This window comes from Chondrus crispus, genomic scaffold, assembly GCF_000350225.1.
Source record: "Chondrus crispus Stackhouse genomic scaffold, scaffold_431, whole genome shotgun sequence".
NCBI classification, from domain to species: Eukaryota; Rhodophyta; class Florideophyceae; order Gigartinales; family Gigartinaceae; genus Chondrus; species Chondrus crispus.
Window position 1 is genome coordinate 1 of NW_005179328.1, and position 59947 is coordinate 59947.

The window sequence follows — 59947 nt, forward strand, 5'->3', positions numbered from 1 at the left end:
CATCGTCATCCACATTGTCGTCATTCACGCATGCACCAACAACACCCGCCTCGACCTCACCGCCCTCTACAAGGCCTTCAAGTGCATCAAGGCAAAGTTCTGCAAACTCCGTGTCGCTTACGGTAAAATCGGCGCCGACATGCCTGGCGCCTCGTGGTCTACCATCGCCAAGGTCATCAACTCCGCCATGTACTGCTGCAACCACACCCTCGTCTACGAGAAGTGCCTGCCCCCCGAGCCGGAGCCGGAGCCATGCGAGCCGGAGCCCGAACCGGAGCCATGCGAGCCGGAGCCCGAGCCGTGCGAGCCGTGCGAGCCGTGCGAGCCGTGCGTGCCGTGCGAGCCGTGCGTGCCGTGCGAGCCGTGCGTGCCGTGCGAGCCATGCTGCAAGCCGTGTTGCGTACCCTGCGAGCCCGTGTGCCCACCGGTCCCCGTGTGCCCACCGGTCCCAGAGTGTCCCCCGGTCCCAGAGTGTCCCCCGGTCCCAGAGTGTCCTCCGGTCCCGACGTGCCCCACCATCCCAGAGTGCCCGCCGGCTCCCGTGTGCCCACCCCCACGACCTATCCCCGTCTGTCCCCCCACGAGGAAGAAGTGCTACAAGCCATGCAAGCCCAAGAAGGTCTGCAAGCCGAAGCCCTGTCCGACGACGGAGGTCTCCGAGAAGACCGAGGAGCCCGAGCCATGCCCGCCGTGCCCGGACCCGGAGCCGTGCCCGCCTTGTCCCCCCAAGCCGGTTTGCAAACCGGTTTGCAAACCAGTTTGCAAACCAGTTTGTCCTCCAAAGTGCGAGAACATTGTCAAGATTAACATTAATCAGGGATGCGGCCCGAGCAAGTGCGGCGTCAAGGATGTTGTCAAGATTAATATCAACCAGGACGGCTGTCACAAGAAGACCGTGTGCAAGCCGAAGTGCGTGTCTACGGCCCCGTCCTCCAAGGCCACTTCTCACCATACCGTCAAGTCAAGCACAAAGTGCGCGCCCTCCAGCCATAAACCCACGACGCACGTCGGTAGCAAGGCCACCAGCCACCGTTCCACAAAGGTTCCGTCCACCAAGCCCCAATCCAGGGTTTGCTCCTCAAAGGCCACAACCTGCGTCACCAGTAACAGGTCCTGCGTCTTCAGCTCCACCGACGCCTCGTCCACATGTTCTTGTGATTCATGCTGCTCCGCTGGCACGTCCTCCCACAATAACCTCTCGTGCGGACGAACGCTTTGCAAAGCCAAATCATGCACGAGGACCAAATCTTATGCCCTAAGCTCGAAGAAGTCCTCGAAGAAGTCGTCCTCCCATCCCGATCCTGACTGCTCCGAGTGCCAGGCCGGCTCAACTTCGTCATCGTGCCCCTGTTCGGTGTGCCAGAGTAGCTCCAAGTCTGGTTCTTGCACAAGCTCATGCTCTTCGTCGAGTGCTTGCTCGTGCTGCAAACCGAAGAGTACGCGTTCACCGTCCTCCCGCTATAGATCCTCCTCGTCCTCGTCCTACTCTTATGGACCAAGTAGCAAGAGATAACTTGTAGTCGATAAGGACTTCTAACCGTTCCACTTACTGTGAATCCGATACTCCGTGTAGGCCGTACAGTCGCAGCTTGATCGACAAGCGGACGGGTGACTGCCTAACCCCTCACAGCTCTATTCAGTCGAACAGATGTGGACTTTGGAAAAGAGAGCAGCGACAGGCGGAAAGAAAACAGCTAGGCCCCAGACCGGCTTGGCTGTCGCCATTTAGAGGTTACAAATTTAAGATTTTAGATGTTACACATTGGTTGTCTTCACCGGCTGCGAACTCACTTTTTTTGTATGCGTCGTACAGGAAAGATCGAATAACGATAGAGATTCTCAATCAAAGCCAGGTTATTGCATAAGAAATTTCAGTGCCCCCAGTTGCCACCCAGAGCTTTACTTTATCCATGCATTGAAGGAAGTTTTGATGTCTACGCGAACAAGCGAGGATGAATGGGTTGTTGGCAGTTATGGTGATGCAGACCATTACATGAGCAAATACTTTACATGTGGGAAAATAAGAACAGTGTCTATTCACGATAATTCATGATACGCTGCTCAGATGCTTGGAAGGGAAGGATGAGGAAAGAAAAAGATGAAGGGCAGCACACAACTCCAGGCCCATTAGAAGATGGCGGCGGAATGCCCCCGCGTGTGCCCTTGACCCCTACGAGTCGTTACGAGACCAGGAATGCTGTGTAGTCAATGTAAACGGAGGCCACGTTAGAGATACAATACAAGTAAAAGTACAAAAAAGCATCCTACGCGCACGTTCAGATCTCATGACTAATGTAGGCTAGGCTTTCTCCGGACTTTTGAAATCTCTATCCCGCCACGGTGAACTGATCACATGAGTTACTCACAGAACATTGAAGAGACTCGGCAATATCTTGCTGCATTGGATTGATGTTGCCCTCGAGGCCTCCAATCTTTGTGTCGTTCGCTTCATATGGTATCGCCAGAACCCGAGGACACGTTTGAGTTGCCATTTTCGTGGAGTCTTCCACACAGAAATCGTGCATGCTATCGCAAAAAGAGTTTGCAGCAGGGCTCAAGCCGCAGTCCGTCGTGGTCGTCGCCATGGTGGCCGGAGTGGGTGGACATCCGTTCTGGTCGTAATCCTCATCCATGACTGACGAATAGTCGGATTGGTCGCGATCCTCTGGTATATCTATTGGGCTTGGCACGTGCATGATGTGGTTTTGTCCGGAAGCCTGATGTGAATCTCCGCTGAACATGCTCGGTCCAGCCGTCCCATTCGTGACCTCCCAGCTGGAAATCTGCGCGTTCATCTGTCCGCCTAATGGCATCCGTGGTTGGGCAACCACGGGGCCATATGTGTACTGCTGTTGTTGAAGCTGAAGTTCAAGTTGACAATTGGAATTCCCTACTTGCTCCAGATGAGACATTGTTTTACGCAACTCTGCGGCCAAGACAACGGCATCCGCACTCCTCTTCTTGAGCTGCGACAGAAGCTCGTCCAATATGAACTCCTTCTTTGCTCGAGAAGCCTCCGCACTTGCCAAATTCGTAACGCGTCGAACCGTAGCGTCATCGAGCTTTGCTCCGTTTGCCGAGGCGCCAAAGCGCTTCAAGAGAGCTTCCCGACGAGATTCTTTCACAGAGGAATACTTTTTGTCTCCTAGTGCTTTCACGTACGACTCAACATCAACAGCTGATTGCGCTTCGACGCGTTGTAAGACGTCAAGCGCAGCAGGATGGAGCATCTGGATTGACGGGGAACCGCCAGTTTGGAAACCCTGTTGTCGAAAAGAATGTAGAGGTGTGTTGGGATCTGTTGGCGGGCTTTGGTACGCTGGATGCAGTACTGATGATGCTGGAGACGTTGGAATCGAAGGGGATAATGGGTAAGCTGATCGGAGAATAGATGTGGCTTGAGAAGTGGGAAGGGAAGATGGACCAGTGAACACCGGCTGAAGAACTGATGTGGCAGATGAGGGTGGCATTGAACGATTCGAATAGGGAGGCTGCATTACGAAAACGGTCTTGTTGAAGATGAGATGTTCTCTTCTGCGATAACAACAGCAGCTTCCAAAACAAAAAAATTGACAAGGTTTGCAGAGACCAGGTGAGGGAAACAGGTTCTTTTAACTCTAGCTTTGTATCAGCCACGCGTATCGCCTTCGCTTTTATTCGCTCATAATAACATCGAAGGATGAGCAAAGGCTGCCTTTTATAGCGTTCGTTGGGGTTCGAAAAACGTTGCGAAACAGTGCTCAACTGCTTCCCCGACATAAAAAATAAACGATTTCCTCTCAACCTATCACAAATGACACGCTTATTGATTAAAGCCCGCGATTTCTATTGGCCTTACGCGCAGCAAGTGGCGTTTGTTGAAGGCTAAGAGGCCAGATGAACTTCAAAAGAGATTCAAGAAAACTGTCACGAGGACTTCCGAAGCGGAGCATTTGCGATTTCCAGTTTTCATAAACAAACATAGGGCTAGATCGACTCCCCTCTATTAGAACGTCCTCTCTTTAAAAATGGGATCGTAAAATGCAAAAGGTTAATCATCACCAAGAGTGATTTAAACGAAATGGCGTTTCCCTTCGAACATATTCCTCGGATACATCTACCACTTTGTCTGGGTCGTTCTAGAGGCTCGTATTTGATGTGAATTGCACGAACTCATTTCATACATGTGTAACTTTCATGTATAGATGATGAGTGACGTTATGGGGAATGCAGCATGACAACTCTCCTGAGACATATCTGTCACAAGGAAGGACAAACCTGAGTGTCTTGCTTTACCAAACTAACCTTGGGAGCCTACAGGCTCCCAAGGTTATAGTGCGTATACTGTCTTTTTCACCGCAGTGGCTGAGGGGGGCACTTTCTTTCTTCGTCAAGAATGCTTTTCCACCGATACTGAGTGTTAGATAGAGATGTGGACTTCGGTCTATTAAGACAGTTTTATTCCAGTGACCAGGCTTCTTTTGAATCACAAACGTACAACAGCTCATCACAACACAATTGGTCATTTTATCTACCTCAGCCGTATTCTCTCAAGGGCCATCCCACTGAGAGATATCCATAGATGTAATAGCGAGACTTGCGTCTTTCACAAAGCGTGAGAAATGAGTTTAGTTGCGTCAGCATTTGTGTATGATGCTCTGCCACTCTAGCGTGACGAGTACCGACCCAGGTTGGGCCAGAGCGATCGCCGTGAGATGAAAACGAGACTATGGAAATCTGGAGAAGAAAAATATGTGAAATGGTGAAAGACCTAAATGAGATGCCATAAATTTCTTTCAGGGCTGAATAGGAAGAGATCAGAACTTCTTCCATGGTATCTGCTTCTCGCTTGTTTGCGTCAGTCCGGTCTTATGGTTTAAGGAGCATGTCTAGTTCTTTTTGTCAATGAGCAGTCTCGAGGAGGCGTGCAGCATCGGACGCCCTTCCCTGCCTTCCCAAACAAGCAGGTCTACAGACTGGTTCTGGGCATGAGCCGCATGCTCCGTGCGCCATACACCCTCACACGTCGCATGTTCTTGAGATGTTTCGGGAACAAGGGCAACGCTATTGGCTGGAATGTCAAAGGAGCACGACAGTAACGCTGATTGAGTCGATAAATTAACTTTGTTGTTGATTATACAAGATTTTGTACCTCTCTGTATTGCGCATATGTGCACCTCGCTTTTCTCTACCTCAAACTCAAGGCTGAAAGACAAAAATGCTCATTGCTGGCCACACTCTTCTTATGTCCCAAACTCATTGCCCAATGCAGCATCCCAGTTTTGGATCGGCCCTGTGGGTCAGCTTGAGGTGCCCCCTTCCTTTGGTAATTCTTTGTCACGTTAAGGCCATGGAGAAACTATTTTTGTTCTCTTCAGCAGTCTCAGTCCTTGATTTCAGATTCAGATGTGAGCTTTTGTCATCTTAGTTTCGAGCATGTTGTAGGCCCAATGAACAACTGCTTTCACCCTATCGCCCTCTCGAGTTGGACACGTCCAAGCCCTTGCTGACTCTAGGAAACAATCGGTTGATAAAACTCTTGAATCTTTGCCCCGAAAAATAACTGTTCTATGCGTGAAAAAAGATACTCCAACACTCATGTCTGTCTTGACTCCTTGCCCCTCGCGCGAGCAGATCAATCCCAACACTCTGGCATTTTACAAACTCGCCTGTCTAGACGCACAGCTGGTCACCCCATTGTGTCCTACCGCTTCTAGGGGATTGCTTGCGGGCATGAATACATTTGTAGAGTCGTCATCGTTTTATTTAGTCGCATCTGAAAAACTTCTGCTAGCGCTATGGGCCCCTCATTTTAAGATCCTCAATTACCTATATCAAATATGGATCGTTTGGCTTATTCTTCTTCCTTACAAAAGCGAGTGGAGATTACAGGTTTCTGAGTGTCAAGGGTGGGCTTGTATTGCTGAAAGATGATTTGACAGACGAGCAACTTTATCTGCCATTCATGGAAGAATAACAGAGATTGTATTTGATTCATTCAATGTGCTGTCCATAGTCTTATTCTTTGCTATACGAAGAGCGAAACTTATGGGTTTACCAATAAAATAGATTCAATTTGTATGCGAACCTATTGTAAGCAGATGGAAAGGTAAAGCTATTTCTTTGAACAGAAAGTATGTCCCGAAATGGCAATTGTACCATTGGGCATTCTCCACACCGACTATAAATGTATTTGCATACTTTTACCTCAAGAGAAATAACATACCGCAGGTATGAATCATCGTTTTGTAAGAAAGCCTTTGGAGGTAATAAAATACAAGGGGATATTTGTGGTTCCTTCGAGATGGTGCCCCAGGCAGTGTCGGTCGCCGGCAGAAGAGGTGGTCAACGTATACAGGTTACACTTGATTGTATAGAAACTGTGGAAGAAAGCCGCGCACAGCTCGGAGGGAAGCAGCACATAGAGATCGAATCACTAGTAGATGAACTTGCATTAATAAGCCTTCACTGCGGAGCATTTGCTCGTTTGTGCCATGCATGTCCTGCTTCGAACGAGCGAGCCCCCCTTCCTCCGTCCTTCAATCACCGTCAAAGGCACTAGAGTCGCGTCCCACATCTTCCCCCAGCTACTCACAACGTCAGTAGTAAAAACAAGGGACACACTTCGGATCACATTTGACGCTGTTTTCAGAGTAATTTTTTATGATTGCCGATTGACTGAATCATACCATCCGCTATCTGTCCTTAGATGCTTGCTGCTCCATCGATTAGACTATATACTCTTTGTTCTATCATCTCGCACATCGAAGCAATGTTTCTCTGCCGAAATACGCATGTCTACATGCAGCACCAATATTACTTGTTTCGAATTCAACAGTTGAAGAAAACTGGAAGACAATAATCCACAGAAGCAAGTAAGTAGCCAAGTCTCGATCTTGCAGCACATTTTCCCTTCTATCTGAACAACATCTCAAGCAAGTTACTACCATGACGGATATCACAAAGCGATTATTCGTACCAATGACAATCGGCCGTAAAAACCAAACTAGAAAGTCTCATAAAAAAACACAGATTAGCTCTGTAGCATGAAAGTGGGGTACAGCTGGTAGGTCGATCGTGAAGTTTCTGACTGGTCAGGGGCCCAACAGCGAATTGCATTGGGCATGAGAGGTGATGCTAGGACGCGAGGGGAACAAGACTGAACAAATTGGGAAATGTCTCCCATGCCGTGCCAGGAGAGCACTATTTCTTGAAGGGGTCGCAAAAGTCAAAACTCAGATCAAACGTGCTGGGCTGTGTTCCTGACTGACTAACTGGTTGAATGGAAAATGCACACTAGTATATGACATGCAGAGCGCCCCATGGCTTTGTGGAGAAAGTAATTCCGGACTCAGTGTACAAATCTTGATTTCCACGCAGGTCAAACGGGCTTTTCGTATCAATGCAGCGAGGGAAAGGTTTTGGTTCACTCTTAAGACTTTACGAAGATGATTCGAATCCAATATAATGAGATGAAGTTGTGCTCAACACAAAGAGAAGTATGGCCTCGGACGTTTTATGGAGATTTGGAACTGACGCTGAATACGAATATGTGCTTTGCAACTGGCAATCCTGATGTAATACGGATTGGATGAAGAGGCTCAGTCTGACTAGAGTGAAGCTTAAGCGGTAGATGTGGTTATTCTAGGTTATTGGGCATCATTTGAAATCTCTATGGACATCTAAGTGAATGCTTGAAGGAATCATGGCCGATTCAAATCGCCATGTCTCCCGAAGAAGACAAAAATGTCTGCATTCTGTGGTAGCTGACTCGGAAAAGTGGCAAAGAGAATGGTGTGTTCCCTTTTTAGGCTGCCGCTCAAATGCGATAGGTGATTTTTAACGGACCGTCTGTATGTGACAAGAAATGTTGATGCAGGCGGACGCAGCGAAAGCGGGGAACCTACGGTCGAACAAACCTGAGTAGCAGGTTCCGACGTACCCGAAGGGCAACTGGAGATAGTAAAAGTACCGTAGTTGACCTCATCAAGTAAAAAAAAAAGACATCAGTGTCACAGCATTGGTCGCGAAGGACTCCGTATCGTGCTGGAGTGACCATAATTCGAGAGTAATGCTGAAAGTATTTCCTAACTTCCATAAATTTCCATATTTGTTTTCTAGACGGTATAGGCAACACAACTCAGGACAGCATGGAGGGCAGTATCTCAACGACGTTCACAGGAAAAGAGTTGCAGGTATATGAAAAAGAAGACAAGGAAGCAATTCAAGACTTCAAATGAATCATATTTCTGGATGAGTACAAACGACATGCAGCAAATCTCAGAAGAATCTTACCAGGAGACGTCGATCTTTAAAAAAGGAAAGAGCAAACCGTTTCTTACCAAAACGCAACTGCAGGCGAAAGAATTTCGCTTCAGTTGCAGACCCGAAACTGCACGGACGGACGTCCCCATTTTCCATCAGAGATTTCTACCACGACACGTTGCGTTTCTAAATAACCCACCACGCGCCCTGTTTCCCGGGGCCGAAGACAAAAGCGAAGATGCGCTCCACAGTGAAACAATAAGTTGTAGCTGTAAATCGGATGTACTCACCTCCAAGATTATTCTCAAGCTGAATCGACTACGGATGTCATTGAGTTTCAACCCTTCTTGGGTTGTGGGATTACACTGCATTCCAGATCTTCCTAGCTTCTCTCTCTTCCTCTTTCTAGGTTTTGTACCGTCCGCCCTAAATACTTCTCTCTGAGAATGGAGAGAATAAGTTTCATGTAAATGAATCTGGTTTCAGGGTGAAATTATGAGTTCATCAATGGAAGATGCGATAAGCGAGGGAGAAGGACAAGTGAAGGAAGGGAGTGAACACGAACAGAAGAAAGCAGAGTGGAGCAGGTATCGTTGCTCTGATGGTTTACTGAGCAGCAGGTATTGTTGTGTTGCCCATGTCTCAGAGGAAAGAGAACAAGGGCGCTTAAGTAGGCAACAGAGAGTGGCAAACCGTGAGCTGAACAGTGAACGCGCTGAGAAGGGAGGAACAGTATAGGTAGCATAGAGAACGATAGAAGAGCACAGAGGTGGGCAGAAGCGGTGAACCAGTGCAACCTAGGCGACACAGTATGAGGACTAAATAGCTTGACACACTTGGGTAGCACATGAATCAAATCGGGTGGCTCAATAGACCACATGGTATCAGGGTGTAGTACCAACTTAGGTGGCGACTGTCCTACTAGGACTGAGTGCACAGATCAGGATTCACACTCATTCTCTTTCAGGGTGAGGTTAACCGAGGAATTGCTCACTGTCACGGTGCTGAGTAGTAGAGAAATCGACTGGAATCTTTCCAGAAAACATGACAAGTTGAAGTGTCTGACGAAGAGGGCTGTCAGGTTTAGTCAATGCATCCGATGGATTGACGCTTCCAGGTATCCAAATCATTCTAGAGATCTTCTGAGTTTCGAATTCGTATCGAATGGGGCTGACATCAGCTCGAATGGATTTATCTGTAGCCCCAAGGCAGGTGGACAGAGAGTCGTAGAGGTCTTTCGAGTCGACAATCACAACCCAGTCCATCGCAATATCTAGCAGCTCTTGATAAGCTCGAGCAAGAACCTTTCCTTCGTCGACAGCAGACCCAGCAGCCAATGTCTCGGCTGCGCCGACCGACTTAGTTGGACGCTTGGATTTTTGAACTCAGAGTTTCCGAAAGCCGGATCATAGAGGACGGTCTGTGGCACCCAGAAAGGAGTGATACAGTGTGATTCAAAAGCAGCAATTGCCGAATTCATGGCAGTATCGGAAACCACACAGCCTGAGGAGTAGCGAGAAGTAGAGTCCATGCAGTGAAACACTTTTTTTTGATCAATGAACAAGTGATCGATGCAGACAACTTGGTTGAACTCGCGTGACATGGCACTGAGCGAAACGGAGCGCTCGCCCTTCGGTTCTTGTACTGCCGTGCTTTGTTATGGGCCCAGTAGACCACATGATATCAGGGTGTAGTATCAACTTAGGTCGCGACTGTCCGACTAGGACTGAGTGCACAGATCAGGATTCACATCATCTAGATCTAGATGCACTAGTGTCTCCAGTGTGTATCGGACCGTTAGTCCTCATATGAGGGGAAAGGTTTTTTTTCTGGACAATGCAAAGCGCGATTTATCGAAAGACAGGAGCACTCTAGAGGTGCGATGTTGTACGATGGCATCACGGACGCTCCTGGTCAGGTGATCTATTGTAGAGTGAATCTCTGATTCAATGCTGTATAGATCGTACGGGTTGGTAAGAAAGGAGGAAAGGAGGAAGCTAGTGTGGCCAGCAACAGCATGTCCGGCTCGGTCGAGTCGGTGCGACACGGTGGTCGAAGTGCTGGGACCGTGGGGTTCCAGAACTGGGCGGTGGTTGTTGTTTTGATGCGTCTCTTGGTCCGGTCCTCCTCGGGTTCAGAGGCCGGACCTTTTATTCGGAAAAACGTACTACCGCTACGAAAGGGTCGGGTGCGCGGAAGTGTGCACCCGTATCAGAGAATTGGACACCTACTCTGTGTGGGCGCGCGCGCCCGGAGTAGGTGGTATTTACATGTGCCAAGCACAAGGGCGCACTGTAGGGCACGAATTTGGCAACCCAATGTAGGTCACCGTCTTGTACGGAGTGCCAGCGTGCCACACTAGAGAAGACCAAATGTCGGGGACTTTAGTGTCGCAGTTGGGACAGAGTACAGCGAAAGACTGTCAGTTGGGAACAGACAGTACTCGAACTGTAGTGCTCCAGTACTTTGCCACCCCTGCGACTACCGCGCATTGAGAAGTCTCGGCCAAGACGATCACGAATAAACAACTGAAGCTTTACTGCTATATTGGCGGAGCCCCCCTGCGCGGACTCCGTACCTAAGTCTTCACCCGATTCGCGTTCCGAGCTAGGAACGACTCAGGCTCCAGTGCGCCTGCGACAGAATCAGACCTGACTCAAGAAGGAAAAACCTGGTCATAGAGGTTTTCCGACACGATTATCTTCTGTGTGTTTTTTGCAATTACAGACTATACGCTTGCGTTTGTGAGAAATAAATATGAGCAACTCTTCAGCAATTGGTTGCTGAAGAGTTAGACGGAAATTGATAAACTCACGAAAAATTTCCTCGTATACAAACGCCAGCCTCAGGAGTATGACAGGAGTAATACACAGCAGGCATTAACACTTGATCGCCCGCACGAGTCGATGCCAGTCACAATCACCAACCACATGGTGACACAAGCAGATTTTACTCTAGCGGCGTGCCGTAGTAGAACTTTATCTCTGTCTGTGACTACAGATGGTATTTGGAGGCGGCGCAGGGCAGCTTCGCGATCGGCATTTTCATCTTCTGCCGTTTTGATGCATCTCGCCGGACTGCGAGAAAACGAAGTAATCGAAGAACAACGCATTTTGTCTCGTCACAATCGAATCTCCCTCGCCGATTTTTCGTTCAACTGCAACGCATTCGGAGACAAGGACTGTCTTTTATTCTTTCGGTTCAAAAAAACGATGTGCTGAGAATGGTAGCAGCAATTGCATGGCCTACCGAAAAGCTTCGTATTGCACGAAATCGCTATGCTGTGACAACCATTTTTGCAACTTGTGTTGTTTTGCGACGTGTTTCATCCGCATGCCGTTGGACAGGTCTGGAGGAGCTTTTCGGAAAAAGACAGCCTCACCTCTCCGAGATATATTGGGAGGCTCTTGAACATATGTGGCAGACACATCAAAATGTTTTCAGTTCTATTTCAGGGTCTTTGTTACAACCAAGAGCGTCCATTTATGCCGACGCGATCCATAAGAAGGGCATGGCCTTGCAAAATTGTATTGGAATTATTGATGGAACCGTTATTGGTATTGCCCGTCCGAAGGGCCATAAAAGGCAGCGCGTGGTATACAACGGCCATAAACGCAAGCACGCTCTTAAGTACCAAGCCGTCACCACGCCGGACGGCTTGATACTACACGCAGCTGGGCCAATTGAAGGGAGAAGGCATGATTGGACTTTGTACGTACGAAGCGGCCTTGATGAGGTGCTCCCAGGTTTGTTGGATTTTGACGGTTTGCGGTACTGCTTTGACGGTGACTCAGAGTACAACAGACGGTGGTTTATGGAGGTGCCTTTTCAAGGAAGTATTTTGACCGCTGCGCAAAGTTCTTTTAACGGAGCAGTGTCTGCGGTACGCATCACTGTCGAGTGGATCTTTAAATAAGTGAAGATGCAATTTACTGTAGTAGACTACAAACGCAAAATGAAGCTCTTAGAAAGCCCAGTTGGGTTGCTGTTTCTATATCGCAGGTTCCTTACTAACTGCGGGAACTGTGTCTACCCCAACCAGATCGCACAATACTTTGACTGTGCGGTCCGGACCGTCGAGGAGTATCTAGACATGCACACAGATACCCAATAAATATGGCTTCGAGCGGAGGCTTCAAGGACAAATACGCATCATAAAGCACTGTTACACACAATTATGTGTGTTGCATCCGTGCATGCGTCTTTTTATGCCCTTAACTTCGTCGAACGTATCGTGGCGATCGACTGCCCCCTCATAGTCTTTCCACGTCACTTTTCAACTCTTGACTTGATCATCTATCAGCGAACGCACTTCTAAGAACTCTGTTGTTGCTGATCATCCTTGCACCCGTGCCAGCCCGGGCGCCTCGCGCGGGCACCCTTCCATCTTGACGGCCTGAATCGTCCAAACCGCCCTCTTGGGCTTCGAATCCGTTCTCCTCTTCACGCACACCCTGGCCCTCTCCCCGCAATGACCCCCCTCCTCACCGCAACATTCTCGTCACCGCAAAATCCTGCTCACCGCAACATCTGCCGCACCTCCCCCTCGGTCACCAACTCCCTCGACCGCGAGTTGCAGCTCGCCTTGCGCCGCCGCCCCGCTCCATCAAGCGAGTCCCCACCGTCGAGCTCCTCCAGCAAACAAATCCGCCGCTCCGGCTCCCTGCGCACCCCCTTTTTCACCCGCTTCCGCCCCAGCTTCTCCCGCTTCTCCTTCCGCGCGTCCAACGCTAGATTGCCCCGATCCAATCCCCATATGTCATCCTGCACCTCGTCTGCACGGCTAAAGTGCACCGTCTCCGACTTCGGCGTCGCCTACCCAGGCCCCACTCTCCCGCCGCTGCCGTCCCCGTTCAGTCGCTCCTGCGCCCGCCCCGGAACCAGAAACCACGACGTACAGCGAGCCGATGAGCGTCATGGCCGCAGGCGAGCGCCGCAGCGGGGCAGGGGTGTCGTAGCGGGCGGCGCAGGCGTCGAGGGGGATTGGGTACTCGGCGAGGTGGGAGGCGAGGGGGCGGATGCTTGTGGTGCGAGATTAGACGGTGGGGTACTTGGCGCACGATGCGGACGTCGTGATGGGCTCGGTGCTCGGCGTGCGCCGTGACACGGAAGTGGGCGTTGAGGGCGGCCTGGGAGAGCGAAAAGGCCGGGGCGAAGGGCAGGAGGGCGCGGGAGAGGGCGTAGGAGCAGGCGAAGCACCAGTCAGACGGGAGGGAGAGGTTTGCGCGGGTGAGGTGGGCGTGCAGGAAGGCGGCGTCGAACGGGCTGTTGTGGGCGACGAGGAGCGGGGTCCGGCCGGGCGGGGTCACCGACTCGATGAAGGAGCGCAGTGCGGGGACGACGTCGTTGAAGGGAGGGACGAACGCAACCGGAGATGGCAGGGGCGGATGTAGGTGCAAAAGTGCGAGGGCGGAGGGCTTGGCGGGGGAATCATGCTCCAGAACGGCTAGCGCGGAGAGGGAGGAGGAGTCCGGGGAGAGGCCGGTGGTGCCGGTGTCGAAGAAGGAGACCTTATAGGTCGGGGAGCGGGGGGTGGACGACGGAGCTGTCGTCCGTGTGCAGCGCGGGGAAGGGGGCGGCGGGTCGAGCAAAGTGAGGGCCGTTCCTAACGACGAGCACGGTGTGCTAGCACGCACGCACCCTGACATTTGGCATGAATAGATTGGTGGAATGAGAGGAAATAATTTATTTAGTAAATGACGATGCGTTTTCAAAAACTGTGGAAGGGCGTAGAAACTCGCCATGTTCCACCTGTTCCGAGAAGTCGGCTATCCGGTGTCATAACACATTTGAAAACTACTCCTCACACCTCTTATCATAAGCCGTCATTGTACCTCTTCGCGTATGATAAAGAAACGAAATGACTCTCCTTGTCGTCTCGCGTACCTAGGCTACTGTTATGGATATCCGCCTCTGTTCTACACGTGTAGACTAAATTTACAGTATACAACTTCCCACGCTCTTCAGTCTCCCCAACTGCTCCGCCCTCCCTCGCCCGCATCCCCCGCCTTTGCGCGCACGCCTCCCGTCACCATGCTTCCCTCCGCCGCCCCCGCCTTCCTGGGCTCCCCCCTCCCTTCCCCTTTCGGCGCCGCGCCGTCCCTTCCCCGCACGTGCCTCAAGCCGGCGCGCGCGCCCGTGTGGGCGGCGGATGGCCCGCCATCCCCGTCGCGCCGACGGCGCCCGAAGCGCAAGGCGTCCGCCTTCGAGAACACGATCGACGACCTGACGATGAAGCGCATGGGCCGCGGCACGATCTACTACGGCGAGCGTGCCCCGGAGCCGGACGACGAGGAGGTCGACTCCTTCCCGGACGGCGACCTGCTCAAGCCGGACCCCGTGCTTCTGGCGGGCGGCACGGGGCGCACGGGGCAGTGGATCGCGCTCGGCCTGCGCAACCAGGGCTTCAACGTCCGGTGCTTCACGCGCTCGTTCCGGCGCGCCGAGGATATCTTCGGGCCGTCCGGCAGCAACCTCGACGTGTTCGAAGGCGACCTCGCGCACATGGACGACGTTTACGACGCTGTCAATGGGTCCATTGCTATTGTTTACGCGGCCGGCGCCCCGTGATGGCGCCCCGGCGGCTTGCAGGCTGTCGACGTCAAGGGCGTTGCCAATCTCGTCGAGGCCGCGAAAAAGGCGGGCAGAGTTTCGCGCTTTGTCCTCATCAGCTCCGCCGACGCCACTTCCGCCCGCGGGAAGGCGAAGCGCAGCGCGGAGGACGTTGTCAGGGCGAGTGGGCTGCCGTATGTGATTGTAGGAACGGCCGCACTGAAGGACGCTGAGGGGCGGCGCAATACGATTGAGGTCCAGCCCGGGGAAGCGCCGGCGGAGGCCAGGAAGGAGATTAGTCGCGTCGACTTGGCGCAGTGCGTTTGTCAGGCACTCGTTTATGACGCACACCTCCCAACCCTGACTATGTCTGCTGGGTAACATCCCCTGCGCCCTGCGCCCTTCCCCGCCACCTACACCCTTCCCGGGCACCACCTCCCTCCCTGCCCTCGCGATGCCGCCCGGACCCCGCACCCACGATCCTTGCACCCCCAAACCCCCACCTGCTCCCGCCCTGCTACGTGAGGGCAGGAAGCAGAAGTGACTTCATCTGCGTTGAATGGGATGCAGTTGGGAAGGTGGAATGGCGATCTGTGCGCTAGGCTTTTCTGTGCTGCTGATGGTGCATCATAGGCATTGTGCATGCATCATACAAAATTTATGTCATTTGAATTTCCGTACCAGATCACAAAATACGACCCAAATACCGAAGGAATTTGTGTGTAAAAAATTTATGTGAGTTTGTGTCTTTCGGAGTGGCCCAATCTTGCTGCAGCAGGTGCACCACCGATCACGCTTCTGGTTCTACTACAACTGCTTACCTGTAGCCTCCTAGACCCCTTCACCTCCTGACTTCACGATACTGTGTCTGGTAAGACGTGATGACATTGTTCGAAGACTCTCCCCGTCGATCGCAGCGAATCTCTCCTCTGAAGTCCCCTCAGCCTTCTCTTCGTCTTTCTCCGCGACGCCACCTACGTACCTCCCCACGTTGCTCCACGAGGGCCCCTAACAGTACTCCTCGTGGGCAAGAAAAATGCCTCATCCCTTCAAACCAATCACTACACCCACCCAATCCTCTATCCCCTTCTGAATCCGCATGCCCAGAAGAGAGAAGCTCCTTGGAAACTTCACAAAAAAATCTAACTCACCTTTTCAAGAGTCGGGTTTTTACATTTCTGTCATGTCTAACAAAGGACGTATTGCGAAAGATCGGGAAGGATTGGGGTCAAAAAGTTAGAGGAAAGAAAGATTTGATCGTATTTCGGATTTACAAATACGTGCTATGCAATGTGAAGAGCGAAGAGTCAAGCTGTGCTTTTTTAGAATCCAATGCTCATTGCCCGTCTTTTAATGACTTCTCAGCACGAATAAGAGAAACCGATCAAATGATGCACTCACCGCCTTCCTGGGACGAACTTAATAAGGCTTTAACGGAAGCCGGTGACACGTTAGAGACGTATGAAAAAGGAGCGTTGAGGTCCATGGATGGAAATGAGGAACCGAAGCCATTCTCTTTGTCTGAATTTGCACGTCTCGCTGTAATCATCAAAACTGATGAACAGTGCAGGCAGGCTATGGAGAAGCTCCAGCTAGAGTTGACGAGGGGAGAAATTGATGGAGGGAGAACAAGGGAATGCTACTGGGGTGTAATTGCTAGACGCTTCAACGACAATTCGTTACGGCCGTGTATGTCTTTCGTCGGTTTTTGCGAAGAAGCTGATCCAGCGCGGCTTCCGTTGACGTATAGACCGGCTTCAGTCTTGAAAACGCAGTTTCAGAATGCACGGAGTCATTTTACATCCGCAAAAAAAAGGTGGGAACTCTCTGGGCAAAATGATCCACAGCGGTTCTGGAGATTTGTGCATTGCAAGAATCAGGATTCAAATTTTCCAACGTCGATTGGGAAGCGCTGCATAATTCTTTTTCGCGTTTCTGACCTTGGAACCCCATCGGCGGATACCTTCTTCATCAATATTTCAACGAAATCGATGAACAATGGAGGGTACGAAGAAGGCGTAGTTGCAGGGATCCCAGCTAATATTGTTGACGATCCAGTACTTCAGGACCGAAAAAAAGGCGCGTGAGCACTGACTCGCAACAGAATTCTGCATTAAGCGAAATGACGGGCATGGTGGAAAAGCTTGTCGAGCAGGACAGATTGTTTGTTACTAGAATGGCAGGTATGGGTGCCCTCGAGGAGGGAGATATCAAGAAACCGGAGGAAGATCCCGAAACAGTTCGAATGAAACGCATAGAGAGGATGAGTCATTGCGTTAAACTAATGGACGAACTCAAGACGTCCACGGCACTTGCAAAGGAGAGAAATGAGGATGAAGAGTACATCTCTTTTTTAAACAGTCACTACAAGCTGTTAAGGGAGGAGTACAGCGAGCTCCGTTACCAGAAATAACGGCAAGATGCACACAACTAGAACATCTCCAAGAGGATTACCTCTTCGCTTATCTTCTCTTCATCCCCACATCCCCTCTCCCTTAGCTCGTCCTCCATCAAAGACTTGCAAGTGCTCGTCCCGCGCATGGTCTTCATATCGTCCTGGCGCATTCGCCGCCTTACCACCGCCACCGCACAGAGATTGGCACTTCATACCGAACCGGAGATGCTCATCTCGCCAGCACAATCTTCCACCCCCAACGTTCACACCGCCCCGTTCCTTCAACACCCTAACCCTCCACGGCCCGCTCGTCATCAAGTCCTCGCACTCGCCTTCGCTCCACGGCGAGCTCTTCTTCTACCGCCACATCCCGCTGTCCCTCTCCGCCCTCTTCCAGCGCCTGCACTGGCACACCCTCCACAACACCCGTCTCTCCTTCGCCATCGACCACGTCCCCGCCACCACCTTCTCCTCCTGCCTTGTCCAGGGCGCCCTCTCGGACCGCTCCCTCACCCACCTCCTCACCTCGCTCACGCGCCTGCACCGCTGCCGCGCCGCCCCGCCGCCTGCCTCGGACGCCCTCATCTACGCCGGCTACGCCGCAAAAGTCGCCGCCCGCTTCGCCGCGCACCGCGCCGACTACCTCGCCGCCGGGCTCCCCGCCGCCCACTTCGACGCCCTGCTCCTCCTCCTCCGCGCGTACGCGCGTGGCCGCCGCGGCCGCCCCGCCCGCGTCATCCACGGCGACCCCGTCCTCACCAACGTCCTCGCCCGCGTGCACGGCGCCATCGCCCTCATCGACATGCGCGGCGCACAGGGAGATGCCCTCACGCTCGCTGGAGATGCCGTGTACGACGTCGCAAAGGTCGTGCAGAGCCTCTCCGGATACGACCACATTCTCGCCGCCGTCCCTGTCGACGCTTTTGTCGAGGCCAGGTTGAAGAGAGCGCAGGGCGTCGTCAGGAGGTATGTGGAGGATTCGTACGGCGTGGATTGGGGAGACGTCGTGTTGGTTGTGTGCAGCTTGTTCACGAGCTTGATCCCGTTGCATGAGGGCGCACGGAAGAAGAGATTGTTCGCGAGCGTGGCGCGGAGACTGCTCGAGTGTGTGCTGTGCGGGAGGACGGGGGAGGAACAAGTTGTTAAGGAGGTTGCGGCAGTGCTGAGGGAGGAAGCTTGTCGAGTAGATAGTGAAGAGTCTTGCTGCTTAAGTGGGTAGCCACGGGCATTCGTAAAAGCCATTTGGAATGAATGAAGTAGAAAGCTTGCGGGCACTCGGGTAATTTGTTAGTGCCCGTGCGTCTTGCAAGTGTTCATGACATTTGGCTAGAAATGCGTTGGCAGAGGAACAGCCCACGCAGGCACGCTCCTTTGTTGGGAGACGTGATCGGGTCGGACATGCGTAGACGTATCCGAGCTGTCCTGTCTTCCAACATCCTCTTGCGAATCTCAAATTTCCCCCGTTTTTGATATTTTTTCGGTTGGATCAGGAGACACAGCCTCCTTTGCAAAACCCCCGACCTCTGCAACCGCAACAGTCACGGCTCCCGTCTCCCACCCCCTCACGCCATACCAGAACAGGCAGCCGTCCCCGACCAAGAAGCCTCCCCGCCCGATGCCGCAGAGAAGGGCAACGTTGAGCAATCGACTGCGACCGAAAGCCTCGTGGCAGAAGAACCACCGCATGCCCACGCGGCTACGTCCGAGGACCCCGCGATCACTCCCATTATAGCCGCATCCTCCCATCCGCCCGAAGTCGCCTCCAACGTAAAGGGCGTGTCAGCAGACATCTCGCTCGACCGTGGCCCCCCCCTCGACGTTGACGTCTCCTCCGACCCGGATCACGCGCGCGCATCCCAGCCGCTCCCGGGGCCACATCGCCTTCCGGACGTCGATCGCGACCCCGACGCGATCCCGGCCAAGGAGGACGCCATCGATGTCGACGGGATGGAGGATAGCTTCGACGAGGCCGACGACGACGACGTGGCCGGCATTGTCGACGAAGACATCGATGAGGACGAGGCGAACAGCGCGAGTGAACACGAGGATGGGAAGAGGAGAGATGCAATTGATTTAACGGAAAGTGCCGAGGGAACCCCGCCGGCGAAGAGACGCGACATGGGGGATGTGGAGGAGCACTCCGAGGTGGAAGAGGAGGTGCACGAGGAGGACAGTGAGCACGAGGATGCCGAAGAGCATGAGGACGGCTTGCACACCCCGTCAGATGGGGGCCACGGCGAGGATGACGCCGCTAGCTCGTATGCGGACGCCGCGGATGTGGCAGAGGGGGAGGTTGACATTGACGAGCATGAGGCAGACAAGGCTAGCGGTGAGGGCGAAGACCCCGCAGAAGCCACCGCCCCCCCTGGGGACAAGGGAGCTAGAGTTGATTCCAAGGGAGACGTTGGACAGACGGCAGCAAAGGCGGATGAGGCTGAGGCTGAGGCTGAGGTTGAGGTTGAGGCTGAGGCTGAGGCTGATGCTGATGCTGATGCTGATGCTGATGCTGATGCTGAGGCAGATAATGATGCACAGAGCAATCTCTTCAGCAATCAAGCCGCAGTACAAGCTGAATTTGAAGTGGAAACCGCTGTTCAATCTGATTCCGTTGATGAACTCGCAAAGACCGCCGTGGATACCGGCGCAAAAGAAGAGCGTCTGTTAAGAATTGCGGCTGATGGCGGCGCCGCGAAAGAACCACGTGAGGACGACATCGCAGAAGGAAAATCGAAGCCAGAGATACGCGCAATTATCGAAGCAAAAACAGTGCCGGGAATTGTGATGGATTCGGGCGTTGAAAAGGAAGCACATGAGGATGACGCCCGAGAAAGGGAATTGGAAATGATAGTTGAGATTTCGGAGGACGAAACTGCAAAGCAACGGAGTGAAGGGTTCGATGACAGCGTGCACAAAGACGAGGAGCACGAGGACATGCAAGAAAGCCCCGCAAAGCCTTCTTCTCCCGTTGCACCCGGCCCCGATGACGACGCAATGTCAGAGGAACATGAGGAAGGAGACGAGATTTCAGAAGAAGATCCTGATATGATGGTAGACGGGGCGACAGAGTCCGAAGCACCGAAGAGCGGCGATCAAACCCCTCAGAGCATCGCAGAGATGGACGCTGTGCCAAGCCAGGTTTTTCCTTCTACGGCTGCGCTAGCGGGGGATAACCACGTCGCAGAAATTCCAGTGCACCCCAAGGAGACAAGCGTGGCAACATCTCTACCAAGCTACGCCGTTGAGAAGGAATCTCATACTGATATGATGGAAGAAGATGGGCAGAAGAAAGATCCTGCCAATGGTGATGATGCTGATGTTCAGATGACGAAAGAATCAGAGGACCAACCGGATGTGCAAGTTGAGGAACTGAAGACTGTACCTAAGGCGATAGTCCCTATTGTTCGTTCACAGACAACGACTGGCGATGCTACCGCGAGTCCAGATATTCCAATGACATCCAACGAGGATGTCCGAACAGGGGGCGATACCGAAGGAGGTATGCAAGACGCGTCAGAAGGTCCAGATGTCGTCGAGCCAAGCGTGGATCCGACGAAGGGTGGGGACACGTCAACAATCGAGGAAGCAATAACGACGGAAGCTGACAGTGATCTCAATGGGCAGCCCAAGGCTGTCTTTTCGATCCCAGAATCCTCAGTAGAACTTTCGCAAGTGTCTAAACAGACCAACCAAACTGGTGCAACAACTATTGTGCCAGTTAAATTTCCGGGACCAAATGCACCCACATTCGCAAGCCCTAAAGTCGAAGCCGATACAAGTGCCAAAACCCCAGCTGACCTTTCTCAAGGCACAGGAAATAGTGCAGCTGTTCAGGAAAAAGCGACAGTATTTCCTGCCCCCAGCGAGCCACAAGTAGCAATAGCTGAAAAGATTTTGGATTCTGAACAGAAAGCGGCCGATACTAAATCCGACGAGCAGGCTGCTCTTAGTGTGCCGCTCGTGAAACCTGAATCAAAACCAGCAACGACGGTCCCTGGCCAAGCAACGAGTCCGGAAATCAACGCGACAGCGACCATCCCTCCCGACCTTAAAACCATCACCCCGACAGTGAAGAGTATGGAAAAGAATTCATCTCCGTTTCATGCTTCGAAGTCACTCTCCAGTTCTTCGACTTTCACGACCCCACTGTTTGGCATCCAGCCACCGAACCGGACTGGGCCAGTTTCGTTTTCGTCCCCCCCAAGTTTTCATCAGTCGAATCTCAGTCCGACTGCAGCTCCGTTTGTTCCGGCTACGCTTGATGCAAGCAAGGCCCCGCCTGCTCCCGTTGATCCACCCAGTCTCGGAACTGTCAAAGTGCCACGAAAGCCGGAACAATCCACAGTTGCGCAAGTCAAGGTCCCGCCTCAAGACGTCGCCATGGCCGACGTCGTTCCTAAGCCTAAGGGTCAGGCTCCTGTAGACAAATCAAGCCAAGATGCAAATAAGACCTTGGCACCCACACAAATGAAAGGTGTATCTCAAGCGAAAATGCCAAAGCCTCCTGTCAAGCCTGTGTTGAGGAGGCAAGCCGATGCTCAGCAGACATTGCGCCGTGTTCCCATCGAGGGAACAAGCGGAGGGATGTCGTACACCGTCGATAACGTCATGATAATTGTAAGGGAAGGCACATCGAAGCCAGTCCGTCGCTTTACGTTTTGTACAGTTGAAGCAAAGATCAGGCCAGATGGGGAATCGACTCTGGAGTTTTTTGAAGGTCGCGATGGTTCCAAGAGTTCTCTTGCAGAGCTTTCCTCAAAGAAAAATCGCGTCAGAATTAAAAAGGTGGTGAACAAACCATTCGTGTTTTCGGTCACGGTTTTGGGTCCGTCTGGACAGGAAAAAGGTAGCGATGTGGCAAAATACTTCATCCATCTACAAAAACATACTTTTGATGTGTTTTATGACGCATGTATGATGTACATCCTGGATGTAGTGAAAGAGAAACCCCGGCCGAAGACGGTAAGGTTTCAAGAGCCAACCCTACAACAGAAGACGGCGGCCGCTGCACCAAAACCGAACCCCACAGCTGCGAATCCAAATAACAAAGCTGGAGTGGCAGCTAATCCTAAAGTCGTGCCCTTGGATCAACGAAAGCTTCTTCTGTTAAAGATGGAAGCTTTGAAAAAGAAAAAAACCGGAAGATGCTCGGAAGGATCCCCATCGCGAAATGTGACGTCTGAGAGTTCTGGGAAACGTACTACATCCAAGCCGATTAGCACGCCCGGACGCATGAATATCAACCTTAGTGGTATTGCGGACAAGCAAGCGTCAACCGCTCAGAGGCAAACACCTCACAAAAAGACGGCCGCAGTTGCCGAGCACAAGATCGGGGACGTACAGGCATTCCAACGGACCGTCGGGCACGGCATGCAACAACACAATGTGAAACTGCAGCTGCTGACACCCACTACAAGACCCGTTCCCTCGAGCCCGAAAAAGAGGCCTGCCTTCCGCTTGGAAGAACGAGAGAGCTCCATGAAGAAAGCAAGGCTGGCCGTTCCGAAAAAAAGGCCCGTGGCCGGAGCACATGCCGAGGGGAGCGTGCAGCGGAAGCAGATTCAACCCCAGTCTAGTCTGAAACGTGCGCCACAGCCCCTGATGAACACCACCTTGGGGGCTAGCAAGATGAAGGCGTTGCAAGTACCGGGTGCATCGCCACGGCCTGCCGTGGCGACCTCCAAATCGATTTCCGTTGTGATGCAACCAGCCCCGGCCATGACCGGCGGCGTGAATATTTCATTAGAGGAAAAGGCGGCCTTCGAGCTTGATGGGAAGCGCTTGACGGACGTACTCGCCGCGATCAAGTCCGCCGTGAAATCTACTGGAATTGGCGAGGCCCATGAACCAGTATCCCTCTTTCGGTGCGAACCGAAAAATGTGTCAGACTTTTTCTACAGACTGCACACGTTCCGGCCGTCGACATGGCGCGGATTTGCGCGCGGACACGCGTTGAGTGCAGTGGAATGTGCAAGACACGGGTGGCACAATAATGGCATTGACGAGCTGACTTCGAGTGAGGGCTCTGTAATTACCGCCAAGTTTGAGACCTGCTTCGACTCGGCATCGATGACAGCAGAGATAGAGCGCGTGCGAAAACTCGTCGTCGGAGGGGGGCACCGGTTGCTGTCCACGTGGATCGGCGAAAGCTCCCCCTTAGAATTTGAAACGTTGGAAGGAAGCAAGCGGACATGCAACGCGGCGCAGCTCAAAACAAATGCCAAGCAGCTGGAAAGCACACGTGTGGTTGAAATTCTGGCCAACAGGGACTCTGACTCAGGTCTTTCGTCGAAGGGTCCCTCGGCTGCCGACAAGTACGGGCGACTGGCGTGCTACAACTGGAAGGCACGAGGCAGCGAGGAGGATCTGGATTTGTACTCCGATTGGTATGGGCGCAGCGTGTTGCTCACGCCGGAAGACATGGTCCGAAGCGGGGGGAAGGGGTGCGTTGAGTTTGACGTTGCGACGAGCCATTATGTTTTCTGAAAGACAAGAATGTCGTCATGGGAATGCTACTGTCGAACAGAGGGAGCCCGCGAAGGCGATGGCATCGATGATGCATTATCATCAAATATTATGTTGGGGACGAGCGGTGTAGGTCGGTGGCGGGTTCAGGCGGAGGGTGTCTGGAGGTTGGTAGCCTGCAGTGATGTAGATAGTAGGCGGTGATGCAGATAGTAGAACGATGTAAATGGGAGCGGTTAAGAAGCACTCCGAGCTCGCATTGCACTGCATTTACATACATATTGGACGCAAAAGAGAACAAGTACAGGCCCGAAACGCTGGTTCCAAAACGGGGTTTCCAATGCTGTTTAGGATGTCGGATCGGAGGGTAATTCCAGGGTGGCTGGCATGCACTCATATTGCGCTTTCATTGGGCAAGGTGAGTGCGCGTCACGTGCTCTACAGTACATGGCACCAATAAGCAAATTGCCCTCAAATTAAGCTCCAAATGTTTTTGATTTTTCTACTAGAGAAACCGGCGGGGACGCTTTCCGTGATGTCGTTCTACTCCGGGAGGCGTCCAACTTGGGGGACACAGCAGCGGCGCGCAGCTCCAACACGCTAATGCAGACTGGGGCGGGATGGCCGACCAAGTATTGAATGGCTCTGTACCATATTGCTGTATCACGCATCTGTCCATCACTCGCAAAAAACAATCTCATTCGAGAAAGAAACTCTCCTTACAACTGATCGCTCGGGTTGGTCATAGAGGCAAGGGAGGGCGCAAAAGCCCCTTTGATTCAACAATCTGTACCATGCGCTGTCTGCAGCGTGATTTAGAACCCTTCGCGAACTGCGATTCCATTCCAGCCTCTTCCACCGAATGCAGATACCAATCAGCCTCTTCAGCTTGTACAGCATCCATGTTCGCTCTTTGTATGATTCGTGGACTAATTGCGCCGCTCTCCTCTCTTATAAAATTGTGTAGCTTCATAGCTACACAAATTACGCGTGTAGATGTTTGCACAGAGAAGTTCAAATGATACAGCATTCGCCATTTTGACATAAGTAACCCAAAAGCCTGCTCAATATGCATGCGTAATGATGACTGATGAAAATTAAATGCATCCTCCCATTCGCTTGCCACTGTTGATGAGACAGGCGTGATTAATGATTCTGTACATGTGTAGGCTTCGTCTCCGGCTATCCAAAACCCTGAAGAGAGCTTTTGATCTCGCAAAAACATTCCCAGAGCCGACACATTGTGAGCTAGGGAATCATGTGTAGAGCCTTTACATAATGCTGAAAAAGATAGGAAACGGTAGTCTGCGTCTGCCATAGCCTGCACGGGAATCGAATAGTACCCTTTCCGGCAGAAAAAAGATGCCGGATCATGATCGTGGCTCGGCTTCTTTACCTTAACAGCGATGCCGTCCAGTGCCCCCACACACCCAGAAAGGGGGCTGTGTGGTGACCTTGAGAGTTTGAAGCGTTGGGCCATGAACATCAAATGATCGACATTCTCTGGAAGTCCCGGCAAGGACATCCTTGTCATAATTGCCGCACAGCAAGTATGAAAAATGTCATATAAAGCTGTCTGTGAAATGTCCCATAACATTCGAATATCTAAGTAGCTTGCACCAGCCAGTAGTCTAATGGTGATTGATAACCGGACGTCAGCATGAATTACATTGCGATTAATACCTGTAAACCTATTTTGCTCAAGTGGAAGAGATGGTCCAATGCGCTCGAGGAGTTTCGCGAAAACGAAGCGAGGCATGCGGAACGCCTTTGCAAAGGTTACGTCATCAAGGGACCTTGTGATGCCTTGAAATGAAACATTCGCACGTGTACCCGTCTTCGTGAGACGTTTTCCTGAACTGCCTGCCTTTTGCGCTCCGATCAGTGTAGCCACAAATGCGCAGACTACAATTTTCTTCAGCCTTGCCCTTCTCACAAAAATTGCTGCCTGGAGGCATTTTCTGTGACCGAACAAGTGATTGCTTCCCATCATAAATCCCCCCAAGAATAGTGAGCCTTCACCGCGGTCTCTGAAACCAACAACATTCTAAATCCCCTTTCTCGCCGCCGGATCATGCCCTAATTGAATAACAGTAGTGGCCTCTTATCTGGCGAGAGGTGGGTCACGAAACAGAGAAAGGACCAGTGGTGGACCACAGCATCATTACTGTACCCACGTGGAGAAAGAGCGCATTTGGTAAATCACTTTACGGGGCTCAAATCCAGTTTTTGATCTCAAACAATCTCACTGCATCGGTCCACTTCAACCTTCTACTTGATCACCGCCTTCCCCAGCACCTTCGCCGACGCACTGTCCACATTCCTCTCCGATTGTCAATTGCCATCTCTTCCGCCTGCACGTCATGGCCACCTCCCACTCCAATCCTACCGCATCCCTCCGCTGTCGATCCCCCGGTCTCTCCCGCGATGTCCTTTCTCACCCGCTGGGGCGGGGTCGCCTGCCGCCTAGCCTCCCACTCCTCCTCCTTCAACGGTCGATCCCTCCCCTCGCAAGTTCTGCGCGCCCTCGCCACATCCCCCCCCCCCCTTCGTCGCCGACGCGGGCACTCTTGGTGCGGCCTCCACCTCTACCGAGCTCGTGTCACCGCGCGGCTGGACCTCAATCGTATTGCGCCGCCCCTCAGCGTCCTTCAGTGCGGCCGTTCCTACAATCACATACGGCAGCCCACTCGCCCTGACAACGTCCTCCGCGCTGCGCTTCGCCTTCCCGCGGGCGGAAGTGGCGTCGGCGGAGCTGATGAGGACAAAGCGCGAAACTCTGCCCGCCTTTTTCGCGGCCTCGACGAGATTGGCAACGCCCTTGACGTCGACAGCCTGCAAGCCGCCGGGGCGCCATCACGGGGCGCCGGCCGCGTAAACAATAGCAATGGACCCATTGACAGCGTCGTAAACGTCGTCCATGTGCGCGAGGTCGCCTTCGAACACGTCGAGGTTGCTGCCGGACGGCCCGAAGATATCCTCGGCGCGCCGGAACGAGCGCGTGAAGCACCGGACGTTGAAGCCCTGGTTGCGCAGGCCGAGCGCGATCCACTGCCCCGTGCGCCCCGTGCCGCCCGCCAGAAGCACGGGGTCCGGCTTGAGCAGGTCGCCGTCCGGGAAGGAGTCGACCTCCTCGTCGTCCGGCTCCGGGGCACGCTCGCCGTAGTAGATCGTGCCGCGGCCCATGCGCTTCATCGTCAGGTCGTCGATCGTGTTCTCGAAGGCGGACGCCTTGCGCTTCGGGCGCCGTCGGCGCGACGGGGATGGCGGGCCATCCGCCGCCCACACGGGCGCGCGCGCCGGCTTGAGGCACGTGCGGGGAAGGGACGGCGCGGCGCCGAAAGGGGAAGGGAGGGGGGAGCCCAGGAAGGCGGGGGCGGCGGAGGGAAGCATGGTGACGGGAGGCGTGCGCGCAAAGGCGGGGGATGCGGGCGAGGGAGGGCGGAGCAGTTGGGGAGACTGAAGAGCGTGGGAAGTTGTATACTGTAAATTTAGTCTACACGTGTAGAACAGAGGCGGATATCCATAACAGTAGCCTAGGTACGCGAGACGACAAGGAGAGTCATTTCGTTTCTTTATCATACGCGAAGAGGTACAATGACGGCTTATGATAAGAGGTGTGAGGAGTAGTTTTCAAATGTGTTATGACACCGGATAGCCGACTTCTCGGAACAGGTGGAACATGGCGAGTTTCTACGCCCTTCCACAGTTTTTGAAAACGCATCGTCATTTACTAAATAAATTATTTCCTCTCATTCCACCAATCTATTCATGCCAAATGTCAGGGTGCGTGCGTGCTAGCACACCGTGCTCGTCGTTAGGAACGGCCCTGAAGGGGAGAGGGGCAGGGGATCGGATAGGGAACAGGCGGTGCCAGTCCAGGAAACCGCGACGGTGAAAAATTAGTTGCGATTGCTCGAAAAATATCAGTAATTCATGTTTATGAGATATGTCTTCCCGCCAGCAATGCCATATCCAGTTTCTCTCCCCCTCTCCCCCTGCTCAGTACTGTCTCATCGTTGTAGAGCGACACAACATCCTTGCCCTGCACCACCCCGAACGTCACAAAATCTCGCTGGGCGGGTCGTAGGTGCGCCCGACGTCCGCACAGCTGGAGGCGCGCGCCAAGGCTTCGCACCAGGCCCAACTGGAGCGGGTCGCACGCCGCGCAGCCGTCGTTCGCATCTATGCAGCGGCGCGCCACCATGGCCAGCTTGCCGCGCTCGCCGCTGCCTGCGCCCGCCCGGCCCCCGCGCAACGCGCCGTCGCCCACCTCCTCCTCCTCGCCGGCCACCTACTCGCACCGCAGCCCCCCACCCTCGCCTCGCGCGTCTGCCGCGTAGCACGCCACCTCTACCATCGCCCGTTCGTCCCGAGTTTTGCAGGAGCCCTCACAGACGCCCTTGCACAACCACCCTCGCCCCCGCCTCGACCGCCATCTCTCGCAGACCATACCCGTCAAGGCCCTCGTCGTGCTCGTCGCGTCGCGCGCCCACCGCCTGCGAGAAGTCCTGCTCCCCCCGTCAGAGACGCTCCGCAGCTACGTCGCCGCTGTAGTATAACTACAAAAGAATTAGATTAGAAATTGGATCCGGCTCTGTAAGGCACGAACCTTACAGACAGCCGGTACCACACGTGTACGGGGGCACGCGCCCCCACGTGTACTATACGTGTACGACACGTATACAGTCAGCCCCGACGGCTGACAGTGCCGACTACAGTAGTGCCCCATAGTACAGTACGTACTGTACTAAGTTACGATAGACTAATTGTACATTAAATGACGGAGCGGACCGGCGGCGGCGAAGGGGACAAGGACGGACTTGTCCACGACCTACCGCCTAGGTCTGACTTCCAGTTTATCCTAAGGAAGCTTCCGTTAGCTATCTTAAGGCGAGGACGAGCGCGGGTAGAGGACGCGCGAACACGCGAGCGAGCCTAGATCCACCTCCGCCCGTCAGCGCTGGAACGTAACCCAGCGCTGCTCCGGGGCGTCGAGGCGTAGATCGGCCCGCACGTGTGCGCGTCCTCCCCCCGATCCCGCTCTACCACGCTACCCGGGCCCGTGCTCCGGTTTCGTTAGCTGGTCCGACTTCCCCCATCTTCTCGTACGTACGGGTCTTCCAGGACTAAGCATACACCCCTATTCGTTTAGGGGTGTTTATGCTACAGCCGCCTGCCTCGATGCCGCTGCACGCGCGGGCCAGAAATGCTCCTGAGCGCTCGCGGTGCCCCTCTCTCCCGTTGCGTTCCACCGTGCGCCCCCTGCGCCCAACCCGCTTCGTCGTTGTCCTCCTCATGGCCACATGCAGCACTGCCGACAGCGGCCTCGCATCGAATGCGATGACCGTGGCCTAGTTTTTGCTTGGCTCAGAAATATTTATTCGCGCGTACTTGTAAAAGCTTCCATCATGAATTTAAGCTTCTCTAGATCGAGTTTGTGCAAGGTCTCACGTTCTGCCGCACGCTCGTCTCTATCTCTCTCCCTGTCAATGCGATCAGCAGCGAAGCATTCGCGCAGCAAGGCCAACTGCTCGCGTTCCAATTCAATTCTTGCTAAGTCGCTCTCTTTCAGTTGTTCCCCAAACGCCGCCAACTCTCGTCGAAAACCTAAAGCCATCATCTTCTTGCGCTTCGTACGCATCCGCTGAGTACCATCGGAGTCGCTGGCGCTATCGTTCCCATCGCTCCTGTAGTCCGACTTCACACGCTTTCCTCTCGTCATGGAAGCGGCAACCAGATCTCGACCGATACGCTCCTTTTCTTCTTCACTTTTAGCGACCTTGTCTTTTTCGCTGTTTCGCCTGGCACGGAGATCGTCTCTGGCCTCACGCATTTGAGAGAGAAGCTCATTCAGTTCGCTAAGCTCTCCCCCACCAATACCAGATTGGTTGTGAGTGAGGCCATCCTCCTTGTCAAAACAAGCCTGAAGCCTTGTGTAACGATCTTGTAGCTGCTTCCAGGTCAGATTCTTTTTCATGGCTTCATTTTCGTTGGACGTATCGGCCGCACGTTGAAATAGAGACCTAGTTTGTCCATAAGTCGCAGTGTGAGCACCAGAAGCGGCAACCTCTCGCACAATAATAAGGTCTTCTTGAACAGAAGACCGCGAGTGTCGACCACTTCTTCCCTTACGCTCATCGCCTTCGCCACTGCTTGACGCCGGCAAACCCGTCTCTTCCTCTACAGTCGCCATTGCGCGAGTGCGTTGGTTTTTTGAGGTGGGCAGAGGCAGATTGCTTGCGTGTGAGGTCGCCATGGTCACAAATGTCAAGTTCCCGCGATTTTGCAAGACACCTGTCTTCAAATACTTTCTCACGGCTCTTCACTAACTAGTGGGATATGGGGAATGTTGAGCTGACATCCATTGCGGAATTCTGCAAAAGAATTTTCTGTGTAATGTCTTTTGCTCACAAGTGTTGAAATCATTTCTCATTTCTGCAGGCGTATAGTCACTATTATTAGTAAATTTGAACACTCGTACCGAAGCCATTCGTGAACACGCCACGCCCACTTTTTCGACTTCATTTCCATGAGTATCCTTGCATTTTCACGACTGTAGCGTTTCTTGTAGTGCCATTCCATGTGGCCATTAGGAATTTCGGGGGAGTAGTTTTGGCTGCGTTCGCGTCAATACTTGCGGCATGACCGCTTTCTGTATTGCCGATTATGCAAACGTTTTCCGACAGTTCTTTTTATTTTGGGAAAACTGCTGTCCCTCTCGAATGAATGATAGTCTCGTCAGAAGTGTCACGTACGTAGTCAATGGCACTCCACAGTCAAGAACTGAGGGGCTGTCTATGACCTAAAAACAAGGGGAGATTTTGAAATCAGAAAGCTATTTGTCATACCACTTTTCCAACTTTTCAACCGCTAAAGCTGTCTATGAAATCAGCATTTTCTAGAAACTCGCTGCAGATTTCCTACTTCAAGATCTGCAGTTATCAACACTTGCGAATATCAACCTGACGTCATTCTGAGCGACAGTCCTTTTGATGTCAGATATCGGTCATATAGTCCCCTCTCTTCGTCTCGAGATTCTACTATTACTACCGAACGGAAAATATGGAGCACAGACGAGTATCATTTTTGCAGCATCACCGCCATATATTTTGCGGTATGCGTCGTTTGGCTCACTGCATGAAACGCCGACCGCAAAGATAACATCAAGCACTTGCCATATTTCCCTTGCTTTTTCTCACTTCATTTGCTGCGATGGGCAGCAGAAACCATGACCTGAGGCGAGGTCGAAAGGTTACATCGAGAATAACGTTTGAGGTTTACAAGCACGTCGCAACTATCGGCCATGAGCTTTTTCGAAGACTTTACAGGATAAGTTACCCGCAGTTTCAACCCCTGGTTCGCCTTACTAAGCCGTATCTACGGTCTGTAATGCACAGATCTTCAATTTATGCTGCAATTGTGTCGATAGAAGTCAAAATATGCGTGACTTTGCGCATTCTTGCTGGTGCAAGCTATCTGGATGTAAGTTAGCCTTACGGTATTGGACGAACGACGACATATGCGAATTTTCGGCAAACTTTATCGGCTTTAAACAAAGATCTACCGAAACTGTCATTTCCACAAAGTGAGGAAGAATGCCAACAAAGCGCTTTACGTTTTCAGCAAAGCAGGAATAGTCCGATCCGGGGTATCATTGCGGCATTAGATGGCATTGCTATAGAAATAATGACGCGTCGATCAGGAATCACACCGGACGGAAGGAAGTATTTCAATCGCAAGGGCTTTTTCTCGCTCTGTGTTAAAGCTGCAGTTGGCGCTGACTACAAGTTTTACTTTGTTTCTACAGGACACGCTGGTGGTACTCACGACTCGACTGCTCTGCAGGCTACAAAACTGTATGATCTTCTGCAAGGTACAGTGCTGCCGGAGTGGGCCACTGTTGCAGCAGATGATGCTTATTCAAACGGTCAACATATTGTGACGTCGTACAGTGGATATGGTTTATCGGTTATGAAAGATACATTTAACTTTTATCTTTCTTCTTGTCGCATGATTGTGGAACAAACATTTGGGATTTTGATCTGCCGGTTTGGAGTTTTTTGGTCAGCATTGCGTTATGACCTTTCAGTCGATACTTTGATCATAATGGTGGCTTGCAAACTCCGCAACTTCATCATCGATAAATCTGATGGCAGGGACTTTAGTTCCATACCGGTTGCTGAGGAAAATAACGTGGATGGATCCCCCATCATTCACATTCAAAGTTTACTGCACACTGAACAAACTGCTCAGAGATCTAGACAGCGAGGAAGGGAGAATTCTATGCTCCGGGACAAAAATTGCAGAAAGACTTCATTTACTAAGATTTATGCGACTACGACAAAGGCGCTAGTTGTATGTTTTGACCCGTTGTATCTATCTCAATTTGTTGCGTGAACGAAACCCAACTTCGCCTACTATCTATGACATGTTTTTTTGCAGGTTACCCATGAGCTTGCTTGCTATATCTTGATACATCAGCTTTTCCTCGTTTGTCGCATCAGACAACGACATATCCTTTGCTTGTTTTATGGCAGCAAGGAGTGAATGTGTAGAACGGGCCTTTGCATCTGCCGCTGCATACAAAACTTTATCTCTTTCGGCTTCCTCAGTTGCCCGCGCCACTTCATTAGAGAATGGACGAAATACGGACGACAAACTTTCCATTCCCGCAGTACTTATCTCTTACTTCTCCCTTTTCCTTTTTCGCGCAGACCCATACCCAATTTCACCGTTTGGTGCAACTCTCCCTCGGACCCCCTCTTCTCGTTGCACGTCACCGGCGACAGTCCTCGTAGCTAAAGGTTGTAACAGAGGGTTCACTTTCAAAAAGCAGAACGCGTACATGATGTAGGAGACTGCGTTTGAAAAATGAACAAAACTGTCAGGATCACCCTAGCCTGATGATTCATATTTTGCTAGCGATGTCCCGTACATGGATTTGAACTCTCCGAATTTTCTTTTTAGAACACCAGCAGGTCTTTCATGCACTCTGTTTGATGGATCAATACTGGCGATATCGTCACGCGTAACACCGCTTGCCAGAACGCAGATGGGATGAGGCCTAAATAGGACGTCATTGAATAATGGCGCAATTGCGTCCGTCCAAAGATCAACGGGTTCTCGATCAAGTTTGTGGCGAGTTTTAAGTTCCATTAATTGAGAGCGTGTAGAGGTCATTTTAGTATCCCCCAGTGTGTGCACAACCTGCAGTACTCAGAGGCCTCAATTTCGGGTTCACGAGACGGCGTGTTGACTGTGCGATCTGTTGCAGGCCCATTGATCTTAATCTCGTCTCCATCAAATACCGGTGCATCCCCTCGAATCCAGCAAATGATATCTCCGCCGGTCCGATCTTTCTGAATCATAACCGCAGATGGTAAGAGGCTCCATTAAAAATGAGGATCGCGTTCGAGGTCAGGCTCAATCGCGTCCTCCTCCTCACGGTCCAAAGAGGCAATAACGTTCTGTAAGGAGAATTGCCTCTGTGTCATTTTCATGGCAACAATCTTCAGCTTTGTGCTAACTTTCGCATTTTGCGCACCGGTTATCTTTAGAGCGTTCAAAATTGCTTTACCGGTGCTGTTGTCTACAAACCCGAAGCGAAGGACTTCTTTGGCTTGCGCAAAACAACGCGGAACGATTCCGCGAGCATTCATAGCGTTTAAAACGGTTGTAGAAGGCGGGGCGGCATCTGTGTTTGCCCTTTCATGTTCCTGTCGGATAGTAGGCATTTGCTGACTGGTGGGAGAGGGAGAGCGAAAAGTTTCCATAATCTCTCTTTCTCCGTCAGCGGCGGACCTTTTGTCAGCGGATGCCGTCTGTGGTATAACTACCTTCGTCCCGACCACTCGGAAACGAGGGGGGTTAGAGGTAAGGGAGCGCGCGCCGCTGGGTAACCCACGCGCGAACGCAAACCGTACGGAAGGACTGGAAAAGAGGGAAGGCTCACGTGGTCAGTGACGCGCAGCCGGTCGGTGGTGTTAGATCCGGACCGGAACGGGATAGCAATTAGCCGTAAAGGGAAGGGAGGCGAGTCTGTCTCCCGTTTACTGGAACGGGGCAGGTGCCCCCGGTCTTAACCCCTAAGTGGGACGCCAGGACACCTGTCCCGCTACAGTAGCTGTTACTTACTGTAAACCAGCTACTGTGCTAAATGGGCTAATTTATGCCATTAACTACTAATTACTAGTTAGCCACCGTACGGATTATACACGTGTGTGTAGCATAAACACCCCCAGACGACTGGAGGTGTATGCGCAGTTCGACCTGTAGACCCCGGTTCGGAGAAGGGGTGAAGCGGGCCAACCAGCTACGGAACCGGGCTCGGGCCCGGGTAGCGGTGGTAGAGCGGGAGCGAGCAGGGACGCGCGCACGCACGAGCGGATCGACGCCTCGACGCCCCGGAGCAGCACTGGGTGACGTACCAGTGCTGACGGGCGGAGGCGGTTCCGTGCTCGCTCGCGTGCTGCGCGTCCACTCCGGCTCGGCTCCGACTAAACGCGCGCGAAGAGCGAAGGCGACGTTTAGAATAAGCTGGGTGGACTGACCTTGGCGGTCGGTTGAGGACAAGCCCGTGCTTGTCCCCCTCCGCCGCCGTCGGCCCGCTCCATATTTAATATACAAAACACTCTATCATAACACTACAGTACCGAGGTACTGTAGTGGGCTACTGTAGTGCAGGTCGGCCTGCACTGTAATACTGTCAGCTATGTCGAGGCTGACAGTACACGTATCACCCGTGGTGCGTGCGCGCTTCGTTGGCGCGCTGTACACGTGTGCACGTGTATGCGCATGTCCCTTGTCCCCGTGGTGTACACGTGGACACGCGCGGTGGTACTGTAGAGCTCGACGCTCTACAGTAGCTGATCTAGTTCTTGATCTAATCTAATTTAAACCCCCAGGGGGGGTTATGCTACAGTGTGCCCGTGGTCACGATCCCGGCTAACGGTTGCGCCACGTGTTACCCGTGGCCACGCCCGCTGTTACCGGCTGTCCCACGTCGGACCCTTGGGGTACTACTGTGCACGGCGGCGGGCGCGCGTACGCCTGCTTGCTACAGTAGCACCCGCCCTCCCGCGCGGTTATCATCTCGCCGGGGGGCTGTGGTACAGAATTGTATTACACCGTCGCCCTTGCCCGCATACCACAGTCACGGCTTGAGTACATGTTCGACTTTTCCACAGTATTCAGTATATCCCTATATCCCAACGGCGAAGAGCCGGAAGCAAGCACGTTTGTGTAGTATAACCCCCCCTTGGGGCTCTTTTTAGATAGATTGGATCAACAACGGGATCCCATACTGTAGAGCCCGGCGTTCTACAGTACAACCGCGCGTGTCCACGTGTACACCACGGGAACAAGGGACACGCGCATACACGTGCACACGTGTACAGCGTGCGAACGAAGCGCGCACGCACCACGGGTAATACGTGTATTGTCAGCGTCGACATAGCTGGCAGTATTACAGTGCAGGCCGACCTGCACTACGGTAGCCCACTACAGTACCGAGGTACTGTAGTGTTATGATAGATCGTTTTCTATATTAAATATGGAGCGGACTGACGGCGGCGGAGGGGGACAAGCACGGACTTGTCCTCAACCGACCGCCAAGGTCAGTCCACCCAGCTTATTATAACCACGCGCCTTCGCCTTCGCACGCGTTAGGAGGAAGGGAGCGGGTAGGGGCACACGCCGGCGCGAGCGAGCCTTGATCGGCCTCCGCCCGTCAGCGCTGGTACGTTGCCCAGCGCTGCTCTGGGGCGTCGAGGCGTAGATCGGCCCGCGCGTACGCTCGTCCCCGACCGTCCCGCTCTACCACACCGTTACCAGGGCCCGCTTCCCTGCCTCGTTAGCTGGTGCTTCACCCGTCTTCCCGTTCGAACGGGGTCCACGTCGGACTGTGCATACACCCTCAGTCGTCTGGGGATTTTTATGCTACAATTTGGAGTTCTGTCATTAAATGCATTGCCGTGATTGCCATTTGAATCCATGTTTTTGTTGGTGTAATACCGCTAGTACAGTGACACAAACATTTTGTTGGTGTAATACTGCTAGTACAGTGCACAGTGCGAGACGAGATAGTAGATCCTTAAAAAGCGTAGTACTTTGGCCGCAAGAAGTACAAAAACAAGGTAGAACAAAGATAAAAGGGAAAACAGGATGGGCACAAGGGCGTGACGATTACAGACGTGGGCGGTAGAGCGCAGGTGGAGTTGACAGGGGTGCCCAGCAGGAGTGCAACGCAGGAACAAGGGTGAATAGCAATATGCAAAGCCGGCATAGAAGGCAGCGGAGTTTATATTGCTGATGCGAGACCAAGGCCTTGCCAAATGAGCGGATGAAACAGGTGTTTGATGCTATCTGTGCAAGCTAAACAACGGCGCGAGGAAGACAGGAGTGCACGGCGAAAAGGCAACTCGATAAGCTGTGGCAGTGAGGGGTAGAGAAGCCGAGGGAGAGGGAGGGAAGCCGAGGGAGAGGGAGGGCAGCCGAGGGAGAGGGGGCGCAAGCGAGAGAGAGGGGTGGCAGACGGGGTTTAGGAGAGGGGGGCAGGCGAGAGGGAGGGCAGCAGGCACATGAGCAAGCGCAGCTGGAGTGTATAGCAGTTGCAATTTACCGCTTCCTGGCCTGTCGGGGAAATCTAGAATTTTCCCGACAGGCCGGGTGTTATGCTGCTTTTTGCTGTTATGCTGTTTTTAGACGGTTCAGGGTGTGACGAACTCAACTACAACGCAATCAAGTGATGAAGATACAGTGCCGAAAAAGTATAAGGACAGCATCAATACTCACACTGCTGGCATACAGTATTGTAAAGGCCAAATTTGAGGTGCATCTAGAACTGTAAAGGCAACGAGGGGACCAAATTTGGGGTCGGATTTAAAGATCGGGAGCACATTCACATGATATTTATAGAAACCTTATTTATGGGTGTTGGAAAGTATAAGTTACACAGCAGTTTCTTTAAAACCCCGCTCTATACAATGCAGTATCTCCCGCGAGAAGACTGGCAAAAGAGACTAGACACATACAAAAGGAAGTAGAAAGCACAAAACATGCGGCTCACTTCGACACAGCAAAAATGCTTCGCGGTACGCATCTGAGCCAGCATGAACAAGGGCAGATCCAGGCTCTTCGTCTCAACAATTTGACAATTAGGCGAATCGCCGCGCATCTCTCGCGCTTCCGCAACGTCGTGGCCACGTTGTTAAGGAACCTGGGCCTGTACGGGAAGAATAAAAGGCGCGGTAGGCCCTCCAAACTCACCGCCACGGCTCGACGTGCACTCTTGCGCGAAGCCCACAAAGGGCATTTATGTTCTTCAGAGTTGGTTAAGACCCTTAGTCTTCCTGTAACTCCATCTACTGTGCGAGGTATCCTACGCGCCACGTCAACTATTCAGTACAGCAAAATGTTCCCCGCTCCGATGATGCTCCCGAGACACAAAATTGCACGGGAGCAGTGGTGTCGCGAAAACGTCACTTGGACGGTGTCGTATTGGATGAATGTGGTGTGGTCGGACGAGAAGAAATTCAACTTGGACCGGCCGGATGGGTTCGGGTACTATTGGCACGATTTACGGACCGACAAGCGGATGTTCTCAAAACGGCAGCAGGGCGAGGATTCTGTAATGGTTTGGGGCGCTTTCCCTAGTACTAAGAAGTGCGAGCTCGCCGTTTTAAACGGAATGCAGGATGCTATTAAGTATATAGATACATTAGAGTCCTATCTTTTGCCGTTTATGGATTAAGAAATGGCTCCAAGTTGGGTGTTTATGCAAGATGATGCATCCATAAACCGCGCTAAACGTACTTTTCAGTGGTTTGACGAGGAGGAAGTTCCTCTCTTAGAGTGGCCTGCCAAGTTACCTGACCTGAATCCTATCGAGCATTTATGGGGCATCCTAGCGCGAACGGTTTATGCACACCAACGTCAATTTAAGGACGTGGATGAGCTTTTAGAAGTTATAATGGAAGCGTGGGACGAAGTTTCAGAAGAATGCCTGGAGAAGCTTGTCCGTTCCCTGCAAAAGCGGAGCTTTGAGTGTGTAATGGCAAAGGGAGGTCCGACGAAGTACTAGGAGCGATGAAGTTGTGAAAGACATGCGCTGTACCTTATACTTTCGAACACCCATAAATAAGGTTTCTATAAATATCATGTGAATGAGCTCTCGATCTTTAAATCCGACCCCAGATTCGGTCTCCTCGTTGCTTTTACAGTTCTAGACGCACCTCAAATTTGGCCTTTACAATACTGTATGCCAGCAATGTGAGTATTGATGCTGTCCCTATACTTTTTTTCGGCACTGTAGGAGCGCAGAGGACACCAGAGAGAGAAGGACTGTACTCTCTGTCGTTGAGATTGCGGAATTGTTTGGAGAGCTGGAAGTTTGGCGACTGAATGCCAAGATTCAGAAGCTCTATCGAATCTGAGGTCGGCAAAGCGCGCGTTTCTCACTGCAAAACACGACAGAGAACCAACGCGGAGCAGGCAGACGTTATTTACCGAGTGCATGAAAATAGATGTGACGTCACCTACTAATGCCATCTCCCAGTAGCGCCTACTTTTAGGGTCTTGCACGGGGCGGCACTAATGGGTAGGGTCCTCTGTACCAAAATCCAGTATTTATCAGTGACTTTATTCCGTATTCAGGTCCTTTGTTGCCGTCGCCACCCTTGCTCACGAACCTTCTCTTTACTACGGACCTCATACATCCTTTGCGAGTACTGTATCTTGTTGATATGTGTACAGTAAATGAATTGAAAAACGACCATCAATACCCTGGTAAAATCATCTCCGCCAGCGCCAGCCGTCCAACTGGGATATTGACGCCTCCGCCGAGCTTTGTTTGGGGCTTGAGACGATCATGCCTTGTCGAAAAGCGTTCTGCGCAAGCCTATTTCTCCGCGTAGCGAAGAATGTCAGCAGAAGGATATTGACAAGACCATGAAAGAGAAATGGTTGCGGAAGACGGGCATTGTCAGCCGCGGGATACTGACTACAATTTTATGAGGGGGAACGGCATGTCCCAGGGCGCTTCTTCAAACATGCGGAAAGGCAATCGCTTGTTCTCCGCGGGTTGGACCTCTGAGGCCAAGCATCTACGCTATTGTTGTCGCGCTTGCCACAAATAATTTAAGTAGAATCAAATGTGCCGAGCTGGCAAAAGGTCTCCGGATAAAATCCCGCCTTGGTCTGCACGTCTTCTTTCATGAAATTGGAAGATACTCAAAGCTGGTTGTGAGTGTTGAGGGACCAAAAAGTTACATCCGACGTGTGTGGAAAACATCTACGCTGTTGTTGTCGCGCTTGCCACAAATAATTTAAGTAGAATCAAATGTGCCGAGCTGGCAAAAGGTCTCCGGATAAAATCCCGCCTTGGTCTGCACGTCTTCTTTCATGAAATTGGAAGATACTCAAAGCTGGTTGTGAGTGTTGAGGGACCAAAAAGTTACATCCGACGTGTGTTGAAAACATGGGCCCATGCAAAGCACAATCCAAAAGCAATGGGGCTGGACAATAGTGAGTGCCGTCGATGGACCAAAGCGAGTTTCATTGCTCTCCTGAGCCACAAGCCAGCAACAATGTAGTTTTTAAAAGCAATGTCGCATTCACAATTCGAGAGCATTGCTGGATGGGATAAAGCCCCGGTTCGGTGATACTGTCATGAATGAAGGACTGTAGGTACAGTAGAATAATATCTTTCTAAGGTATTCTTGCGCATGGTACGTACTGCATGAAGGGATGCAGAAACGAGACGACACCGGAAGAGTAAAACTCTGAAGTGCACCTCATGTGAGGTGCACTTCAGAGTTTTCTCTCATACTTGTAGGACTGTGGACAGTCCTATGTTGGAACGGCTGTTGATTGATTCCGGGTGGAGTACTTGCAGAGGTGTCTCTTTGAGTATTTTGACTGTTCCACGAGTGTAACTGGGCATCCGCCTACTGTACGGGGCCTTAACGTGACGCACAATGTTTAGCATGAGGGTTTGGCCTGTTTTCCTTTTTACCATAGATACCGTATGTGTTGTCACATGATTTCGGTGATGACTGTGAATGCGATAGTTGGCTCTCTTTTGCAGAAATGCTCATCGATCCACAGAACAGCAATGGTCGGGCGATGTCAGCAACCAAACAATATACGGTAGCAAGGGTGCTGTGGAGGAAAAAACTTGTTCCGTATGTAAGTTACAAGAGGCCATGAAAGACGGAAAGGGTATGTCTCGAAATTGCACATGTTGCGTTTGGAGGGCGGTCGTGGGATGCACACGTGGTGGGGTGGCAGACGCGACTGCAGCACGGACATTTTGTGCAGAGTGTGAATTAATGGACCGAAGAGGGTAAGGAAAGAACTCTGTTCGATATCTACAGTAGGCAAGGGTTACAGTAGGCGGCAAGTGCGGCGGAAGAGACTTGCGGCGGAAGAGACTTGCGGCGGAAGAGACTTGCGTGCGTTTGCCTTCCGGTTTGATTTGCATCAACGGTTTGGTTTGCATCAACGGTTTGGTTTGCATCAACGGTTTGATTTGCATCAACGGTTTGATTTTCAATGAAAATCAACGATTTGGTTTGCATCAACCAAGGCAAGCCGACATGCCAGACGACAAAGAGAAGACGTGCCACAAGCAGCGAGTGAAATGTGCAGAGGTAAAGACTTCAGACTAAAAAAATGAGTGATAAAGATCAGATTGCAGTGCGGAAGGTGCGCGCTTTACGGCTTGGTCAAATTGTGTATAGATTCTACAGAGTATATCTAAATTAGGGCCTTACAGAGAGTGTGGGAGATCAATACTGTACCGCGCATACTCTTTACGCAGCGTTCTATGATGCAATTGTGCGGACTGACTAGATATGTCAGGTCAGGTCTGTTTGTATAATGCGACATTTGGGAAATGGTGGCACACATGACATCCTTCATATCATTTGGTAGAATACGAAGAGAGATTAAGGACTTTCATTGTTATGACATCAGAATATAAGAAAAAGTGGTCGATATGTCAAATCGTATTGGCAGGAGGTCCGCATATTTCATGCAATGGCAATGAGTCAACATAATCCTCAACATGAAAGCGAATCACTGTACACAATTTACATTTTAGTCTTTTTCGGTCGTCAGCACATCATAATTTCTGGGATAGCAGTATACATCACAATTTTAATGGAACTCGGTGTCACACATCCTGGATTTTCATTGTAAACAGTGCATTTCAACTCCCATTTTTTCGAAACGATACACATAGCGAAATTAATTGGCGGCTGCGGTCCATTCTCGGACTTCATCGGTAATCGGTACACCAAACTTGGCGGTGACAATACGAAGAGGCGAATATTTCGGCATTTTGTTGCGAAATGTATGTAAGAATATTCCCGTCGTCGTCGGACATTCACCACCGCCGTCGATACCCATCCTTACGAGTGTGTCGCACCCGACAGCGCCCTACCTTGGCCATTCGCTTCTGCAGTATACATCATTTGCCATTTCATGTCAGGTATGTTCTCCCTCCGCCATTATACATTACAAAACCACTGTTTTCCATTGCGAAGCATTGCCGCCTGCATTGCCATTACTATTTGAGCACCAGCACCGTTTTGCCATACTTTTATATGTCACACTTTTAACCACTCCTAGATCAACTGCGGCGACCATGTCGTATTGTAGTAACTCGTAACACCGAACTGCAGTTAAATCTCACTGTTTACGCTGATGTCCATTTACGTGGTCATTATGACGGCCATGTCCAGAAATTCCCTTGTATAATTTAGCCGCTTCTGTCGTACGCCCAATGCCAGTCTAGTCTATTGGTACTGCATTATTATGCCGTACAATACCTTCGAAGGTACCAATACACTACGTGACCACATGGTCCATGCTATGCCGTCGGCATAGCAAGGCATCAGGAGGATAACTTTCTTGAGGGGGCACCGACGTGGACGTTCTGTCTCGCTCCTGGGAGACTCCTGGGAGACTCCTGGGAGAAGGCAACGTCTGCAAGAGCGACCTCTTGGTCCCAAGAGATACCGAAGATACGTCCCTGGTCTCCAGCCAATCGTGTCGATACAGTGCAGCACAGATGGAATGTCAACATTCATGTTGAAGAGGGTCTTAGCTCTGTTGTAAATAAAGATGTAAGGTATATGATAAGGTACACATTAAGTTAAACAAACGGCATACACCGGCATACACGAGAACCCGTGTTGAAGAGGGGGGGGGGGTCCATGGGCCATGGACACAGCAACGGCAACAGGACGGTAACAGAAGAATATTCTGTTGGCGAGTGGGCGAGTGGGCGAGTGGGCGAGCTGATCTCAGCTCTCAAGAGCCTGAAACATAATATCTGAAACATAATATGTTTCAGCTCTCAAGAGCCTACCATGGTCAGGCTCTCAACTCGCCCACTCTATTCTTGTCGCCAACTATATCATGTGATATACTGTAGTACAAGAAGAAAAAAACATAAATGTGTGAACACATGTAGAGACCGCGTTTTCTGTACAATACACGTACTGGAATTACCTGACAATTGTTAATCTCGGATTTCCCAGATTGCTGTACCCAAGGGAACCACACAAAGGGTACTGTACTGATTGGACCTCACAGTAAATGTTGCGTGTCGCGGTGGCACCTTCCCCGTTAAAGAGCCCTAGCTAATACACTACGTGACCGCAATGCTGGGTGACACTGGTGTAATGTTAGTGGGCGCCGACATCTGGTCCACCAACGTGCGATGTCAGCACCGTTCATGGCAATGTCATCAACACGGTCTGTAAGTGCGGCGCCTGGCGGTGCTGGCATCACCAGTGCTGGCATCTACTAGTGCTGGCATTTACTAGTGCTGGCATTTACTACAGTAGTGCTGGCATCACCAGTGCTGCTGCCAGCACCCTTGGTTGTGCACCGCTGTCTCTTCTGGACACCGATGCGACGGCCGCTGGACCTGCGAGCCAAGAGCTGTCCACGACATCTGTAGATCATTGTTGCCGCGCAACGGTACGTGGCGCCGGGGATGCCAACCTAAGTCGTCCTGCGTCTTTGATACCGTGTGCAGTCCACCGTATCAAACACGCACGAGTTAAGAGTCGTATCCTTCGAAGGGTAAGTGTACGACTCTTAATTCATGTTCTGTACCCTAAAGTCTCCTCCGACAACAAGCAACGTGTAGGGGACCCAATAGCCGAAAGCAAATGCATTCAATCCGATCCTGTGCAACTCGGTACAGGACAACATAGAAGAGGTGGATTACTGCATGCTCGGCAAGGCCTATCCTCGAGTTTGTTACAGCTCCAATTTTTGAGCGGCGCCGAGCGCTGCGTGCTGCCGAACTCTACTGTCGCCAGCACGTTGCACGTGAAATCAGCGCTGTCCTGCGCATGAGGCTGAGCGTTACCACCATCGCAGTTCGTTGTCAGGTTGCTGGGGCTAAAAAGCGTGCTTGTTCACGTGCAGATGGAAACGCACATCGTCTGGAAGCATGTTTTGAAATGTACTTAACCACCGTTTGCATTCGGCGGCGCGTATCTAGAATGACAGAATATCGAGTTAAAAACCACGACGGCCCCTTCGCACAGGGCGTCACGCGAAAACGCACCGCGGCACAGCGGCAAACCTTATCGTGTCATCAGCCCTCCATGGAAGGCCGGCCGCGGGCTGGGCATGTGACGATGGAAGTTTCGGGTCCATTTTCTTGCAGAAATTTCATAGAAATGCAGTGATGCCCAGTTGTCGGTAAGACTGTGTCCGGCGCGCGTAGACTTGCGAGAATAGAGTGTACGTACACCGTGTAGGAAGATGATCGCCCGGTGTATTCAGTGTCTCATTGGGCCTCAACTCGCAGTGACGGAAAAACTAAGTGGTCCAACCCTGGCGTTGCGGTATGCCACCCGGCCTTCGCCCAAATTATGTCATGAAGCATGTTGATTCTCCTGTGTTAACTTGCCTTTTTCCGAACGACACATGCCCCTGACTTCGGTACAGTATTACGGTGCCACCCCTCCTCTCTGCCCCTCCGCCTCTCCGCCCCTCCGCCCCTCCGCCCCTCCGCCCCTCCGCTTCTCCGCCTCTCCGCCTCTCCGCCCCTCCGCCCCTCCGCCTCTCCGCCTCTCCGCCCCTCCCCCTCCCCCCCTCCTGAGCCCATGCTCGTTCCATTTCCAATTCCGCTCTCCTGTTGTGAACAACCCACTTGTTGCGCCTGCCCGGCGACGCTCGCTACCCCCGACTGGCACACATCTCTGACTACTTGTTCCCAACCCTTGCCCGCTGCCCGCCCTCTGCCCGCCCTCTGTCCGCTGTACATGGCGCATCTTCTTCTCTTTTCATGCCACATCCATCTTTCACCGCCTTTGCCTTGATGCATATCCTCATCTTTCTTCTTCTCCCCGTCCTATGTCTCGCCCAGTCCCCCGCCACTACCGCTAACCAGCGATTTGATCGCCTCTATGGCAACCACCTCGTCGCCTGCGTCCTCCTTGAAGACCCATACATCATTGCCGATCAAAACCGTCGCGAACAATACAGGGGCATTGCCATCGACTACTTCCGACGACTTCGAGACAACCTTGGATTCACCGCCGAATTCAAGGAATGGAATGGAAATTGGAGTTCCTTCATCGAAACAATGTCCGAGTGCGAACCCAACGTTCCCGACTCAAACAAGAACAAATGCCCATGCACTATCGGCATCGGTGCGTTCACCATGACAAACGAACGTACGGAGAAGATCCAATTCGTCTGGCCTCTAGGGAACGAGGCCCATCGTATGGTCGGCCGCAAGTCGGATTTGTCCTCCGATAATTCTCAGAACACCTGGTTTGTCTTCAATACCTTCAGCCTTCAAGTTTGGATCATCATTGCCGTCGGTATGGTGATGCATGCTCTAGGTTCTCTCGCGTTTGGCCCATTTCAACCGTCAGAGCGCGACCTTCCTCGCTCCACTACTCACCGCCGCCGTCGTGGCATTATGTGGCGTATCAAGAAGTTTCCTGCCGCAATCCTTTTCGCCTATGCTCACCTCCTCGGCCATCCATTTGGGGAGGAATCACAGGGCACCCCATCCTTTCATCGAACCGCCTGGCTTATGTTGGGTATCACCGCAGGCCTCTTTTTACTTACCATATATGAGGCCAGTTTAACTGTTCTTCTATTTGAAAGCACAAAAGAATCGGCATTTCAAAGGTTAGAAGACATCAAGAGCTGCGCTCTAGACCCATCACGTATCGCCATGATCGCAGGGGGCGCGTCGCAGGCTTTTTGGCATTCTGCCGTCAATACGACTGAAGTGCGCAAAGACTGCCCGCAGTGGGGCAAATTCAGCATGACTGTCGAGGACCTAGCAGAGGGCTTTGAAGCTGTCAAGTCAAATAGAGCCGACTTTTTCTACTCGCTTGAAGGAAGTATTGTCATTCGTGCCCAGAAGAATTGTGACGTCTTTGCACCGGTCGGAGAGCCGTTCTTTTCAACCGCTGTGGGATTTGTCATGCCGAAAAATATCGAATCGCTCCAGAGAGTGTTGGACGAGCTTTCGAGGGAGACGAGAATTTTGCGAGAGCAGGACGGCTTCGAATCCGTGAGTGTGCTTGCGGACAGATCCAGTTGCGAAGATGTGATCGACGCCCGCATCACGCCCAGCAAGTTGTGGGCTTTCTTTGTCATGTACGCTCTGTGCTGGGGCGGGTTGCTCTTATACAGGATTTCGCGCCTCTACATTATGAAGCGCAAAGAAAAAGATGATGGCTTGAGACCAACGCCGAACCAAGGGGATATAGTGCTCATGGATGTGCATTCAATGCCAACTCGCGGTTTTGAAGCGACGACAGCCAAGAAGCATGAAGACTTCGACCACATTGACGAGGAATCTAGCTCGATGGGGTATTCCATTCCCGATGGATATCCCACGCATGGCGCACATAGAAAGGTATCGCCGCCCTCGAGTGTATTACAAACTCCAATACCGAGCCGCAACTCTTCCCAGCTACGGCAAGAGACTTTACCTCATGGACAGCAGGATCTCTCCCTAAGACCAGATGGTGGGACTGGTCCCAACGGGCTGACATCTGATGGATATCCTCTGGAGACACACCATTCTACTGGACCTGCTGGTGGTAGCCCAGACTTGTAACATTAGCACGCACAATGTGCAGAATAATTTTCTAATTAAGACGGATGCATAGTGCAGCGTTGTTTTACTCGCATGAAAGAATAATCCATGGTAAAGTCCAAAGAATGCATGCTTTTTTCGGCAGAAGGAAAAAATGAAACAGCTCGGCGAAGAGTCTTCGTCATCACTCCGCACCAGCTCGCCTTTGTGTAAAAACAAACTCGAAATCACAGGCTCGAATTCAGGAGCAACGTCAACGAAGCCACGCCCTTCTTACGTGGACGAGAGGGGCGAGTGGTCAAGAAGAAGACATAACTGATTCATCGAGTGGACGTTGGCGCCGGTTCACTCTCTGCAGTTGTGCTTTGCGTTCCTTATCGACGTGGAAACATTGGAAAGATACACTATTTGTAGACAGTGACGCGTCAGGCACGGTATGGTAGAGTGTACTCTTTCCGATCTATACAAGAGCGTTTTGATATGCTTGCGAAGCGTTACACAAAAGTTACGCATACTGTAAAGGGGGTTGCTGGTGTTGTCGGACAGTGACAAAAAAATCGGACATGCAAAATATTTTGAAAAATATCTCCGACACGGGCCAAAGAGCACCGCCGCGCGTAACGGCGCCAGATAGTGCGCCGTATATCAGAACGACGTGGTTGAAATTAAAGAAAAAATATCTCAATCGATTGCTTACGGCTTTCTACGTATAAGTGTGCAACAACCCAAAAATACAAAATAGGCGGACTTTTCTATTTTTTATTTATTTGCTTGGATGTCCGATCTTAGTGCTCGGTTGAGGTGCAAAAGTGTCCGCGCGCTTCAATCTCACTCCTCTTCTGTGTCCGTGGTTGTTTTCGCCAAGTCCCAGTGGACGACAGGCTGAGAGTGTCCCCGTCGCAAAACATAAAAAATGGTGATTGCTTGACAATTACAAGTACTTTTTCCTTTTAATATTGAGGTTTTTGTCCGACGTCTCCAGCACCCCCCCCCCCTTATGTGTGGGGGCCCGTACAAGGTGGTAAGGGTAGGACAGAGCAGCGGCAAGTAAGATAACAGCCGGCCTGTGAAAATACTGAGGAAAAATTAACAGAGAAATAAGCACCGACGGACGGTACCTCTTTAATCACCCTTGTCTTCCGACGAACGGAACTTTTGACCTCGAGGATGGCTGAGATTCTTCTCTGTGTGCTGCTCTCTTCTTTCCTCTACTAGGAAGTGGGGAGCTGCTTTTATACTACCCCAATACACCCGGTGATGTGCTAAATACTCCTCGTGAGGACGAATTCATCGTATCTTAAAAAGGGATCGATGAAGTCCGTAGAAAGAAGTATACAAATTAAGCTCAAATATAAAAGTGAATGGCCAAATGGCCACTCACTTACTGCATACATACATATGCAGCAACAATACTACTGTAACAAGGCAGACCCACACTTGTACGGGCGTCTTCATTTCAACATTCCCGCCACTTTAGAAAGACGAACGAGGAGCAGTGCGAATAACCCATTGCTGTACTGGATTGTTGTCGAGACCAGTTCGAAGTAGGTCATCCAGGGCGCGACAGAATTTTGGCTTTGTCAAGCCATCGGCGACATTGTGCTCTGAGCGCACGAGCCCAACATTTGATATCTCATTGGCATTGTAGGCCTCCCTGGTTGCGGCAATGTCAATCATCAATCTTCTTTCAGATGTTGAAGAAGCCTTAGTCACAACGTCGAACATTTGCTTGGAATCGGTCCTCATCTGCATTGGAATCTTCTTTCCGTATAGCACTTCCAAGTCGTGTTTGATCATGTAGGCGCAATCAAAACCTTCCGTAAAGGCATACACCTCCCCTCCAAGAATCGATCGAACCACGCGCTTGCACTTTTTGCTAGAAAAATCTAATATGTGACAATTATTCTCGGCGTCACATAGAAGAACCAAATATCCGAGTTGCGATGTCAAATCGTTGTTCGTTCCGAAGGATGCATCAGTGTACACGCGTAGATGTAGAGTGCTGTACTGCAATTTCCCGTAGCGCAATCCCAGCGTTGGCGTTGACTTCGTTTTCTTGATTGCACTGTTGAGAAGTTTGACTGACGCTTCACTTACATTGCCTGTGGGTTCTACCACAACTTGCGCGGCTCTGTTGGCACAACCGCTTATATCTGGACGCGTGTGCGTGGCCCAGGCAACTTCGGCACGAAAGCTGCGGTATTGATCGAACGTGGCGTCAGCGGGAACCAAGTTGAGTTTTTCAATGTAGTCCGGTTGACTAATCTTGAACACGCCAGGATCCAAAGTTTCAATTGTACAACCGAAAAATACGAGGTCGTCCCATTTCCGCTCCCTTGACTCAAACTTCTGAAGGGTTGCGTCTGATAGCTCCTGAAATGTTTCATTTCCTGCCAAACAAGCTGTCGTCCACATAAACTCCCATGCATCCTTCCGGTTCATCGTCAGGTTGGAAGCAGTTGCGATTCCCCATCGGAACTATTATGTATAAAGATGGATCGCCCAACAAAGGCGTCATTCCCAAATCCTTCTTTGCATGCTTGTCAAACGTGACCGCCCAATAGTCGCCTGCATCTCCATTTCCATAGAGTGGCTTGAGGAGAGCAAGTACTTCATCAGATGATATTTGGAAGAACTGCAGGTCCTTCTTTTTGGGCAACACAAAAATTTCACGCGTGAGCTCTTCTTCACTCTGAAGGTAAGCTTGCCGTACGTCATGGCTGAAAATTCGATACTTCTTGACAGCGGCAAAAGACACGATGATCCTGATCGAACGCTGACGCAGATTTGTGGTGTTATGTACAAGGAACTCTTTTTCTTTGTCTTTGTGCCCCTGTGCAACGTAACGAGCTTTAGGTGTCTCGTTGTGAGTGCCATAATCCTTCAAAGTAAGAACGAATCTGCCCCCTAAGATATTAGCACCCTTTGACAGTTCACGTCTGTCCACCACAGTCCACGTATTTCTGTCCTTCAGACCCTGTACTTCCGAAAACTTGGCTTGACGGAATTTCTCGTTGTCCGCAGCAGGATCGTCAGGGCACAATATTTTCGTCATGTATGCCTCGACTTCATCAGTAAAGAACTCAGAATTCTCAATCGTCTCGCCTGCAGACAGGGATATAGAGTCCATGTCCTTCCTCAAGGCAGCCAAAAGGCCGTCCAGTGCTTCAGCGTAGTCATCTGCTGAGGGAATGCGTTCAGTAGGACTCGTGACATTTGCACATTGTGCTCCGACAGTCCGGTCATCATTTTCGGGATTGTTCTGGTTCTCAATGTACGGTTTGGTCTTGTCAATAGAGAACTTTACGAATCGTCCTTTGATGTCGACGAAGACATGCTTCCCGAGGACATCGCGTACTTGATAAGGACCTGTCCACTCATTCACAGGGGACTCACGATATACAAGTACATTGGATCCAATACACACGTCAGAGGATGTACCGACTGGTACATTTGAACGAAGTGCTGTACTGATCCGCCGTTTGGAAATTACCCTTGCCATTTCATCTCGTGCAGCCTGCATCGCCACCATTCTTTCCTTCTGTTTGGGCAACTCAATAGTAGTGATGAGGGCACGCGGAAAAACTCCGAAGACAAGCAACGTCGGCACTAAACCAGCGGGACCTGCTGTATCATTGACGGCCTTCACAGCGATCTGCAGGGCATAACCGTTTCCAAGGGTAGGAAAATCCTTCTTGACCTTTCGGTAGGTCGAACGTAAGTAAGAATGGTATCGCTCACCTTCACCAAGAGCGTTATGTTCTTCAACCCCTGAAAGGGTTAGGTCGATGCCAGCCAGATGACAGAGGCCTTCCCATCGGCGAGACTTGAACTGCGGGCCTTGGTCTGCATGCATGTGTTCCGGATGTCCAACATATGGCAGTGACCAGATACTTTGGTATGTCTGCCAAGCAGTTTCAGATGTTTCATCAGGCAGAAACGCCGCGGCGTTGAACTTGGTCTCACGATCTACACAATTTAAGACAGGGCTACTGTCCAAGTACATGATGTCGACACATAATATGCGATTAAAGACGACATTTTCCATTGGTAGTGAGACGCGAAAACGGCTTGGTGCGCGACTTAGCCTTTGGCAGACATCACAGCTGCTAGATATTTCCTGAAGGTCGCGGAGGTCATCAGGTGCACAACTGTTCGGGTCAGACCGTCGCATAACTGCGTACAGTCTCTCTGCTTTTGGATGAAAGAAATGACGATGCATCTTTCTTAGTTCCTCGGTTGTGTACAGCATCTCATCGGTCCACTCCAGGAAAAGATGTCCGCGCTTCGAAATCAAAGTTACCTGCCATCCACCCAAGTCTGAAATTAGCAAATTGTGCGCAGTGTCTATGATCATCCCATGCTGGACGAGGAAATCTAGTCCAATAAGGAAAGGGACATCTAGATCCACAACCTCAACTTCAGCAGCAATGAAATGATCTGCGTCGGCCGGTATGCGAATGAAGAGCGTTCCCAAACCCGTATACCTTTTCTCGCCGAACTTGTAAACTCTTTGCACGCTCGCCGTATCGACATGGAATGCTGTTCCAGAGAAATCACAGTATGCCATGGCTTGCTTCCTTCCGATTACGGACCTTTGAGCACCAGTATCGATACAGGCTCCGAGAAAAGGTGAAGCCTCCTTGTCTTCATGAGTCAAGTTGACCATTACGTCCCGAGGGGACGAGCCGTCTTCGAAAACTGTGAAAAACTGGTCCTTGTCCTCGTTGGGCAGATCTTGGTCGCGTCTTTCTTCAACGGCGACAGTATTGATACTAACTTCTGCCTGCGAGAGAAGTTCGTCAAACATTTCCCTGTCAGATAGAAGTCCTGAAGTGCCCAAGGAGTCGGCTTCACTCGCATTGACAGACATGTCCAGCTGGTAACAAATTTCGGCAAGCACAAGATGCACGTTACCTCCAACTTTGCCTCGCTTCTTTTCGTAGTACTCGAGCTTGTTGGCTGCGGCTTTCTTCATGTTCAGGGGCATTGGGCATTTGCTGAGGGTATGATTTCGATCATCGCAATTGAAACATCCAGCAATTGACAATGGATCGAAAGACTTAGGTACGTACGAGCTCTTTCCGAAAGATACGGCCTTACTCCCTCGACTGTTAACAAGGGACGGAGAACGGGCATATCTTCCTTGGCCAGTGTAGAAGATTCTTTCGCTCCCGTCATTTTCAGATGCCGTCTTGTTTCGGTGCAGCGTAATATTATCGCGGAGCTTAGCGATTTCCGCTTCCTTTTCTAGCTGCAATGCATTTTCTAGCTCTCCATACAGTTCTTCGAATGTCAAGTTGTTGGTGGCAATCCTTGTTAGAGGATCCTTGGACCAGTCGAAGCCCACTACTGCTTGATGAAGAAATTCGATCTTGTGAGCTTCACCACGGTGCGATGCCGGTCCTTGGCGAGAGAGCTTGTTGATGATGTTGTGGACTTTTGCGAGAGCGTCGGAAATCTCAGCTCCATCGTCAACAAACTTCGAGATCCTTAGCGTGTTGAGATAATTCTTAACTTTGGTCTGGCGGACGGTAGAATTGTATTCCTTCTCAATTAAATCAACTGCTTGATTGAAGGACGTGGCATATCCATCAATCTTGTCCAAGTAGAATCGCTTGGCATCACCCCGGAGCATGTTGTGCATATATTGCAACTTTTGGGTGATAGAAAGGCCATAGTCACGAGCAAGTTGTTTGAACTCATCAACGAATTCCATCCAACATTCGCCGATTGCACCGCTGAATTTCTTCTCTTTTTCCTTCAGACTCATCGCCACGTTGTGGGCAATTTTGTCCATCGAAGAACTGCCAGAATGGCGCGACATCTCGACAGAGACAGCACCGGAGGCTGCGACTTGAGATCCGGGAGCTTGCTCACGATTTCGACGACCCGCGGCAATGATTTCTTGAACAATATCAACAGCGGCTTGTTTGTCCTCCTGCTCCTCATAAATGTTGGATGCCAGGGTCATCATTATCCTCCGAGATGAATGCTGCAGCATTGCTGCACCACGAGTGTCTAGGAACTTACGGAGCTCGGAGTAAACGGAAGGCAAACTTCGCAATTCCTTGCTGAATAAATGGCTCGGCGGAAACATGTCGGCAATTGAGCGTAGTAGAATATCGCCACTCTCCTCAGAACTTTGCAACAGACGAATAGAAGTGATGAAGCCTTTCTGTGTATCATTCAGCCCTTGAAAAACAGTGTCAGTCAACCCTTGCATGAAAGGCGGCTCTTGAGCATCAGCCAAACCGTCCCTTGATTGTCCGGCATCGCCTCCTGACATCTTGAAAAACACGAAGACAGTGCTCCACACCAACGGCACGACACCCCGTCAGCTCACCCGTTCGGAATTCACCAGGCTTTTACACCAAACACCGTTATCCGCCCCGAAGGACCGGTGGGGCTCCAGCAACGAGCTCGCCTTGGTTCAAGTCGCCAACCTAGCGTCCCCGGAAAGCCGGATCAACCGTTTCAGGTAGTAAAGCGCGTCAACGAGCAATCGCAATGTCCGTCAGCAGCCTGATAATGTGTTAGTGGATGCTTCGCTAGCGTTGGGGCTGGGCGTCGCCGTCGTCGAGACGTGGTTAATCACAAAAACCTAGTCCGCACCCTGATAATCTCGTGTCACAATCGGGCAAAAAAATGAATGTAAAACAAGTACAGTAACTTTGGCTGTTCCAATGTTGTCGCTTATTGGCTAAGCGAGTAAATATCGTTTGAAATCCCAGTGATTCGGTAATTCATGAATGTGAAAATACTGAGGAAAAATTAACAGAGAAATAAGCACCGACGGACGGTACCTCTTTAATCACCCTTGTCTTCCGACGAACGGAACTTTTGACCTCGAGGATGGCTGAGATTCTTCTCTGTGTGCTGCTCTCTTCTTTCCTCTACTAGGAAGTGGGGAGCTGCTTTTATACTACCCCAATACACCCGGTGATGTGCTAAATACTCCTCGTGAGGACGAATTCATCGTATCTTAAAAAGGGATCGATGAAGTCCGTAGAAAGAAGTATACAAATTAAGCTCAAATATAAAAGTGAATGGCCAAATGGCCACTCACTTACTGCATACATACATATGCAGCAACAATACTACTGTAACAAGGCAGACCCACACTTGTACGGGCGTCTTCATTTCAACACGGCCCGATGTCGTGCGATGCGCGCAAAGCACGCGAATACGGTTGAGGGGTGGAATCTACACGCAGCATTGTACATTAAAACTATTGTGTACTGTATGTAATTGGCTGGTTGCAAAATTTGCAGCTGAGGTCTGAGGTCGGGTGAGAGTCTCTCCTCCACTGACACCTAGCCACGTAATACACGTAGCGGCGCAGTCGCTGATTTAAGAGCCCCTCCCCCACCTCCTCGAACTCCTCTCCCGGGACCTTCGGAGCGGAGGGCATGGGGAAATGGAGTGCGTTATCGTTCGGCTCGGAACCTTCTTTCTACCTGCGCTTCCACAGGGTAGAGGGAAGAGAAGGGAGAAGAGAAAGGAACATTTGCAATAACAGCGCGTATTGCCGAGCTATATCTCCACGTGTTGCCAGTGCTCTGCGATAGGGCGCGTAGATGACAGGATTCCACGTCCGTCCACTAGCATGACCGCAGTCGTTCCACAGCCGCCGACGTCCAATGATTCGCTCCAGCCCTGTTTCATCCACATACTCGCTACTGTACCCTTCAGGGTACCGCATCACTATCGCAAATCCTGTGTCGTGTGGATGTGCCTTCCGCGTCCTCCTCACAGGCCACATTTCCCTGCGCTGTCTATCTCTATCCTCAAGGTGGCGTCTAGTCCTCCACGACTCATTTCTTTTGACGACCTCATCCAGACGTAGCGCATCCGCATCCTTCCACGCTCCGCAACTGCAGTAGATCATGCTGCCATTTCCGTGTCTTATCGCGCTTCGCCGCCTTCAATGTGCTTGTAGTGCGTGCTCAAGGCCACACATCGCACCCACCTGAGCAATAATCTTCATGCTTGCACGCCTCGCGTGCGGCTACTATTTCATTACATCTCGCCCATTTGTCCAAGCCCAGTTGCGTCTAACCGTGTCGCTGGTATTCGGCCTTGTTCGCTCTGCTCATCCAAACTTTTCCATTCACCATGCGTGTACCCGACCCAGTCCCATCCACTTCTGAGCGTTCCAAGTGGGACGTCCTTGCCGCCCCACGAGATCCAATTCTGGCCATTCATCAAGCGTACCAGCAAGATCCCTCCCCGTTGGCCGTCAATGTATCCGTCGGCGCCTACCGCGACGCCGGCGGAAACGTCCACGAGTTCCGTGCCGTGCGCGACGCCCGCCTCTCCATCGCAGCCTCGTCAACTTATGACCACGCCTACCTCCCCATTTCGGGCCTCGAACACCTGGCTTCTCAATCCGCCCGTCTGATCTACGGCGACGACGTCTTTGAGAGCGGCCGTATCGCGTGCTTGCACACAGTATCCGGCTCGTGCGCGCTCCGACTCGCGCTCTCCTTGGCGTCGCGCGTGCTGGGCGCTGAGGAGGCCCATGTGTCTCTGCCGGCATGGCCTAATCATGTCCAAATGGTTCCCATGGAGGCACTCAAGTTGGCAAGGTATAGGTACTATGACTATGACAGGCATGCCGTGGATATCGACGGAATGCTCGCCGATTTGGGGAAGGCGAAACGTGGAGATGTTGTGCTGTTGCAGGCGTGTGCGCATAACCCGTCGGGCGCGGATCTCAAGGAGCGGGAATGGAGACGTGTGGCTGACGTTGTTCAACAAAGGCGTTTAGTGCCGGTGTTTGATATGGCATACCAGGGACTGGCGAGTGGTGACATGGAGGAGGATGTATGTGCTGTGAGGACGTTCGTTAGAAAAGGGATCAATGTCATTGTGGCGCAGTCATTCAGCAAGAACCTGGGGCTGTACAATTCAAGGGTGGGCACAGTAAGTGTATGCGTGGCAGATAAGGTGCCGGGCCGAGACACGGCAACTAATCTCTTGAGTCAGCTGAGCTGGCTGGCGCGGGGCATGTACTCAAGCCCACCGGCACATGGGGCGCTTATCGCGGCCAAGGTGATGGGAGATGATACTTTGAGAGCAAAGTGGTTATTGGAAATCAAAGAGGTGGTAGGGCGGATTGGAAAGATGAGGGAAAGGTTGAGGGATGAGCTTGAACGAAGGAAAGTAGCGGGGCATTGGAAGCACATTACACAGACGAAGGGTATGTTCGTGCTGTTGGGGCTGACGTATTCGCAAGTTGAAAGAATGAGGGTTCTTCACCATATCTACCTGACGGGAAACTCGAGGATCAACATCGCTGGACTCAACGAGAATAACGTAGCGCAGGTAGCAGAGGCTATTGCAGAGGTTGTACAGAATTCAAAAACCCCAGAGCAGGGGTGTTAGAAGAGTAAAGATAAGTCGCGATATTTCGGGAATGTGTGACGCTGCTCTTGCGTTACTGCAGAATCGTGAACGGGACACAGGGTTGTGAGAGTTTGAGACGCGGCAAAGTGAGGCCACGTCCATGAAGATTCTAGCAAAGTCGCAATGCTGCGATTTCTGGTGCAGACCGATTGCAAACATGCCCATGATGGCACAGCCCAACCAATGCTTCGCGAAGGTCGAATAAAGAATGTGTGTGGCGCCAGATGTCATTGGTTGCGGTTCAAAACCTCTCAGCGTGAAGCGTGAAAGAGCAAGGAGAAGGATAAAATTAAGGCTCAAAATGAATTCACAAAGCTCATGACCAACTGCGGAGCCTTGTACGCATAATCCCCTCAAACTTTGCCCCTTCTGACTCAAATCGAAACGTACCTCAGTGAAGATCATGTTGTAACAGCGCTTTCAATCTTCCCGTCCGCTCTCCTTCCCGAAGAAGAAGCGAGTCTCCCGTCATGCGCTGCGCGGTCATCGGTTCTGGCCCGGCGGGAATCTACGCGGCCCAAGCGCTTCTCCGACGATATCCTACCATGCACGTTGACATTTTAGAACGCTTACCCGTTCCGTTCGGCCTTGTTCGCTATGGAGTATCGCCAGACCATCCTTCGACCAAAAATGCGATATCCCAATTCTCATCGTTCATCGAGTCGAATCGTGATCACATTTCCTTTTACGGAAACGTATCCGCTGGGCCTGGAACGCCCCTCGATCAAGATACTCTTTCACAACTATACAACCTCACTGTCTTTGCAACGGGCGCCAAAGCCCCTCGTCGTCTTCCTAACGTAGAGATTCCCTATCAGGGCGTACATTCCGCTCATGACTTCGTCAAATGGATCAATGGGCACCCAGAGATCGAAACAGGAAAAAGGGCAGATATTGAGAAGCGCATCTCATCCGGCACCGACATCGCGGTCATTGGCCTAGGAAACGTGGCGATCGATGTTGCGCGTACACTGCTTCGTTCAACAGAGGATTTCGCAGACACGGATGTGTCTCCGCGCGCTCTTGACGTGCTTCAAAAGGCGCGTATTCAAACAGTGTCAGTGGTTGGACGGAAAAACCCGGCCCGCGCTGCCTGGACAACAGCCGCGCTTCGCGAGGTTGTCACGAAAATACCTGGTATCATTACGAAGTGCAGTCACAGCCTTCTGCAGCGGGATTTAGAGTCCCCGGATTTACAGAGAACGTCAAAGCGGGCGTTGAAACTGCTGTTTGAGCGAACGGAGGATGCGGGGAGCGCGGGGAGCGCAGGGAGTGAGAAGGGAGTGGGAGAAAGCAAGACGCTCCATTTACAGTTCTTGTCTTCACCTCAGAGTTTCAAGCTTTTACCCAATGGAAATATTGATATGGAACTGACAACTCGAGACGAGAAACCAGGAGACCAATCGTTTATCAAAGAAGAACACAGTTGCATATTTCTTAGCCTTGGGTATTGTCCGGATGAGGGCTCAGGGTATCGCGTGGGATGGGCGAATGGGAAAGCCACAGGAATAATTGGGGACAACAAATGGGATGCAGAGTCTGTGGTTTCTCAACTACCTGATTTGTTGGCAAACGCAAAACCCGGGCTGCACGAATGGTTGAGAACGTCATCAGCGGAGGCAGTCACATGGGAGGGTTGGCAGCGTATTGACGAGGAAGAAAGGCACCGTGGTATGCTGGCAGGGCGGGCGACTGCAAAAATAAAAATCGAGTCCATTTCTGAGATGCTTCAGGTTGCACGTGGCGCATCTCCACGATGACGTGTTCTTTACCACAGTATTAGGACGCCATGAGAGATTCATCTACCGGGATCAGAGGATTATGAACGTATTAGAGCGCAGTTGTAGCTGCTAGAAGCTACACATAGTACAAGGTGCCAGCCAAGTTTTCGTGCAATTTGGGAATGCCCGTTGCATACTCCGTCGGAAGAGGAGAATCTTGCGCAAGTGGCATCTGTGGCTGGTCCGGGCGCACTTCAAAACGAGAGGGATTCCTCGCAGATAGGTACGCACGCCCACGCACGGCAAGAAGATCCGCGTAGTAAACTGGTGGAACGATGGAGACACTTCTCGTGCTCCTGGCGAAGAGGTAGCAAAGACGATAGGTCAGACCTTGAATCTCATCAGGAGTGAAGTTGATGTCATCCATCAGCACTGTATAACGCATCGGGCGAGAGGTACCCTTAATACCGTTGTGGCTGAAGAGGTAGAAATCAAAGTTTGTGGGATGCGCCACCTGGGAGTCCACAACGGTTCCAGGGAGGCAATTGCCAGACAGATCACGAAGCGAATCATCGATGGGCTCGAAGCGTACATGATGACCACGCTGCATAACGATGAAACTGATTTTCGGGTTGTAGGGACCCATCTTGAGAGTCGGCCCGAGCTTGTTGAGCTCATCTCTGATAGGTCCAAGCTCGTCACTGAGAACCTTTGCAAATTGACCATCGGCAACACCATTGCGATAGATAAGAATATTGTCCGGAAGGAATTCTTCACGACTAGCGAAGTTGTGAACTACTTCACGGACCATTGCGCCAAAGTCCTGAATACCTTCGGCCTTGGCATCTTGCACACGGAAAGTACCAACCTGTCTACCACAACGCTTGTCCAAACTACCGACAACGGCACTGACAGAAGGAGAATCACCCTTGCTTTCAAGCCCAGAGGCATGCGACACGGAGGCTCCAATTACCATGAAACTCTTTCCGAGGGCCGAGAAGTTGTCACCAGGGATACGATGGTTGACTCCATTCAGTTTGGCGTTGATCTTGAGAACGAGATTGAGACAATAGAGCTCCTTGGGGCTCTTGGCATTGGCCATGACCACGCACTGCGTGGGAATACCAAGGTAGGTATCGCCCACGTTCTTGATCTGGTTGTAGTCCCTCGTGGCGGTGTCATTCTTGATGACCATGATGATCTGACACTTCTTGCCACCGTACTTGGGATTGCTATTGATGCGGCCGTGAAGCTCCATCATTCCCTTCTGCAGAATTGGGGTGTGGCTCCATCCGATCTCTGGCGCCTCCGTCTTCATGCCGACTTGCTCGCAGACATGACGAACAGATGCGATGAAACGCTGCACTTCATACTTGACAATGTCATTCGCGATGACAAGGACGCCCCATGATACAAGCGGCTCGCCCGTCTGATAGAAAGTGTTGTTCTTCATGGTCCAGTGGAATTCATTATTGGGGTTCTGACGGACGTCAATGGTGACATTCTTTCCAAGCTGAACGAGCGGGGGGTCCATGATTCTCGCCGGGACAGCAAGCCTGTCAATATTCACTTTGACACCGAAGGCCTGGAGGTACTCCTGGGTCTGCTTGTTCACATCATCGAGCACACTAGCGATCTGCGCCAGACGAGCCGAGGGGCTCCTCGCACCGATGTTGGCCATGCGCTCCTTCATTTCTTGGTTCATCTGCTTCTGACGCCTCTGCCCAGTCATGAATGTGGCCTTCTCGAGCGGGATGTAAGTGTGTCCGGTCTTGCCACTCTGAATATCTAGACAGGGTAGATAGGGATAGTTGAGTGCCTGGCCCATGTCGGCGAAATGGTCGGCGATACTGACCCTGCGAGACGAGTTGGGGTCTTCGAACGCTAGCTCACTTGCAGCCTCTGGAGTGATCCTTTTGACGGTGAGCGGCTTTTGCTCCTGCACAGGCTGGTAGTTTTGGATGATCTTGAGGCCGCGAATGGCATTCTCCAGCCTCCTCGTCTGATCTGTGGTCAACTTGGTGGTAAACGCGGGCTGCATGGCGTCGGTATCGCCGCGATCGGTCGGGGTTCCAAGAATCTCAGCGGCGAAATCGTAGACGGTCTGGGAGATGTAAAAGGCACTGTAGGTGACATCAAAGGCAAGGAACATACCTGTGTCATGCGGACGGAATGCCTGGTAGTAACACACCCAAGCCTCACATCCATCGCCCAACCTCATACTGGAGACCGTGTCGAGATCCGGCGGGATTCCGAAGGCCTTTCCCGTGTACACAAAGTTGCGCAATGGGCTCGTCCTCAAGACGGTATCAAGCAAGGCGACGGCCTCATGTGGGCACTTGGGGTCTTCCTTGTTAATGTATTTGACGAGATCCTTGGTCGGGACCATGTTGGCCATATTGAACTTGACATTGTACTTGGTGCCCTCGCGCTCGGCCTGGAAGGTCTTGGTGGACCAGCCCGGATCGACATTCAAGTAGGCATTCTTGCGGCCGTCATGAGCGATCTTCGAGTTTCTAAAATCGTGTGCATAGTTGGCCTCAATATCTCGAATGAGCTTGGTGGCGATGCCGACGGGGAGGGGTTTCTCTTCCTGCCCCGGGGCGCCTCTACCGGCCCCGCCGCCTCTACCACCCCTACCCCTTCCTCTACCGCCTCTACCCCCCCTGCCCCTCCCCCTGCCGCCCCTGCCTCCGAAGCCACGGTCTTCCTCGATGGCCTCGAAGACGATGTCGTAGTGGCGGACGAGATCGGGCAAGTCGGAAAGATCGGTCGGGTAGCAATTGACATTCAATTGCACCTGCCTGCCCTCCTTTCCGTAGCGGCCATTGCGCGCGGCGGCTCCGACGCGCTCGAGCTCACGCGCGACTTCAGCAATGGTCGGGCGCGGCTGCGGCGGCGGCGCAGCCTGGCCGGAACGCGGGTCGGGGCGATCGGAAGAGTAGCGACCAGAGCCCGGACCACCGCCACCCGGCGGCTGGTATGAGCCATAGCCGCTCATGTTAGTTAATTGGAAGCGGGGGTACGGTGGATGGTGAAAACAGTATGACTTGGCTGGGGGTGGGG

At 51.7% G+C, this 59947-nt stretch overlaps 12 protein-coding genes; 9 read left to right on the top strand and 3 right to left on the bottom strand.

The window, feature by feature from the left end:
• The first annotated feature begins 187 nt into the window (after positions 1–187).
• On the top strand, positions 188–2267 carry CHC_T00001292001 (hypothetical protein). XM_005718782.1 is given in 3 exon segments: positions 188–1436; positions 1574–1593; positions 1594–2267. The coding sequence occupies 2 exon segments, from the start codon at positions 188–190 to the stop codon at positions 1591–1593; spliced, it is 1269 nt and encodes a 422-aa protein (XP_005718839.1). The 3' UTR covers positions 1594–2267.
• An 8883-nt stretch (positions 2268–11150) lies between these two features.
• Positions 11151–11465, top strand: CHC_T00001293001 (hypothetical protein). Its single transcript, XM_005718783.1, has one exon. It carries the CDS (start codon positions 11151–11153, stop codon positions 11463–11465), a length of 315 nt encoding a protein of 104 aa, XP_005718840.1.
• Positions 11466–11755: 290 nt separating this feature from the next.
• Positions 11756–12160, top strand: CHC_T00001294001 (hypothetical protein). The gene has a single exon (XM_005718784.1). It carries the CDS (start codon positions 11756–11758, stop codon positions 12158–12160), a length of 405 nt encoding a protein of 134 aa, XP_005718841.1.
• A 1-nt stretch (position 12161) lies between these two features.
• Positions 12162–13892, bottom strand: CHC_T00001295001 (hypothetical protein). XM_005718785.1 is given in 2 exon segments: positions 12162–13097; positions 13098–13892. 1 exon segment carries the CDS (start codon positions 13890–13892, stop codon positions 13098–13100), a length of 795 nt encoding a protein of 264 aa, XP_005718842.1. The 3' UTR covers positions 12162–13097.
• A 1317-nt stretch (positions 13893–15209) lies between these two features.
• On the bottom strand, positions 15210–15440 carry CHC_T00001296001 (hypothetical protein). The gene has a single exon (XM_005718786.1). It carries the CDS (start codon positions 15438–15440, stop codon positions 15210–15212), a length of 231 nt encoding a protein of 76 aa, XP_005718843.1.
• A 3869-nt stretch (positions 15441–19309) lies between these two features.
• Positions 19310–23674, top strand: CHC_T00001297001 (hypothetical protein). Its single transcript, XM_005718787.1, has one exon. The coding sequence runs from the start codon at positions 19310–19312 to the stop codon at positions 23672–23674; it is 4365 nt and encodes a 1454-aa protein (XP_005718844.1).
• A 9-nt stretch (positions 23675–23683) lies between these two features.
• On the top strand, positions 23684–23857 carry CHC_T00001298001 (hypothetical protein). The gene has a single exon (XM_005718788.1). The coding sequence runs from the start codon at positions 23684–23686 to the stop codon at positions 23855–23857; it is 174 nt and encodes a 57-aa protein (XP_005718845.1).
• Positions 23858–36737: 12880 nt separating this feature from the next.
• CHC_T00001299001 (hypothetical protein) lies at positions 36738–37406 on the top strand. The gene has a single exon (XM_005718789.1). It carries the CDS (start codon positions 36738–36740, stop codon positions 37404–37406), a length of 669 nt encoding a protein of 222 aa, XP_005718846.1.
• Positions 37407–37409: 3 nt separating this feature from the next.
• Positions 37410–37736, top strand: CHC_T00001300001 (hypothetical protein). Its single transcript, XM_005718790.1, has one exon. The coding sequence runs from the start codon at positions 37410–37412 to the stop codon at positions 37734–37736; it is 327 nt and encodes a 108-aa protein (XP_005718847.1).
• Positions 37737–44003: 6267 nt separating this feature from the next.
• Positions 44004–45884, top strand: CHC_T00001301001 (hypothetical protein). XM_005718791.1 is given in 2 exon segments: positions 44004–45770; positions 45771–45884. The coding sequence occupies 1 exon segment, from the start codon at positions 44004–44006 to the stop codon at positions 45768–45770; it is 1767 nt and encodes a 588-aa protein (XP_005718848.1). The 3' UTR covers positions 45771–45884.
• Positions 45885–53721: 7837 nt separating this feature from the next.
• Positions 53722–55139, top strand: CHC_T00010197001 (Aspartate transaminase). XM_005718792.1 is given in 2 exon segments: positions 53722–53867; positions 53868–55139. 1 exon segment carries the CDS (start codon positions 53868–53870, stop codon positions 55137–55139), a length of 1272 nt encoding a protein of 423 aa, XP_005718849.1. The 5' UTR covers positions 53722–53867.
• A 1878-nt stretch (positions 55140–57017) lies between these two features.
• CHC_T00008375001 (Protein argonaute 2 (translation initiation factor eIF2C 2)) lies at positions 57018–59882 on the bottom strand. The gene is made up of 2 exons (XM_005718793.1): positions 59585–59882; positions 57018–59470 (listed from the first exon to the last, which is right to left on the bottom strand). The coding sequence occupies exons 1-2, from the start codon at positions 59880–59882 to the stop codon at positions 57018–57020; spliced, it is 2751 nt and encodes a 916-aa protein (XP_005718850.1).
• Positions 59883–59947: the final 65 nt, after the last annotated feature.

Excerpts from the sequence above, each read along its gene's own strand:
- CHC_T00001295001 (XM_005718785.1), bottom strand. The coding sequence starts at position 13,892 with ATGTCAGGGTGCGTGCGTGCTAGCACACCGTGCTCGTCGTTAGGAACG.
- CHC_T00001298001 (XM_005718788.1), top strand. The coding sequence starts at position 23,684 with ATGTCGTCATGGGAATGCTACTGTCGAACAGAGGGAGCCCGCGAAGGC.
- CHC_T00001299001 (XM_005718789.1), top strand. The coding sequence starts at position 36,738 with ATGCTTCGCGGTACGCATCTGAGCCAGCATGAACAAGGGCAGATCCAG.
- CHC_T00001297001 (XM_005718787.1), top strand. The coding sequence starts at position 19,310 with ATGGGGGATGTGGAGGAGCACTCCGAGGTGGAAGAGGAGGTGCACGAG.
- CHC_T00001300001 (XM_005718790.1), top strand. The coding sequence starts at position 37,410 with ATGGCTCCAAGTTGGGTGTTTATGCAAGATGATGCATCCATAAACCGC.
- CHC_T00001301001 (XM_005718791.1), top strand. The coding sequence starts at position 44,004 with ATGCATATCCTCATCTTTCTTCTTCTCCCCGTCCTATGTCTCGCCCAG.
- CHC_T00001293001 (XM_005718783.1), top strand. The coding sequence starts at position 11,151 with ATGCCAGTCACAATCACCAACCACATGGTGACACAAGCAGATTTTACT.
- CHC_T00001296001 (XM_005718786.1), bottom strand. The coding sequence starts at position 15,440 with ATGCACAATGCCTATGATGCACCATCAGCAGCACAGAAAAGCCTAGCG.
- CHC_T00008375001 (XM_005718793.1), bottom strand. The coding sequence starts at position 59,882 with ATGAGCGGCTATGGCTCATACCAGCCGCCGGGTGGCGGTGGTCCGGGC. Across the intron at positions 59,471-59,584 it reads CGAGGCCATCGAGGAAGACC|AGAAACCCCTCCCCGTCGGC; the intron begins GTGGCTTCGGAG and ends CGGGGCAGGAAG.
- CHC_T00001294001 (XM_005718784.1), top strand. The coding sequence starts at position 11,756 with ATGGCCTTGCAAAATTGTATTGGAATTATTGATGGAACCGTTATTGGT.
- CHC_T00001292001 (XM_005718782.1), top strand. The coding sequence starts at position 188 with ATGTACTGCTGCAACCACACCCTCGTCTACGAGAAGTGCCTGCCCCCC. Across the intron at positions 1,437-1,573 it reads CTCGTGCTGCAAACCGAAGA|GCCGTACAGTCGCAGCTTGA; the intron begins GTACGCGTTCAC and ends TACTCCGTGTAG.
- CHC_T00010197001 (XM_005718792.1), top strand. The coding sequence starts at position 53,868 with ATGCGTGTACCCGACCCAGTCCCATCCACTTCTGAGCGTTCCAAGTGG.